At 36.6% G+C, this 66235-nt stretch overlaps 1 long non-coding RNA gene across 2 annotated transcripts; it reads right to left on the reverse strand.

The window, feature by feature from the left end:
• Window positions 1-34308: 34308 nt before the first annotated feature.
• LOC129459773 (uncharacterized) lies at window positions 34309-60722 on the reverse strand. 2 transcript variants are annotated; one of them, XR_008650057.2, is made up of 4 exons: window positions 60659-60722; window positions 59863-59958; window positions 59456-59529; window positions 34309-34667 (listed from the first exon to the last, which is right to left on the reverse strand). It is a non-coding gene; the product is annotated as an uncharacterized lncRNA (long non-coding RNA). The 2 variants fall into 2 exon arrangements; XR_010121265.1 differs by lacking the exon at window positions 60659-60722 and having other exon boundaries at window positions 59863-60017.
• Between the last annotated feature and the right edge of the window lie 5513 nt (window positions 60723-66235).

The raw sequence follows: 66235 nt of genomic DNA on the forward strand, positions 1-66235 counted from the left end.
TTAATGACCAGGCCAGTGATAGTAAAGCTGGGTGAGAGAACAAGCGATCCAGAATGGAGCTGGTAAGCAGGGAATATCATCAAATATGCGTACAAGAATGAAATGAAGTTGAAAACCTTCCAGTTGTGATTGTCACTACTGAAATGAGACTCCTATGTTTATGAGATAGTCTGAGGTTGAATTAGTGTGGTAGGCTGAATAACCAATCCTCAAGAGATTTTCTGATCCTTGGAATCTGTGAATGTTACCTTATGTAGCAAAAGACACTGGCAGATGGGACTAAATTCAAAATCCTGAGATGTGGCGATTATCCTGGATTATTGGGGTGAGTCCTAAATGTAATCACAAAAGTCCTTATAAGAGGACGGCAAGAAAGTCAAAGAAGGAGACAGGAGATGGACAACAGAAGCAAGAAGACAGAGACAAGAAATGCAGGTGTTCTCCAGCAGCTGGAAAAGTCAGGGAAATGGATGGTCTCCTGGATCCGCCAGAAGAAACCAGCCCTGCAAACACCTTGACTTTAGCCCAGTTAAACTGATTTCCTAAATCTGAACTCCAGAACTGTAGGAGAATGAACCTGTACTGTCTTAAGCCACCAAATGTGTGGTAGTTGTTACAGTAGACAATAGGGAACTAAAACAGCTAGTGATCAAAGGAAATGAAAGTAAGTGGATATAATTACTAAGTCCAGGAAAAACAAATGGTGGTATATGAAAAGAAATGTGGTCACAGTGCATTATATGAAGCAAAAGAAAATATTAATATATTTATAATAAAAGTTAAATTTTATTTTAACAAAAAATTGTTGTGTATATATTTTCATAGCATTGGGAATGGGGAAGTGTGTACCTTTTTGTGTGGGGGAAAGTGTAAAAGATAAATCTTCACTTTACATAATAGGAAATTAGTCTACATAATAGTAGACTACATAGGTGATTTAAAAAAAGTAACAGCTTTAAGTAAATTTATTAGAAACATGAAAGTAAGGGATTTGGATCCCAGCCAGGTATCAGACCAGCACTGCTACTGAAAAAATATTTTAACTATACAAAATACAAAAATGTCAGTTTGATGGCATCAGAATGCTGTTGTGGCAGCCAAGAACTAGAGGCCAGGCCCTAGAGAGAAGGACATTTTCTGAACTCAGTTTCCTGCCTCAGCTTTTCTATTTGGGTCGTTTGCTAACTTATAAGGCAAAGCAAGAGGATAAAGAGGCCAGATTGAGCATGGCTGCTAAAATGCAGAGAAACCAGCAGAGGTCTGTGTGCAGTTTGGGGTTCCCGAGGCAAGTAAGACTTGAGGGGTTAAGATGCTTTGGAAAAGGGAGGCCAAGTGAGACCTACCCTTGGAACTTGTTTCCCAGTCCAGGAATGTTCTAATTCAGCTGCTCAGGCAGACCACTAAGAAGCCAAGCAGCAAGTGTCAGAAAAGCAGCCTCGCAACCCTCAGGAGCAGCCAGTGGATTCAGAACTCCAGAGGAGGTGGCTCTGGAAATACCACAGGGTCTCAGTTAGGAACCCTGGGGAACTACACCAGAGAAAAGCCACAGATAGATTGAGCCTTACAATAGAGAGAAAACAATAAAGAAAGCAGAGTAATAATATAAGCAGTTGGTGAATTTCTGTAGAAGATAAATGGCAAGTTTTTGTACTTCTTTGTATTTGAAATTGATACAGGAGATAGAAATTATTTACGCAGATAGTGAAGGCAAAAGAGGCCTTGGTAGAACATCCCTCGTAACAAAAAGCAGCCCAAGAAATCATTTCTTTTCTAAAAAAGAGCAGCCTGAAAGATCGAGCTGCAAACATAGATAAGGAAGCTGGAAGCTTGCACAACGGAATGCCTGCAGCTGCACCAGTAAAAAGGGCTGCCTGGGACCAGGCATGTCCACCATGCGGGATCCACCTTCCCTTTTTTGTTAGCACGTGTACAGTAAGAAAGAAGCAACATGGAGGAGCTGCCTACCTGCATAACCAAAATTGGGGTGGGGGCTGCCAGAGATTCGCACCCTATGCAGATGGCACACCTGGTTGTAACTAGTTTTTGCACACCCTGCATAATCAGACCCTGCCTCCCCACTAGCTCCTCTATAAAAACCCCTGCATTTCACCATGGATGGGCAACCCATTTTTCCAGGACCCCTCTCTGTAGCAGAGAGCTATTCTCTTTCTTTCGCCTATTAAAATTCTGCTCTAAACCTCACCCTTTGTGTGTGTCCACGTCCTTGATCTCAGTGGCCATGAGACCAAGAACCTCAGGTGTCACCCCAGACAACAAGGACACTTCAAAATTACATCAAAATTTTAAAAAGTGTGTGTGTGTGTGTGTGTGTGTGTGTGTGTGTGTGTGTGTGTGAAAGGAGACAGAAAGGGAGAGAATTAAAAAGCAAGAAAACTAACAAAAATATGGGAGGGTAAATGAAGCGAAAGTGTTCTAAGGTCATATGTTGTCTACTGTAAAAAAAAAAAAAAAATTAACAAATCCCTTTTTCTTTCTGGAGGAGAAATTCATCTTTATTAACTTTCTAGTTCTGTTCCCCTAGAAACCAGGTGTGGCTTATTTGAGTCTTGCAAATATGATTTTTAGCTGAGCCTAAAGTCCTTTCAGCTGCTCTTGGAATATTTAACCTGACTTGACCTTCTGCTGCATTATAAAGAAAGGCTCAAATCATTTCAAAGCATTCAAATCATGTGTGTTCTCTGAAAGCATGAAATTAATATTAAGGTAAGAATCAATAAGAAAATATAACCAAAATGTTTACAAATTGAAGATAATAATGTTGAAAATTCGAAAATGTTTTAAACTAAATGGTGATAGGATAGATATGCCACAACCTGTGGGATGCAGCTTAAGCTGTGCTTGTTAGATTTATAAATATCATTTACAATTTATATATGCTTATCTTAGAAAAAGAAGACAGGTGAAAACCAATGACCTAAGGCTTCATCTCAAGACCTTGAAATATCTATAAAAGAAATTAAATCCATAATTAAACATCTTCTCACAAAGAATATCCATGCCCATACAATTTTGCTAAATTTATATAAAAGATATAAAACTGATTTTATGAAGCAGTAATAACCTTAATAGCAAAACCTGAGAAATACATCACAAGAAAGGCAAATTATAAGCCAGTCTCTCTCCAGAACATAAATGCAGAAATCCTAAACATAATATTTGAAATAAAATTCAGTTAGTGATATACCACAAAAAAGAAACTATTTCATGATAAAGTTACATTTATTTCAGGAATGCAAGATAGTTTTATTATCCAAATCAGTCAGTGTAACTTTCCACAGCAACAGAAAAAAAAAGACAATATGAAGGTCTCAATAGAAGTAGAAAAACATATTTATAATAAATCCAATACCTACTGATGTTTTTAAAACTTGCAAAAAAAGCAGTAGCTTATTTATACATGTTGCAAATAAAGAGTATTTATATAATGCCTGTAACAAACATCATACTTAGAGCTGAAATATTAAAAGCTTTATTCCTGATATCTGAAATGAAAAAAATTGTCCACACCAGTTTGACTAAATATGTCATTGGAGGTGCTATCCATTACAACAAAGCAAAAGAAAAAATACACGTATAAGGCTTGAAAGAGAAGACATAAAATAATCATTATTTACAGATAGCATGTTTGGATACATAGAGTAACCCGTGGAATCTATAGCAAACTATTAGAATTAATAAGATAATTTAGCAAGGTCTCTGGATACAAGATTGAGCTATTAATTTTATGTCTGCATACTAACAATAGTAATTAGACAATAAATATAAACTAGAAAATTAATTTATATTAGCATTAAAATATCAACTACTTAGGAACAAATCTAATGAAAAATATATCTTAAGCAGGAAACTAAAACTTATTATTGAAGAAAATAAGACAGAGAAATGAAGGAGGATTCCAACCTTATGCATTAATGGATACAATTTGTAAAGATGTCAAACATCTGTAAATTCATCTAGAGTTTGGGGAAATTCAATTTCAATCTCAGAAAATATTTATGGGAATTGACAAGCTGATATTCAGAGATATGTGGAAATGTAAAGGCCAAGAATAGGTAATAGAATCTTGAAGAAGAAAGCCGATGCTAGAGGACTGCACTGCAAAATACCAAAATTGATGCTAGAGGACTGCACTGCAAAATACCAAAATTGATTAAAAGACAGTAATTAAGTTAGCAACAGTGATTTGTGACAAATTTGACACTTAAATTTAATGGGAAAAGGATAGATTTTTCAATAAGTGGTACTGAGCCAAGTGGATATCAATATGTTGAAAAAAATTAATCTTGGCCCCTTACACCATATACAAAGTTGTTTAAGTTCGTATATTATTAAAAGTTTAGGAAAATACTTTCACGATCTTGGAGATGGCAAATACTTGGTAAAGGAAATGAAAAGCACCAAAGGAAAAGTTTAATAAATTGGCATCTATTAGGATTAAGAACATTTATTTATCAAAAGACATTAGGGGAATAAAACCACAAGCCACAGAATGTATTTGCATTATCCATCTTTAACAAAGAATTTATACCCTCAAATATGTAAAATATTTCTAAAAGTATATAAGTAATCAATTTTTAGTCTAATATTTTTAAAAAGGCAAATGCAGAAATTCTTAAAGAAGTATAAAGGAGAATATACAAATGGCCAACCAGATTAAAAGGAAAATGCAAATTAAGAATATAAGAGATACCACCATATACCTACCAGAACAACTAGAATTATAAAGGCTGACAATTCCAAGTGTTTCCAAGGATGTGGAGGAAGTGGAACTCTTCTATATTGTTGGTGAGGGTGCAAATTGATACAACCTCTCTGGAAAGCTTTCTCTTTGTATTTGCTAAAGCTAAACATATGTATAGCCTATGACCCAGCCTATCCACTCCTAGGTTTATACCCAAATAAATGAGTGTTTATATTCACCAAAAAAAACACACCCAAATGTATCTAACAGCTTTATTCACATGAGATAAAAACTGGAAGCAACAGTAAAATGGATAAATTGTGCATTCTAAATTAAAGAGAATGCATAACTATTTCATGCAAAATCATAATATCACAGACAAAATGCTGAACCAAAGAAGCCAGTTACAAAAACTTTATACAGTATGGTGCGATTAATATAAATATGAAGTTCAGACACAGCAAAAACAAGCTATCATGACAAAGTTCCGAATAATGGTTACCATTGGGGGTATTGTAAAAGTATTATGAGAGTGCTGGAAATATTCTAAATATGTTGATCTGGGCTTGTTTAAGGGCTTTATCATCCAAATATGTCAAGGGCTTTTACATATGTAAAAGTTCACCAAGGTACACTGTAAGTTTACCCTCAAAAATGAATACATACCTATATACAGCACAAGAAGATACCTCACACAATCATAAAAATGACTAATTATGAAAGTCTGATATGCCAAATGTTTGCAGGGATATTGGGCTACATTAAACACAATGACTTTCAATGGGAAAATATGTAAATAAATGTTGGTTATTTATGTAGTATAATTAGATTTCTAAACAAAAGTACATGAACCACAGCCATGTAAAATAGCGTGAATGAAATCACCAAAAAAAAACAAGCCATACTAGGCCAGGCACAGTGGCTCATGCCTGTAATCCCAGCACTTTGGGAGGCCAAGGCAGGTGGATCACCTGAGGTCGGGAGTTCTATACCACCCTGACCAACATAGAGAAACCCCATCTCTACTAAAAATATAAAATTAGCCAGGCATGGTGGCACACGCCTGTAATCCCAGCTACTCAGGAGGCTGACGCAGGAGAATCGCTTGAACCCAGGAGGCGGAGGTTGCGGTGAGCCGTCAACACACCACTGCACTCCAGCCTGGGCAACAAGAGCGAGAAACTCTGTCTCAAAAAAACTATGATGCTTATAGTGTTTATTTTTGCACAATTAAATGCTAAAGTATAAATAAATATGAAGGGATTATTACTATAGAAGGAATAATGGTTACCTTGGTAATGAGAGAGGGATTTGAATTGTGAAGACCCTGCAGGAGGCATCTGGAATGTTACAAATGCTCAGTGGCTCAACCTTGTTTCTGATGACTTGTTCTTTACATGTGTCATTAAATCAACTGTGTGTATTTTATTTGTCACATTAATTTTAAATTGCTGAGAGGAACAGGAAATTGATATCTTCTATAAGATAAAAATAGACCATAGTACTATAGTATATACTATATAGTATATAAAAATATACTATAGTACTATAGTATATACTATATAGTATATAAAATATACTATAGTACTATAGTATATACTATATAGTATATAAAATATACTATAGTACTATAGTATATACTATATAGTATATAAAATATACTATAGTACTATAGTATATACTATATAGTATATAAAATATACTATAGTACTATAGTATATACTATATAGTATATAAAATATACTATAGTACTATAGTATATACTATATAGTATATACTATAGTACTATAGTATATAAAATATACTATAGTACTATAGTATATACTATATAGTATATACTATAGTACTATAGTATATACTATATAGTATATAAAATATACTATAGTACTATAGTATATACTATATGCTATATAGTATATAAAAATATACTATAGTACATAGTATATACTATATACTATACAGTATATAGCATATTTTACTACTATATATAAATTCATTACTATAGTATATGTTACAATATATTATATATATTAAATACACAGGACATATAGTATTATATATTATAATGTATGTATTATATATATAGGATACATATGTGTATATATAGAAAGCTATACACAAGATACATGTGTGTATACACACACACACACACACACACAGAGAGAGAGAGTTTAAAAAGAGAGCAGGAATGCAAATATCACCTGAAAACATATCAGTTTAACAAGATGATTCAAAGAAAAACTATGAAAGCTGAAGAGTGCTTTCAGAAATTAAAAGAGATAAATTCTAAATGATAAAAGTAACAGAGAGGTAAGAATTTATTTTTTATCAACTCAAAATAGTTAAAAGGTCTAAATTTTAGACCTGAAGGCATAAAACTTTTAGAAGAGAACATAGGGGGAAAGATCCTTGACACTGGCCTTGGCAGTGATTTTTTTGAATATTACACCAAAAGCTCAGGTTACTAAAGCAAAAGTAAATAAATGGAACTATATCAAACTAAAAAACTTCAGCACAACAAAGGAAACATTCAGCAGAATGAAAATGCAGCCTATTAATCTGTAAAAAGGTCAGATATACAAAGAGGATAAAACTGTGGTTACCAAGGGTGGGGTGCCAGGGAGAAAATGGGGAGATGTAAGTCAAAGCATATAAAGTAGCAGATATGTAGAATCAACATGTCTGGAGACCTCATGTACAACAAGAGCGCTGTTGCTAATAAAATTGTACTGCACTTGAGATTTTTGTTAAATAAGTACATTTTAACTCTTGTTGCGAAATAAAGAGTAACTATATGAGAAGATAAATATGCTAATTCTCTTCACTATATAGGCATAACTCTGAGATGTAGTGGGTTTGATTCCAGACCACTGGAATAAAGTGAGTATCACAATAAAGAGGGTCACACAAATTTTTTTTCTTTCACAGTGCATATGAAAATTACATTACCCTATACTGTATTCTAAGTGCAATAACATTATGGTTTTTTAGATTTTTTTTATTTCCAGAGGTTTTTGGGGAAAGGGTGGTGTTTGATTACATGGGTTAAGTTAATTAGTGTTGATCTGTGAGATTTTGGTGCACCCGAGCAGTATACACTGGACCCAATTTGTAGTCTTTTATCCCTCACCCCCTTCCCACTCTTTCCCTCTGAGTCCTCAAAGTATCATCCTTATGCCTTTGCATTCTCATACCTGAATAAATTAGTATTATAAACAGCTTAGCTCCCACTTATGAGTGAGAACATACAATGTTTGGTTTTCTATTTCTGCATTATGTTTTTTTAAAATGAGCATACCTTAATTTAAAAATACTTTACTGCTAAAAGATACTATTGATCATCTGAGTCTTCAGCAAGTCATAAACTTTTTGCTGGTGGAGGGTTGACTGACTGCTGACTGATCAGGGTAGTGGTTGCTGAAGGTTAGGGTGACTCTGGCAATTTCTTAAAATAAGACAACAATGAAATCTACCTCTTAATGTCATGAAAGATTTATCTGTAGCATGTGATGCTGTTAGATAGTATTTTACCCACAGTAGAATGTCTTTCAAAATTAGAATCAATCTTCTCAAACTCTGTCCCACTGCTTTCTCAACTAAGTTTATGTAATATCCTAAACCCTTCATTGTTATTTCAACAATGTTCACAGCATCTTTACCAGGAGTAAATTTCATCTCAAGAAACTACTTTCTTTACTCATTCAGAAGAAGCAACTCCTGACTTGTTAAAGTTATCATGAGATTGTAGCCAATTCAGTATCATCTTTAGGCTCCACTTCTAATGCTAGTTCTCTTGCTATTTCCATAATATCTATAGTTACTTCCTCCACTGAAGTCTTGAATGCCTCAAAGTCACCCAGGAGGGAGAAAATCAACTTCTTCCAAATTCCTATTAATGTTTACATTTGACCCCCTCCCCCAATCACAAATGTTCTTAATGGCATCTACAATGGTAAATCCTTTCTGGAAGGTTTTCAATTTATTCTGCTAAGATTCATTAAGGAATCACTATCTATGGCCACCTTAGCCTTACAACATGTATTTCTTTAATAATAAGACTTGAAAGTCAAAACTACTTCTTGATCCCTGGGCTGCAGAATGGATGTTGTGTTAGCAGGAGTGAAAACATTAATCTCTCCATACATCTTTATCGGAGATCTTGAGTGACCAAGTGCATTGTCAATGAGCTGTAGTATTTGAAATACCTTTTTTTCTGAGCAGTAGGTCTCAACAGTGAGCTTAAAATATTCAGTAAACCATGCTGTAAACTGATATGCTATCACCCAGGCAGAGTAGATTTCACATAATTTTTAAGAGTTCTAGGGTTTTCAGAATGGTAAATGAGCATTGGCTTCAACATTAAGTCACCAACTGCAAGAAAGTCAATGTGTCCTTGAAAGTTTTGAAGCCAGGCATTGACTTCTCCTCTCTAGCGATGAATGTCCGAAATAGCATCTTCTTCCAAAATAAGGCAATTTCATCTACACTGAATATCTGTTGCTTAATGTAACCACTTTTATAAATTATCTTAGCTAGATCTTCTGGATAATTCGCAGCTTCTACATCAGTACTCGAGGCTTCACCTTGCACTGTCATGTTATGGAGATGGCTTCTTCCCTAAAACCTCATGAGCCGATCTCTTCTAGCTTCAAAATTTTCCTGCAGCTTCCTCAACTCCATCAGCCTTTGTAGAACTGAAGATATTTAGGGCCTTGCTCTAGATTAGACTTTGGCTTAAGGTAATGTTTTATCTTCTTTCCAGACCACTCAAACTTTCTCCATATCAGAAATAAGGGTGTTTCCCTTTATCATTTGTGTGTTCACTGGAGTAGCACTTTTAATTTCCTTCAAGAACATTTCATTTGCATTCACAGCTTGGCTAGCTATTTGGCACAAGAAGCCTAGCTTTCAGCCTATCTTGGCTTTCAACATGCCTTCGTCACTATGCTTAATCATTTCTAGCTTTTGATTTAATGTGCAATTTGAGAAATGTGCAATTCCTCCTTTCACTTGAACATTTAGAGGTCACTGTAGGGTTATTAGTTGGCCTCATTTCAATATTGCTGTGTCTCAGGAAGTAGGGAGACCTTAGGAGAGGGAGAGAGATGGGGGAATGGCCGGTCAGTGGAGCAGTCAGAAGACTCAAAATACTTTGAGTTTGCCATCTTACATGGGCCCAGTTCATGGTACCCCAAAACATTTATAGTAGTAACATCGAAGCTCACTAATCACTGATCACAGATCACTAAAACAGATATAATAATAATGAAAGAATCTGAAATATTGAAAGAATTACCAAAATGTGACACAGAGACTTGAAGTGAGCACAGGCTGTTAGAAGAGTGGTGCCAGTAGACTTGCTCAACTCTAGGTTGCACAAATCTTCATTTTTATAAAAATGCAATATCTGCAAAGCACAATAAAATGTGGTATGCCTGTAGTAGCCCTTTTACTATCTATAGTTATCGCAAAACATCAGATTATAAACCTAAAACGTATACAATAAAATTTATTTTTAAAAAAGAATTAATTATTAAGTACAGTCAATATTAGTATTCATTTCATGCAACAATAAAATATAGTAAATAACATAAACGTATGTGTACACCATTAAATTTGGCCAATTTTTTGCCGTATTTGCTTCTGAATTTTGAAAGTAAAAATAAAATATCATTGTTAAAAGCAAAACTCCTGACAACCCATACACAACCTCAAGGCCACCACCATCTTGGCCATGGTAAATATTTAAATTCGTGTGGTTTTTTTTCCCACAATTTTGCTACATACGAATAATAAACCAAAGATATGTGTTTAACTCTATACACTATTGTTTTATTGGTTTTAAAATTTACATAAATGGTATTCTTTTAGGAATAGGTGTGACCTAACATTATACATGTGGGAATGTAGTCATGTCAATGCTTATATTTGTTTATTTTCTTTAATTCAGAAAAGTATCTATTCTATGAAAATATAAATATATATTGATCTATCCTCCTTTTGGGAGGCCTTGAGATTAAGTTTTTGCTCTTTCAAACAATGATGTGATAAAAGTTTTTTTCCTTGTGTCCATGTATAAAATAGTGATGCACATCACCTACTTCACTTTCAGCAATTTATGATGATTAGCCCCAATGTTTTGTAGAAATGCATAACTTCCAGGTTTATTAAGATTTGTCCTTTGATTATTAAATCCACACAGTTTTACACTACACTGTTACAAGGATCTGTCACTGTTTTCATGGCTCTAAGCTGGGTCTGCACATTCTTCAGATGAAGAGTCCCAGGAAAATTCCATTCAAGATAAATTTATCTGCACAGCTACTGAAGTATAGCAAGCCCAGTTTGTGTCAATTATGCAGCTATCAAATAAACTTTAGGAAATAAATGATTCTCAGAAACTATTATCTACTGACATCAGTAGACAGCTTGAAACAGGTTGTTTTAGTATTATGAGGATCAACCTGAGACACTGGTTCTATTCTGTCTGGAATATTTTTGTTCCTCAATATACAGTAAAAATGGGAGTGTTAAGTTTTATGTGCATTAAAGAGAGATGGTGTGTAATTAATATTTTTACAGTCAAATTCTTTATCCAGTAAAGGGAAAATAAGGCATTATTGCAAAGAAATAAGGTGATTTAATCATAATTCCCTGTTGGTCTGGCTTGTGTGTCTGTCTAAAATAAATAATTTTATTTGTCTCCTCTATATCTGTAAAATACCAATCTCAACTTCTTCAGATTTATCCTAATGTTATCTAATGAAATCCCTACAGAAGGCAAAATTACCGTGATCAGCTATACCTTGTGTAGTAAGCATTTTTCACCTCTCCCAAGGCTAAGAAACATCAGATAAGCTATTAACATACCAGCGTATCCTTTCCTAGTCTCCAAGAAAGTTGATGCAGTTCTGTGGCTTCATCTCCCTGTATAACTGGATGAAATAATAGCCATGAATTCCAATTCAGTCTCACTAGTCTTATCTATTCTTTTGGTTGTTGAAAATACTAAATTTTCTCCAGGTCACAAACTTCAAAAGCCATGCCTTCTGAACCAATTGTCAAGATATAACCAGCTTCAAAAAGTATTAGTAGGAACCACTGAAGAGCCTTAGCTATGCTAATTATTTGACATGCTTGGCTAAAGTAGAATGTTTTTTCTCATTTGAAATATTTGTCCCAAATGTCTCAACTTAATGGTAAGTAACCCAAGAACAAGAGGATACACCAACCCTTTCTGTCAGTAAGTTAACCAGTAAGGCATCAATTATTTCTCTTAATGAGAGTCTGATATTTAAAGCTATGGCTATATAATATTTTGTTTTTCAAAGATCCCAGGAAATATAGAGTGTTTATATTAAACCACACACATATACTCTTAAAGGCAAATGTACATATACAAAAGGTGTAAATGATCACATTTATATGTATGCATTCACATACATAACTCAGTTATCAGCTAAGCCTTATTTAAATTGAGCCCCCAATTATATAGCTTGTGAATTATATTCCCCCAATTGTTAACCCCCAATCAAAGCCCCATGAAATGTTAACCTCAGATACGCTGTGTCTGCATACACTTTCAGCAAACTCCCAGAGCTGACTTTCTCACTGTGATTTCCATATTCTTTCTCTATCTGATTTCCATGTACGTGCGTGCTATCTCAAATCTGCCTATATCAACTTACGCAGGGAACCAAGTCTTCACTTATTTCTACCCAAAAAATAAATGCACATAAAACATTTTAAGAGTAATTTTAACATTTATTCACACACATCATTGGGAATACACACCAGAGTAGGAGCCCATTACATAGCCTCCTGCCATCTCACCAACTCTTTCAAAAGCTCTGATCTCAGCCAGGTGTGCTGGCTCACATCTGTAATCCCAGCACTTTGGGAGGCCGAAGTGGGTGGATCACCTAAGGTCAGGAGTTCAAGACCTGGCCAACATGGCAAAACCCCGTCTCTACTAAAAATACAAAAAATTAGCCAGGCGTGGTGGCAGAAGCTTGTAGTCCCAGCTAGTTGGGAGGCTGAGGCAGGAGAATTGTTTGAACCTGGGAGGCGGAGGTTGCAGTGAGCTGAGATCACGCCATTGCACTCCAGCCTGGGTGACAAGAGCAAAATTCCATCTCAAAAAAAAAAAAAAAAAAAAACAAGAAACAAAACAAAACCTCGGACCTCGTATACAGACATGCTCTTTCAAGGAACTGAAGTCATCTTCATGACAAGACTCTTTCTGTGAAGAATCCTTATACTACTTGGTAAAAAGTATAATATTTCTCATCTTTTTTGCACACAAATATTGGCACAGAAAGAGAAATAAACAGCAGATGGTGTTTCACTCACCTTTTAAATGATAATACTGATAATTATGGAGATTACAGTGATTTTACCAAAATCACAACTAGTACAAATTGAGCAACCAGGACTGGACTTCAGCATTTGTACTTAGTTCTGATTCTCTGTAGTATATCACACAATCTTTTTAGATACATTATCAAAATTATTTTTGAAAAAAAAATAAAATGCAAACTTTAAATGATAAAAGAAAAAAATCAAAATTCATTGGTATCCATTAGTCTTCCTGGGTCTTTCCATGATCAATAATAAGTAAAAGTGTCTCGGAAATAAAAATTGCTTGCTCTGGGAATAATTTTTCATTGGAAGTAAACACGGTAACGTTAGAAATCATTTCTGACTATGTATAGTCTTGAATATGTTTATAACCTCTTTTCTCCAAGTGGGAAACAGTAATGTGTGTGCATGGTCATGGGGGCAAAGTCAATGAGCTTAAATATTCACACACAGAAACAAGTCAAGCAATTATTATAGGTTCCAATTGTAATGCCCAGAATAAAATTTCTGCCAGTCATTCAATTATTTTATACAATGTACTCAAATATCTGGCTATCTGATATTTGTTCTGTTTTTGTATTGTTTTGTTTTAACATAATTTTTTTAGAGCAGTTTTAGGTTCACAGAAAAATTGAGCTGGAAGTATAGAGTTCCCATACTCCTCTACTCCCGTAGCCACACACATAATTTTCCCCACTGTGATGATTCACCACCAGCGTGAGACGTTGTTACGATTGATGAACCTACATTGACACATCATTATCACCCAAAGTACATACTTTACATTAAGGTTTACTTTCAGTATTGTACATTCTATGGGTTTGCACAAAGGTATCAGACTGGGTATTTTCACCGCCCTAAAAATCCTCTGTGCTGTGCCTATTCATCCCTCTCTCCCCTCAACTGGCAACCACTGATCTTTTTACTGTCTCCATAATCTTGCTTTTTCTAGAATGTCATATATTTAAAATTATACAGTCTTTTCAAATTTCTTTCACTTATTAATATGCATTTACTTTTCCTCCATGTCTTTTCGTAGCTTGATAGTTCACTTCATTTTAGTGCTGAATAATATACCACTCTCTGGAGGTATCAGGTCTTATATATTCATTCATCTACTGAAGGACATCTTGGTTGTTTCCAAATTTGGGTGATTATGAATAAACATCCGTGTGCAAGTTTTCATGTGGATATAAGTTTTCAACTCATTTGAGTAAATACCAAGGAGCATGGTTGCTGAATCATATGATAAGAATATGTTTAGTTTTGTAAGACACTACCAGACTGTCTTCCAATGCAGCTGTAGCACTTTGCATTCCAGCAGCAATGCATGAGAGTTTCTCTTCTCCACATACTTGCCAGCATTTAGTGTTGTTAGTATTTTGGATTTTGACCACTCTAATAGGAGTATAGTGGTATCTCATTGTTGTAATTTCCAATTCTTTAATGACATATGGTGCTTGAGCATCTTTGCATATCTATTTTTGCTGTCTATAGATCTTCTTTGGTGAGCTATTTGTTCAGATCTTTTCCCCATTTTTTAATTCAGTTATTCCTTTTTACCACTGCTGAATTTTAAGAGTTCTTTGTATATATTGAATAACAATCATTATCAGATATATCTTTTACAAATATTTCTCCCTAGTCTGTGGTTTATCTTCTCATTCTCTTGATGCTGATTGATATTTGTAAAATAAAATATCTGGATGATTAGCTAAATTTTTAACTTTTTCAAATATGTGAATGTGTTCATATGTAAGTTCAGATTATATCACAGATAAAGCTAAGTTAACTTTAGTTTCTTTTTTCTTGTATATTCAAAAATATAATGCATATGAGAGTTGAGAAGGAAGAAGAGGCATTGGTTTAAGGCTTTTTGTGTCAATCTTTCTTTCATCATTGGCTCCCATGGAGCATTTTTAGACCTTTTCCCCTAATCATAACCCCCCGTACCATTTTAATAATAGATATGCTATATATATTTATATATTTCATGCATATATATGTTTCAGGCATTAAAAGAATAAGATATTTTTTGCCTTCCCCAATAACACATTTTTGCCACCTTGGGGATTTTATTGCTCCTGTTGAAAGTGCATGCTTTAATGTTTTTAGACAAATATTTTTCATCTGTCATACATGGATATGAGTATATGTATGATGTTAAATAAAATTCTAAGATCTCTACTGACAAATTTTAAAATATGTTCTACTCAGCAAGTACATTAATCTTAAACTATTATTTTTAAATTTCAGCTATACTGAGAATAAGCAGTCTATTTAATCAGCTCTATTAAGAAAGAAAAAATAAGTTAGCAAGCATATAGTACCAATATGTAGACCCAAAGTTTTCCCTCTTACTTGATTTTCTATCAAAACCTTAGCTGACTCAAAATAAAAGAAATAAACCAAACCCCACGTGATTTGCCCATGGTAGGAAATTGGATATATTTCTAACACAAAAGAGTTGGCCCCCGATGCAAGAAAAGATGTAAAAACTGGAGAAATGTCAAGAAATGACAGACCCCTGGACTCTGCTGCCTATAGAGCAGGGGTCCCTGACCCCTGGGCCGTGGTTAGGAACCAGGCAGTACAGTAAAAGGTGAGTCATGGGCAAGAGAGCAGTACTTTAGCCTGAGCTCCACCTCCTGTCAAATCAGCAGCAGCATTAGATTCTCATGAGAGTGGGAACCCTATTGTGAAATGCACATGCGAGGGATCTAGGTTGCCTGCTCCTTATGAGAATCTAATGCCTGATGATCTGAGGTGGAACAATTTCATCCCAAAACCATCTTCCCCACACCCAACCCCATGTCCTGTAGGTGGTAAAATTGTCTTCCAAGAAACCAGTCCCTGGTGCCAAAAGCATTGAGGACCACTGCTGTAGAGTTTAAGACGCTCCCTCATCTGGCTGAAGACAGCAGCAGAGAGTAGTCCTTGGTTAGCAATTCAGTGTTATACAATCATATTTTGAATTCAAGATTTTTTGATATTCTGTCTGCAGATGTTCTGAATCATTTAGTAGCACCCAATTATGCATAGTGGCACAAAGATAGAAAAGTTTTTATAACTCCTATGTACATTGACCTCTTCATCACATTTGGAACTAACAGCAAAATTTTCCACAGTATTACAAATTATTAGAGTTTCACTTTCATTTGCCATTTGGTGAAATTCATAGTTGGTCTAGTTGTTTTTGTTTATTTCTTCTTAATTTCTAGAAATAAAACACTACCTTTTAAGAAGAATTTTGACATGTTTACAGATAAATATTATGAACCTGTCTAATAATCCTTATGTCAGATGAATAGGTTATGTCAATTTCTACCTTTGAAGATTCTGTAAGAGATTTTGCAATATCTATGAGCTTTAATTGATTTACCTGGCATTTTATAGAAAACTTTCTGGAAATTTATTGCTTTCAAATTTTAGTGTAATATCATTGGTATAATTTTGAAGACCTTTTTTTAAAAATGAAAGCTAAAATTTAATTAAAACTTCAACCATATGTGGGCTATCATTACGGATAATCCAACTGATATTTAATCAGGATTATGCACAATTATAGTGACACCTGTGAAGGTAATGACAATTTTGTTGGAACATACTCCTCTCTCTAGACTAGCAGATTTCTGTGCATATGGATTATAAGACACAATCAAATATCAGAAACATTAAAATGTTACATATACATTTTAGATTTTAAAAACCATGTGATATCTTTGAACATTGCGTCGATCCCAATTGTTGTGAGCTGTTTTTTCAGGAATATATCATTGACTTGTTCCTGGGCCTCCACTTCTCGCCCTTCTTACCTATTATCTTCTCTTATTATTTTCACCTTTTCTTCTTACTCTGTACTTGGTGGCAATGGTAGTGTGGGAGATGTCCAATTGATCCAGTGAGTGTGGTTAGTACCTCCTAATCTTATTGACTTATCTTATTAAATAGAGAACTGACATGGGTGGGAAAGATTTTCACAGGATCTATTCAAAATCAATAATACATTTTAGGCATTATTTCCTCTCACCTAAAGAGAAAAATAAATAAAAGATAAAAATCATCAGCCCCACAGTGATAGTGGGCTAGTGCCACAATGGAAGACAGAGAGGCACACGAGATTGCAGAGCCAGTCCAAGTTCCCCGATGCCCCCACTTTCTAAGAATTGGGGCAGATTTCATATTTTTTTATTCCTAATCTCCTCTCTTGGCATATCATCTATACTTCTTTGTTTTCTTCTTTTAGCGGTTGCCATATAATTTTTATAATAAATTATATATATTATATATAATGCACATATATAGCATATTATATATAATATGTAGACATATTATATACCTTTATGATACAGCATATTATATATGATAAGCTACATATTATATATAACAGTGTATACATTATATACACAAACACACATATGTATAGTATATAGTAAAGTATATATACATACATAGTATATAGTATATATACACACACACATATATAGTAAATATATGTATATCATTAAATAATTTAAGTCTATCTTCAAAGAACATGCTACAATTTCATGTACAATAGTTACCTTAAAACAGAGTATTTCCAATTCTTCCCTCCTGTTTTTTGTGACAATGCTATTTTTCACTTACCCATATGCTACAATCAGCCAATACACTGTTACTGCTACTGCTTTTCAAAAACTGTTATTTTTTAGATCAGTTAGAAACAATAAAAATAAAATATTTTACTTACCTTCACGTATTCCTTCTTTGATCTTCTTCTTCTTTTTATACAGAGCCAAGTCTCCAACCTATATCATTTATCTCCTGTCTGAAGAAAGTCATTTCTTTCAGTCAAGAAAAAAATGAATGAATTGGTAATGAATTTGCTTGCTAGAGACACTTTTTATTTCTCCTCTATTTCATTGGACTTATAATTCTAGATTGACAGTGTGGGTTTCAGGTTTTTTTTTTTCTTTCAACACTTTGAAGATTTCATTCCAGTCTCTTCTTGCTTGCGTGGTTTCGATAATACAGCTGTCATTATTATTCCTAGCCTCTAGAGATGAGGTAGCTTTTCTCCTCTGGCTTCCTTCAAGAGTTTCTCCTTATATTTGGTTCTCCACTGTTTGAACATGGTATGTCTAGGTGTGGGGTTTGGGGTTTACTTTGTTTAGTTTTGTGGGGGGTGTTTTTGGTATTTATCTTGCTTATTTTTTTCAGAGCCTCCAGATTTGTGCACTGTGTGTCTTTAATTTTGTAAAGTTCTTAGTCATTATTAACTTAAATATTTCTTCTGCCCATTTTTTCTTTATTTTCCTTCTGGTATTCCAGTTATACATAAGTTACAACATTTTTTGTTTTCCCACCATTCCTAAATGTTCTCTCCTGGATCTCTCTCTCTCTCTCTCTCTCGCTCTCTCTCTCTCTTTCTTTCTCTCTCTCTGTCTCTGCATTTCAGTTTAAGAAGTTCCTATTGACCTATTTTCAAGATTGCTCTTCTTTCCTGAATCAACCACTGAGCCCTTTAAAGGCATTCTTCATTTCTGTTCCAGTGTTTTGATATCTAACATTTCCTTTTTTTTTCCCCCAAGATGGAGTCTCACTCTGTCGCCCAAGTTGGAGTGCAATGGTACCATCTCTGCTCACTATAACCTCTACCTCCTGGGTTCAAGCGACTCTCCTGCCTCAGCCTCCTGAGTAGCTAGGATTACAGGCACCCACCATAACACCCGGCTAATTTTTTGTATTTCTAGTAGAGGCGGGGTTTCACCATGTTGGTCAGGCTGATCTCAAACTTCTGGCCTCCAGTGATCTGCCCGCCTCAGCCTCCCAAAGTGCTGGGATTACAGGCGTGAGCCACCGCACCCGGCCTAACATTTCCTTTTGATTCTTACAGTTTCCATCTCTTTGTAAACATCACCCATTTGGTGTAATGTCTATTTTATCCCCTCGTGTCCTTAATATGTTAATCATAGTTATTTTTAATTCTAATAATTTCAACATTTATGTTTTAGCGAAGTCTGTTTCTGATGTTTTTTTTTTCATCTCTTCAGACTGTATTTTGTAATCTTTTGTTGAAAGCTGGACATGTATCTTTAATATGTACTGAGGTTAAACAGATCTTTTGTGTGAGGATAGAGTTTTGTTAATCTGGCCAGGTATTGGGCTGTGTTTGATGTTTGTTATGGCTACAGGCACCAAAGGTTGAAATTCTCCACTGACCTTTCATTTGCCTCGTTGGCTGTGGGGCTTCCCTTTGTTCTGCTCCTTGCTTCTCTGAGACAGTCTATGTCTTGCAGCTCTTTCTGCTATTACCCACTGTTGTTATACTGGAGGCATGTTCAAGTAGTGGTAGGATGCAAAAGAAGCTTCGTACAATCTATAGTTCCAGGGTTTTAGTGGACCTCTGTCTTGGGGTTTGGCCTTCCGAGTGTTTCTGCTCTTTCCTTTAGAATATTGCTCTTCCCAGCTCACCTCCTGCTCCATTCCTTGACTACAGTATTCTAAATCTATTACCTTGATGCCCTGTCCCATGTTGATTATTGTTTTCTTTTTCTTTAGGGGAAACAGGAAGGCTGGAACCATGTCCAGCTGGGATAAGGCTTCAGTCTCATCCTGTGATGAAGAAATTTTCCCTGTAGAACAGGCCTTTGTTATGGAGAAAAATTAGGTGAGGTTACACAATGCCTACTTTTCCTTTTCTTATGCCAGAGCCATGAGGGGGTTTTTCTTGGATCCTCAGCCTAAAGAACCTGGTAGGGATCATGGAGGGAACTTCTATGAAAGTACAAGGTCTCTCTGTGATTGTCCTCGTTTTCACAGTAGTCCACACTCAGCCCCCAGCAACTCTCCAGATAACTAGCAGGGCAACGATGAGTGGCTCCTGCCCAAGGGAAGCAGGTTTCATCTGTAGCTCACTGAATGTCCCTGTCCCTCTAGATTTCAAGGTGATAGTTTGGCCTGAAACCTCAGTTCTTTGATGGATCCAAGAAAAGTCATTGATTATCAGGTTGTTCCATTTTCTCTTGTTGTAAGGACAGGGGTGATGAACTCCAAGCTCTTTAACATGTTGGAGCTGAAACTGGAAGTGCAACAACTGGTTTCATAATGTTTGGCACATTTTATGACTTTGTTTCACTTTTCATAGAATTGCAGGGTTCCCAGCATCAGCTAACTGTCCTAGCATTTCTTTTCAAATGAATTACAATCTGGAAATAGCGATGCTTCACATATCAACTTAGAAACATATTTTTTTCCAAAAAGTATCAAAGTTATCAAAAAAATTAAGCTGTCTCAACCATCCTGAGAACTGATAAGAAAAAGAGAGTTTTAATTTTATTTCTTATGGATCAAATATTCTAGAGTAAATGCTTGAAAGAATGGTGTTCAGTTAAGAAAATCAATTCCATTGTAGCATTGTGAATTCTAGGAGGCACTGTCATTCTTTCAACATTCTACAGGAACATGAGGCTTCTACTTGACTGAAATAAGGGTTTGAACTCTGGTTTGGGGTTTTAGTTCTCATTTCTTTATTTTATCCACCTCATCTCCAACTTTTTCATCCTAGTTCATTCTCTTCTGCAGCTTTGTGTTCCATTTTTATATCTTCTTTCAAGTTATGAAAGATACCAGTCCTTTGAAATGTTCCCTTAAGCCTTGGTTATAGCCTTTTTAGGAGTATGTTCTTATTAAGTTTTCCAGATGCTCTTTCCATTTCCTTTTGTTACACCGTTTTTGTTCTTCATATTCTCTTCATTGCTTTCTTCATTTTTGCTGCTATTTTCTTTACTGATCTTCAAAAAAGGCAGGATTTGTTTAGACAGAGAAGGCACTTATTGCCACAAAGGATTTTGGATCCTTTTGGCGCTGCCTACTGTCTGCTTATAGAATGGAAGAATTATTTCTTCAGATCTCAACTCTGAAAACATGTCTGGGGTCAGACTGCCTAGATCTGAATGCTAGCTGCAATAGCATGTTCTAGGTAAGCTCCTTACTGTGTTTGTGCCTCACTTTCCTCAATTGTAAAATGAAGATAATTGTTAACTCTACACCTAAGATTGCTTACAGGATTAAATGGGGTAAGGCATGTTATACATATAGAATCATGCCTGGCACATAGTAAGTACTCAAAACGTATTAGCTCTCCTTATAATCCAGAAATGAGATCCAGCGTTGTTAAAGCAGACACCCTGGGCACTGCAGGTGATGAGAAGTTGTGTTGTTTGTACCTTGGGGACCACGCCACACTTGGTATGACTCATCCACCTTGCTATGGATGGAACTAAGGGTCCAGTTCTCTTGTTCTAACAAGGTTTCACCTACTGCTCCTCTGTTGTACTGGGACAGCAGAGTTTCCTTCTATACTACCTGGCTGATTTATAGTCTTCAAATAGGGAGTAACTTGTAAAATTAATATTTCACATTTCATTTAGCAGTGCTCTTCCTACCTCGGTCTGACATATGAAGATTTTATCGCACAGGATATAACTGTCTCCCACTGCCTCTTTTCAACTACATTTACGATTTTAAGAGTGGACACTTATCTTTCTTTTTTAAACGTGTTCTCAGACTCACTAAAATAACCAAGCATGGGGATTGCTTGAGCCCAGGAGTTTGAATCCAGTGAGACCTTGTCTTTAAAAAAATATTTTTTTAAGTTGGATTATTTTTTCTCAAGTCAGTTTAACTGAGCCCTGTCTGTTTCACCGTTAAGTACAGATTTTGGCCATATTCTGCAATTAAGCTATATTTGGACATTTGTTTGGGGTACAGCTATGTGTTTTCAATTTATTGGTTTTTTTTTTTTTTTTTTTTTGAGACAGAGTCTCGCTCTGTCGCCCAGGCTGGATTGGAGTGCAGTGGTGCGATCTCTGCTCACTGCGAGCTCCGCCTCCCAGGTTCACGCCATTCTCCTGCCTCAGCCTCCTGAATAGCTGAGACTACAGGCACCTGCCACCACGCCTGGCTAATTTTTTTGTATTTTTAGTAGAGACGGGGTTTCACCGTATTAGCCAGGATGGTCTTCATCTCCTGACCTCGTGATCCGCCCGCCTCAGCCTCCCAAAGTGCTGGGATTACAGGCGTGAGCCACCGCGCCCAGCCTAATTTGTTATGGTTATTCATTTGGAGATATTTCAGTGGGAAGCTAGAAGGCCTGCATTGCCATATGTCATTTAAAAGCAGAGTTTGAACTTAAATTTTGAAGGAACATGTTAAAGAAAATATAAAAATTTCAAGTATTCTCTCCATACCTGATTTTAATATCTCTCAATAATGCCAGTATTGAAAATAATTTTTCACCAGAACCTTTACAAAATCTGCCTTCAAAACAACTTCTAGATCTGAGTCAATACAGCTTTAAAACCATTTCTATACATTTATCTTAAGAATCTTAGCGTTATGGGGGTTTTGAGAGTTTACTCAGAATTTTTAAGTCTAAGAAGATCTTGTATTTTATTCTTATATTATTTCACGGATGAGAAATAGATGAGGCTAAATAACACTATAAAAATTACACATAACCAGTTAGGGGGCAGAATTAGAATTAAAACCCAGGTCTTCCTGTATTATTTTTACTAGAGCAACTTGCTGAAATCTAATTTTATGTACTAAACATAACTTGTTATTTTCTTTTTATCTTAAATCACTCTATGACTTTCATAAAAGGCAAAATTGGCATTTCTTCTATGTGATTTGGATTCTCATTTTCTTCCTGTTCGGTCTTATATGCTGATTTACACTGAAAGACCCAATCAGTGCTGAAATGGTACAGTTTACAAAGGACAAGGTAAGCTAACTGTGGAAACCTTCTTGTTCTGTTGATATCCCATCTGAATCACCCCAGAGAAGATTCTAGCTTTCTAGCTATCAAGTGTTGACCTTACACCCCTTATCTTCCTCTAACATGAGGCTCTGAAGGCTAGTACCAGTCTCCACAGGACTGGTAGAGAAGGAAATTTTTGCCCATTACATTTTATTTCCCCCTGCATTTTCATGTAAATTACCCCTGCATGCAGAAGTAGTTCCCAAAAGACGCTCACCTGTGACTATCCATATTCTTATAATGGATCCTAAGTTATCATCCACTACTACAATAAGCTTCCAGGATGGAGAAAAGAGTACAAATATATAATAACAAGTTAGAAAAAGAATTCTACTGGCCTTGGGGGAGAAAGGTTTAAAGCTCACAAGTGCAACAGAAAGAATATACAAAAGTGAAATACGTCCTCCCACCAGCTAGTTGAAATGCAAGGGCACATTAAACTCAGATCTATAAGAAGGAAAAGCAAAGTGCTTTTTTTCTATTCTTTTATTGTGACAGCTTCTGCACCATGAATGCTGGTCTATTTAGTACCAGCTGATTCTCTCTCATGCAAACTTCCTCCTCATGTTTAATTTTTGCATAAAAGGTTTTACTTTTAAATACCACCTCCTCCAATTTCCTACTAAGAAATGTTTTCATGTGTTTAGAGTAAAGTAATCAAGATGGTTAACTTGCAAATGAATTAAAACTACAAATGTCAGGAGTTTCTGAGAGCTGACATTAACATAATATTCTTGAGGTATTGTGCTGCTGCAGCTAATTGGACTGTTCTGATAGAAGGCAAAATGGAATAAAAATAATGCATGTCATGAAGCATGTTAGATTCAACCTTAGAGAGAAGCTATCAGAATGATTTGCTGGGGTCACAGTCACCTGGTAAGTGAAACTAAATGGATCAACACCATTCATGTATATTGGGCAAGGAACTCTTTGGGGGAAACACTAGAAAGGAAGGAATAAGCCCTTCATATTCAGAGACCATTCAAATCAGGAAAAATCTATGCTGATAAAAATATAGTTCCTTTACTTGGATGTGGTAAATCAAATGAATAATTTGAAATCAAAGACAAGAGATGCCGTGTGTCTAACTGCTTGCAAAACTACCATTCCCAGTAACTGAAATAGGTTTTCATTGCACCTTCTCCTTTTGTTCTTTAACATTACCTCTGTCTTTTATCACTACATATATGGAAACCAAATGACCCAGCTTAAGCAAAGCTCCATTCAATTGCCCAAAATCAGGAGGCCACTTGAGGCTATTGTCCACATGGAGCTTTTGGTCTAATGATATGGTTCATAACAAATTACCACAAATTTAGCCACTTAAAATAATACCCATTTATTAGCTCTCAATTCTGCAGGCAGAAGTCTGGGTGGGCTTGGCTGGGTTCTGTGCTCAGGATATCACAGGACCACAATCAAGGTGTTAGATGAGTTCTTTCTTGAAGACTTTGGAATTTAGTTCTTTGCAGTTGTAAGACTAAGGTCTCTATCTCCTTGCAGGCTGTTGATTGGGAGTTATTCACAGCTCCTAGGCCCTCTAAGTCTTTGTATGTGGACCCATCCTTCTTCAAGCCAACAACAGTGAGTGAAATCCTTATCATGCTTCAAATCCTTCTGATTTCCCTCTGCCTTCCTCCTTGCCACCAGCCAGAGAAAGCCCTCTGCTTTTAAGGACTCTTGTGATTAATAGGCCTGCTCAGAAAATCTTTTTATTATAAGGTCTACCATCTCATATAATATAACAGAATCAGAGGAGTGATTGATTATCACATTTACAGGTTCCAGGGATAACTGCATAGAATATTCTACATTATACAAGAACATATGTATTCAACATATTGTACAATATTGGAATATCACCACTATTGGATAGTAGGTTGCTGCATTCACTAAGTGTTGGACAGAGGTGAAAACCAAGTTAGCAGGCATGAAGAGTCAGAGCCAGAATATTCAGGAACCAAAGCAGGTGGAATCTTGCACCAAGAAACAGAATCCGAAAAAAGTAACAAGAGATGTTACTAGTACTTCACAAGTGGGCAAGTTGAAGAGAAACTACCAGAGACATTTTGAGAGGTGTGATCCAGGAAGGAGACCAAAATCCAAAGCTATAGAATACTGCCATGTTCAGGAAGGGGCCTTTCTTCTCTCTGCCTGGCTCTGTTCTCTCCAGATGTACCCATAGCTTACACTTGATACAACAAGGAGTACAGAGGTCCTGGTTATCCTCTGCTTAGACAAATATTTTTTAAAAATAAATGTATCTTCTATTCTGCAAATCAATTCACCATGAAATGGTTCATGAAAATATTTTATCTAAATGTGAAGACAATGTCTTCACTCTGGAGAGGACTGTCATTGGGTGCAGTGTACGTGTAATCATTGCGCACACACCATCTAGACCCTCCTCTCCCTTCTCAGCAAACACCAGACCATTGCTTTAAGAACCCATCCCTTCCTATGTGTACAGAAGCTGCATGGATTGGAAGGGTATGCACGCTATTGCTTTCTTTGGGTATAAATGGATCCTCCTCCTGGTCACAGTGATAGGACCAGAGACAGAAACTTATGCAGGCCTAGGTTCATTAGTACAATATATTATCCTAGGTTAGTCAGAGAGGAATATAGGCACTTTGTTCCATGCTTGGAGGCAGAAAAGACAATTCTCTTGCTTTTTACAGATTAGTATGAATACAGTAAGGACATTTTACTACCAAGAAAGAAGCTTGGAAAAAATCACATCAAAAGTGAAAATAGTATTTTTTTATTTGCAGAGCAAAGTTGCTATAAAATTAAGTTTGAGAAAGAAATAAGGAAGGAAGAAAAATTTCCATTTCTTAGCTTACTGCAGGAGAAGTAATTTCCATTTCCATTTTCTCGATTTGTCCTCATTACTTTTGATTTGTTAGCAACAGAAGAAGCTTCCATATTTTTTAACCTTCTCTGTAAGCTTTATGCCACTACCCAGTATCTATGTAAGTTAGTATTTTGGTGCAGGTATTAATTTGCTTGCAACCCATAAGAACACCTACATAATCTTCAAATTGTCCTATCATTGTGAAAGCTTGTTTCTGCTAGGTGCTCAGTTCAGGTATCACATTTGTCAAACAGTGTAATCATCTCTTCCCCTGAAGACAAGAGCCTGGGGAACTTCTCAAATGCCAGCCAGCACTTAGCCGGCAAAACTCCTTAAAGGTAAAGATGGCCAAAAGGCACACACCATGAAGGACAGGTACGCAGTCACTCATTTTTAAAATTAGCTGAAAAACCCAAGTATTTTAGCTCATCAGCACAAAGAGACAGTAGGATATATAGCCTAAATTGACAATTCCCTCAATATGAAGAAAGCAGGCAGTCTTAGATTGAAACGTGTAAGCCAGATAGTCATACTTTTTAAACCTAGGTAAGTAGTTAATCTCCTCAGGCCTCTGGTTTTCCATCTGTAAAATTGGGATAATAGTAACTAGCAAATAGAGTAGTTTTAAAGATGAAAATAAATACTGTCATGTGTTTCTAAAATAAAGAAAATTTTTCTGAACATAAGGACTATATTTAATAACATAGTATTGTATGCTGGAAATTTGCTGAGAGTAGATTTTAAGTGCTCTTACCAGACATACACACACATACATAAAAGGTAACTGTGGGATGGTACATATGTTAATCTGGTTGACTGTAGCTATCATTTCACTATGCATTTGTAAAACAAAACATCATGTTGTACACCATAAATATATGCAACTTTTTTACAAAGTTCATTTGAAACTTCAGTACAGGCTTACGCTTAAAACATTTCAGATGAAACTAGAAAGTTTATCCTTAGTACAATTGCTCTAGGTTGATTATTCATTCTTTATTCTTAGGATTTTGGGGGCAGAAAGGATTAATCTTTTGCATCTTTCAGACATTTTGTGAAAAGGAAATTCAGCAAGAGATGTTAAATCCCAAATGTTAACCTTAGCTCTGAGCAATGACTTCCTCTATCCGGGCTCCAGCCCTCTTGCTGAGGCCTGGCAGGAACTGAATGGCATCTCTGTTGTGGACAACCTGATCCCCTAGGCCTATGAATGTTTCAGGCCTCTGTTCCCAGTAATCAGGCTCTGTCTGCGTCTGTTGGAGAACCACTTGGGATGCCCTACAGTTAAACCTAGGATTCTGTCAACACAGGCAGACTCACTAGCTTCTCCTTCTTTCCACAGATTCCTAGGACTCAGTCAACCATCCTTTCCTCTTTGGTGTTTACAGTACTCATTCTACTCCTCGGGGCTTGTGAAAGACATAATAGTGCTCATAGTGCTCACCATAGAGTCCTTTCTCCCCTTCATCCCCCAGCCCCTGGGTTAGGTAGGATCATGTAATGAGTTCTGGATAGTGGCCTGGGAGAGGTGATGATGTATGCCCCCTCCTGGCCAAAGCATTAAATTCATGGTGCATGATTCCTTCATTCTTGCTCCTCTGCTGTGGCTACCAGCTGCATTCTAGATGGTGCAGCCTCTATCAGCCTGGGTTCCCAAGGGACTATACAGAGCACAGACCCCAACAAACCCACCATGGACATATAGTGTGAAAAATAAATCTTTGTGTTGTAAATAAGTGGCATGTTGGAATTACTTCAGCTATTATGATTAATTCTGGATCTTCACTGAAATTTGAGAAACTATTGCTCAAGACTCCCCCTGCTTCACTGTCCCCAAAAGCAAGTACAATGGCCATTTTCATTCTAGGGATTGTAATATGCATCACTGTGTAAGCAATGATTAAATGTTAAGTTGGATATTTTTTAAAGTTGAATAAAGTATAGAGACAGAAAAGTATTAGATGAGTATAGGAAACCTAAAATGATAGATATGATTTGTGAGGAGCAGAACAGATGTTTCTTTCTGGTATTCCGTGAAAAGGACCACAAAAAAGGGAAGGAAATTGAAAGGAACAGATAAGGGCTGGAGAAGATAACTGAAGCAGAACCAGGTTGTGAGTGGCCTTGAGTGTCAGGAGAATGAGTTGGTCTTGGTAATGGAAATATGTGCATGGATTATGAAGACCTTTAATATTAAGAGTGATGGCTTTCTTTATATTTTTTATTCTTGAGGTTTGCATAACTTCTATCTGTAGGTTAATATCTTTTATCAATTTTGGAAAGTTCTCGTCCATTTTCTCCTCATATTACTTCTGCACCATTTTCCCCTCTCCTGTTTTCTCAGACTATATAATCTTGTGTGAGATCTTTCCACTGTGTCCCACAAGACTCTTTACATGTTTTCTGCATTTTTGATAGTTTTTTGTCCTCTGTTTAACCTACCTTCACTAATAATGTCATATGTGTCAAAATCTGCCACTAAATCCATCTGAGTTCTTCAGTTACGGTGTTATTTCTTTCTTTTTTTTTCTTTTTTTATTGAGATGGAGTCTTGCTCTTGATGCATAGGCTGGAGTACAGTGCTTCAATCACAGCTCACTGCACATCCACCTCCCGGGTTCAAGTGATTCTCCTGCCTCAGCCTCCGAAGTAGCTGGGATTACAGGCGTGCACCACCATGCCCAGCTAATTTTTGTATCTTTATTAAAGACGGGGTTTCACCATGTTGGCCATGCTGGTCTCGAACTCTTGACCTCAGGTGATCTGCCCGCCTCGGCCTCCCAAAGTGCTGGGATTACAGGTGTGAGCCACCATGCCTGGCTGGTGTTATTTATTTCTATAATTTCAAATTGATTTTCTTTTTAATAAATACTAATTTTCTGGTGCATTCTTCATCTTTACCCCTCCACATGTTTCTCCATATATTAATGATAAGGATTTTAAAGTCCCTGTCCAATATCTGGATCACCTGTGTATGTTTCTATTATCTGTTGTTGTTTTTTGTCATGTGATCTTATCACTTTATATACCTGGTAATTTTAAAATTAAATGCAGAACATGATGTATGAAAAATTATAGAAGTTTAAGACCATACTATCTTCTTCTGTACAAGATTTGGCTTTTCCTTTGGTAGGTAATAGTGTGGGGCTGTTCACCTTAATCCTACTGGGGGCTTAGCTGTATTGAGGTATTGTCACTACCTGGAGTTCATTTCCTACTAATAGGAGGTGGCCCTGCAGTACCTCCCACTGAGAGCCTGGGGCATTCACTAGAATCCCTCCCCGTGGAATGTCCTGAACTCTAACCCTTGTCTCAGCATCATGACTGCTGTCAACTATTCCCTGAATTTCAAGGGTTTTTTGTTTATCTTCTTGCTCTACTTAGCCTCCTACCCCATGCAGCTCTAGAATCACACAGATGTCTTGAGGGGAAAAAGCAGTGGTATTGGTGTCAGTTCTTTACCCATCTCTTCTCGTTGAGGTCCTGGAATCTCAAGTCTCTAAATGTTATTTTTTCCTGTATCTTGACAAAATCTCTGATTGTTTCTCTGCCTTTCACCAGTAATCCTCTGCATATGCCCTTCATTAAACTCTCAGCCTTTTGACTTGCATCTATAATCAGCAACACCCTAAAAGAAAAGTGGCTAGATGGTATCAGCCCACCTCTGCATGTGGATTCTACTCTTCCAAGATCTTTTGCCCTGAAGTCTTGTTGTAGAAGCTCTCTGATGCCTTCAAAGAAATGTTATTGTTTGTACTTTCTTTGTTTTTTCTAGATGATCTCAGCAGGACTTCCACAAACAACTCCATCAGAGCCAGAAATGGAAATGCCAAATAATGGCTTTTCAAATTGCAGAATTAGCCCATCATTGCTTTTTAAACTTACAGAAGTCTTCTGAGTTCATGGATAATGATTTACAATATTAAAAGAGGTCATGAATCATGGACATGCTTTTCTTTAGACTTAACATAATTTTGTTCCTTTTGGATGCTAAACATTTTTATCGCAGCCACTTTTTCAAAAGAATTCAAGATTATGTTCACATGTTACAAATCAGCTTTGGGAGAAGTAAAATCCAAGCAATGGCATTTTAAAAATGTTTTTAATGTAATTATATCAGTGAAAAATCCACAAAGTGATAGTTTTGCATTACAATATGTAAGCAGTTGAGGAACTCTTTTTTTCCTCTCTTTTATGGGTTATTCTAATACTATAAACATTTAAAACACTAAATGCATCTCCATCGAGTATCAAATTTTTACCATGTGACTGATAAGACAGGAGCTGATTCAGGGTTATCATAGCCCAAATTCTTATCTCTTAGAAATCAGAAGTCAGTGGGCCATATTTCTTGAAAACTTGATCATCTTTCTTGAGAATCTCCATTAATACACCCATACCCAATAGCTCTGCATTCTTTGATGCTTACATTTATATTTTTCTTTTCATTTCCTCTTTTTACAAAGAAAATGGCTTTTATTAAGCTAAAAGTTCTCTGCATCAAAGTGTAGAAACAAAAAAGAAGCAATTTAGAGGATCACTTAACAAGAACATGTCAATTATTTTTGAAATAATCTATATAAAATTGACATAAATGTCAAGAAAGTTGAACTTTGATCCTTTCAAAGAAGACTTTCAGCATTTAAATGAAATCTTAACTTAATAAATACAATTTAATTTTCTCTATTAATATAATTGTTCAATGTCCACAACATAATTTCATGTTTTATATTAAAAATCATAAATATTATGAATGTTCTGAGTATAGGGATTGGATTGGTAATGGAAGATTTTTTTTGAACGACCTCTTAGTTTACCCTACCAATCATTTTTAAAATTGATGAGTAAAGGTAAGTCATTTTCACACTTCGAGGTAACTGAAATGAATCATCAACTAAAAGCAGAACAGCAAAGATTTTCCTTTCATCATGACTTCAATCACCTAAGTTTTCCTGCCCATATTTATCCTACCGAGACCCCAAAGAACTGAGAGATGCTCTCATCAGGTCAAGTACAGCTCTGCAACCAAGTAATATACACACAAAGCAAGAATAATGTATTCTATCAGTCTCATTTGGCATTCAAGTCGATCATCAAAATAGCATAAACAAGTAGCTCTTTTAAGTCTATCTCCCAGGAAGATTCCCTGAGGCCATAATATGAAGTAGTTCTAATTCTGTGTTTATTAGGGAGTTGACCTACCTTCTCTCTATTGCTTTATCTACAAAAATCATGAGTATTGAGAATAAATAATTGCATTACATTTACCATGTTTCAAAATGTTTTTAAAATGACTGTGATTCCAAAAAATATGATTTTAAATACTTGACTTCTTTTCAATTTATATTCCATTGTGTTATTTCTAAACCAGCTCTATGATATGAATCAATATTATTTCACATGGAATCTCATGAATTATAGAATATGTAAGCTGAAAACTGCTCAGTATAGGAAAACAAAATTTAACACAATTATTTTAATTGTATATAATGCCTTTTCATATTCATTCTTACATTATAATGTATATTTATTTTGAGTTTTAATTTCTTTTACTTAGTAATTTGTCCTGATTGCTTCCACTATCATCATGATCATCATTTCTAGTGAACAGATAATTCCATTGACATAGAAGTTTCCTATCACTGAAAGTTAATATTATATATAAATTTTTATAAATATTGTTGCTGTGGTTATTTTCATATATGAAGCTTCTCTCAAAACATATTATGTGCCGCTCCCAAAGAATTAGTCTTTAGTTCTCTTCTCTTCTCTATTTATATTTATTCCCTTGATGATCTCATCTCATCTCATGGCTTTTCATGCCAAATATGTGCCAATAACTCCCAAATTTGGATCACCAGCCAAACTCTCTCCCAAACTCCACACTTTTATATCCAACTGCCTACTCAAATCTCCATTTAGATATCTAAAAAAAAAAAAAAAAAAAAGAAAATCTCAAACCCAGAAATGTCCCAAACAGAACTCTTGGTTACCCCTTGAAAAACCTCCACATGCAACTTATTTTAATCTCAACTGATACAAAATTATCTTAGTTGTTTGGGCAAAAATTTTGGAGCTAGCCTTGACTTCTTTATTTTATATCCCATTTCTGATCTGACTGAAAATCCTATTTGTTCTACATTTAAAACCTTTTTAAAATGCAATTCTTTTTACCATCTTCATTTTTATCATCCTAGTCTTAACCACCATTATCTTTTTTTTGTATAACAGCACAGTTTCCTGAATGACACTGTAGTTTCTGGTACTAATTTCCTACAGCTGCTGTAACAAATTACCATGAACTTGATGTCTTAGAACAACAGAATTCTATTCTCTTATGGTTTTGAACCAAGGGTCCAAAATCAATATCACTGAGCCAAAATTAAGCTATCAGCAGGGCTGAGAAACTATTTCCTTTGGATAAAATCTTTATTTATATAATGAGGGGTCCAAAATGCTTAAATATTTTTAGGGGCTCTGAAAGATACAGCCACATTGCTCTCCAATATGTTCATATCATGTTATATATTTATCAATAATATGTTTATCTGTCTCATCATCATCTCACTAGAATTGAGTTTATATTTTCTCTCTTTAAAACAAATTGCAAATGCATTGGATCAAGATGCAGATCTACTTCCAAGACATATTCAGAGCATCTAATAATATGACTGATTATTCTATGGATTCAGGAGGGGGGTATAAAATAATAAGATTTTTTAAAGGATTATCTATGCCTTCCACAAGGTCACAATTTATTAGGAGTAGAAAGAACATATAAAATGGGTAACTAAGTGACATTGCAAAGTGTGAAGGAAGATCATCAAAACATATCATAGAGTGTACTATGACTGTTTGTGGTAACTCTTTTATATTGGAATTTGATACACTTAGATCAAGTTCAAATGGGAAAAGAGGTCCTGCTTATTTCATTTCTACAGGGTATTTAATTATTGTGTTAATTTCCTGCATAAGATAGCAATGACCCTTCAGGAAACCTTTCTTTAATTCCTAAAGTTATGATTAAATAACATAGAGTAATGTGTAGCTACTGCACTTTTATTCAAAAGGAAAATACTTATCTATTTTTTAACGGCAAAGTCTTATGCACTGCTTCTTCACTGTTTCAATTTAAACAAAAACAAACCTAGAGTCTGGATGATCATAGGAGGTCCCAATCAGACTCATCGAGCTCTGCCGTGACTCCAGAACTCACTGGGAGAAAGCCCTATCTGCGAGTGGCAGGGAGGGTTCATAAGGGTGATGATTTCCTGAAGAACTGAACCACATCAACAACATCCGGGGAATTAAAAATCAAATCCTGCAATGGAAACAGTTATCTTGAAGTCCTGACAGCAGTGACCTAGAGAACAGGCCGTGGTTTAAGACCATAATTGCACAAAAGGTTATGATCTCTTGGATGATGTGAGACCAAAAAGTAAATCTGAAATTTACTACAGGAAATTCCTAAGTCTAGTAAATGATGTTTTATCTAAGATTGGCCAGAGCCACTTTTCAAAAGACAATTTTTGAGATTTTTACTTTAATAAAAACATGGGGCATTTTAAAACAGCTGGCTCCTACCGAGAAACCTGCTACTCCATCAATTTCTAAATTTCACGGTTATAAATAAGAAGCCTGAAAGTATGCCCTCCTTATTGATTATCCCTCAAAACCTAACACATGTGAAAAATAATGTAAGCTTTTGAGGTATACATGGTACTAGCTAAAGATGTAAAAGTATCCTGGGATAAGTCTTCAAATTTGAGTTAGAAAGCTTGAATTTGTACCCACAATACTCATGCTTTGTGTAACCCTGAAAATATTTAATTCCTTTTAAAAAAAGGTATAAATAGTATCTACTTCAGTATTTATTATGACTATTAAGCAAGATAGGCTACGTAAAGAGTCATTCATAGATGAGGAACTACCATTATTGACAGTTTATTCATTTATTTAGTTTAGTTAGTTTAGGTAACTGAATAAATATGTAGGAGCCAGATGACAAATTATTTTAATTGTGGTAAGATTATTTCAGTATCAAAAGACACAAAATCCAATTGGGGCTTTAGTAGAAATAAGGGAACATATTGTCTGATCTGGTCTGGGAGAAGACAGAGAAATGGCTTCCTAGTGATTTAATCGGGGCGTTAAACTATACCACACACCCACAGGCTCCAACTTGGCTGGAACCCCGGGGTAGCCTTCCTGCTCAGCCCAGTCATCCCATGTAGGAAGATGCCCAGCACTTCCAGCCTCACTTAATCATCCGCCCAATCTAGGAGATGCATGCATACAATCCAGGTTGAAGTACACATTGATCGATTCATTGGCTGCAAAAGCCTCTTTTCCCTCAAAGCCCAACAAGAAAGCTTCCAGTGGCCTCTAATGGGATCATGTGCTTCCCATGGGGAGAAAAACCATTGAGACCATGGAGGAGTAGAAACCTTGATTGTCATAAGTCCCTGGGAATGCGGATGAGAGCCCGCTCAAGTCGCATGGATGAGCCTGAAGAAGAGTTGATCTGCACCTCCAAAGTGAGCTCCAGATGCAATCATCAAGAATGAATACTAGAAGGCAAGACAGTCCATGTTTGTATCATCAGGTACATCTGATGATAGCCATCCTTACTGGCCCCTAAGAAAATATGGCAGTGCCTAGAATGTCCCGGGATTCCTGCAGCCACCTGCAGTCCATTCTCACCCTGAGGTGAATCTTGCAGCTGATTTTCATGTCACCTTCAGTTCTGCTCAGTTCTCGATGCTCCTGTGGTCTTGTTTCTGTATCCATTCCACACAATTCTGGGGTTAATCACCACTCTGAAGCTCATTTTCTTCATAGGTTAAAGCAAACACTTTCCTTCTTGAATACTCATCATTTTTTTATCTCTTCTGTGACTAATTGTAGACCAGAAGCATCAATGATATTTAATCGTCCTGGCAAAACTGGAAAACAAGTAAAAAGAAAACTACATATACCAATACCCTTTTATATACAATTTAAGGAAAAAGATTAAGTTGTAGTCTATTGACTGTCCCTATATCATGTCACTCGCTGCAACACACTGCCGGTAGCCCCACACTCATCGCCTGGTTCCTGCCTCTATATATTTTTTGTGTGCTGTTTCATTGCCTCAGACTCCATTCCCACCTTTTTTAACCTGGCTGAATGTTTGTGTTTCTTCCATGCTCAGTACAGGCTCCAGAAGTTCAAGGTAGCCTCTCTGGAACTCATCTCTTTGTCCCTTCTTCCCTGGTGATACCTCTCTCAGCACTTACCATATTATGTTAATATTTGGTATGGGGGCCAGTCTCTACCACTGGTCTACACAATCCTTGAAAGCAAGAATTGTCATATGTATCCCATAGCATAGTGATTGACCATTAATACACAGGCAATAAATGTTGTCCATTGAAGTATACACTGATTGATTCATTGGCTGTCACCATTTTAGCCTGTATAGTTTAAAAGTGTAGTTACATTCTAACTGGGTTTAGCATTGCAAATTACATCTGTAATCCACCAATGTGTGATAAATAGGTGCTGGTGATGTTTTCTGCTTAGAAAACATATTCGTGAGTGACTTACAGAAAGATTTAATAATAAACACAGGTTTTTAGTAGTCAGCATTACCTTTAAGTATATTATGGAAAAGAAGAAAATAGTGAGATAGAAAGAGAAGCAGCCAGAGAAGGAAGAAATAAGGAACAGAGGGAGAAAAAACAAGGAAGAGAATAATATGAAAGAGAAGACAAAAAACTAAAATGGGATTACTTGAAAAATTGATTTTTAGAACGGTTGTAAATATTTTTAAGCTGTTTACTTGGAAGTAAAACTAAAATGAAATTATCTCAACAATGACAAATGAGAACCATAAATTACCTGCATTTTCAACAGTCAAAACCTCTTCCTGGGTGTCTGTAAATGATTTGTATGCCGTATGGCAACCCTGCTCCATCGGGTACAATTATATGATTGTTTATTGAATAATTGCTCTCCTTGTCAAATGTTTGATTGAATATTTGCCTGCTCCCTGTAATATTTTCACTGAGTAATTGTCTGCTGTGGGTAATACCTCCACTCAGTAATTGCTTGTTCTGAATAATATTTTCACTGAATCATTTCCCATTCAGCATATTTTATCGAACGATTTTCTTACTGTGAGTCATGTTACTATAAGTTCACTGAGAATTACTTGCTGAGTTGCATATTTCCTTTGTATTACGTGGAAAGTAGACCTGAGTCCTTGCCCTGTACCTTCTCCAGGCTGTTGAGAGATTATATAACAACTTTCTTTTTCCAAATTATTTTCTAGTAGTGCTGATGTTTGAAACTGAATGCTATGCTCAAAGTCGAGTAAAATGAAAGTTCTGTTTTTAGAGGGGGAAGAAATTTATTATAGGAGAAAAATGGGGGAAGCAAACTATTCTAAGTGGGATAGGTATGGAACATCATAGGTAAGCTGTACCCAAAACTGATTTGGAGGTTTCTAGAATCAATTTTAATGAGACTGTAATATTTCCCAATTCAACAAAATGCTAGGGGTTGATGGCTTATAAATGGTTATATATGCTAAAGTAGCAGACTGTCATAGAAAGGTAAGATAATTTGAAATTGAAAGACATAGATTCCATTTATGGATCTGTCGTTTACTCTTCTAAACTTCAGTATCTTTATCTTTAAAATTGATATACAAGTATTTTCTTTCTTTATTCATTGAGCTAGTTAAGATAAAATATGTAAAATTCTTCAGATATGGTAATGTCCCCAGCCATAGCTATTATAGCGTTACACTACCCACTACAGGCCTTTATCTTAGCATGTATTATATTAAATTATCTCTTTATGAGTTAATATCCTGTGAGTTCCCATCCATGGATTCAACCAACTGTGGATCAAAAATATTTTTAAGAATTATCTGTACTGAACATATACATTTTTTCCTGTCATTATTTCTTAAACAATATAGTATAACAACGAATTACACTGCATTAGGTGTTATAAGTAATCTAGATATGTACACCAGATGATGTGCACAGGTTTTAGGCAAATACTATGCCATATTACAGAAGGAAGTTGAATATCTGTAGATTTTGGTATCCACAGGAGGTCCTGGAACCAATCCACATGGATTAACAGCTATAAATGTAGAAAAGAAATGATAAAAGAGGCAAAACAACTCACATGTGTCAATCACCATTGCCCTTCATTTTCTTTTTCTTTTCTTTTCTTTTCTTTCCTTTTCTTTTCTTTTCTTTTCTTTTCTTTTCTTTTCTTTTCTTTTCTTTTCTTTTGAAGGGGCTCGGGGGGACAGAGTTTCGCTCTTGTTGCCCAGGCTGGAGTGCAATGGTGTGACAATTCTCCAGCCTCAGCCTCCCAGGTAGCTGGGATTACAGGCGCCTGCCACCACGGCCACCTAATTTTTTTTGTATTTTTATTAGAGACGGAGTTTTGCCATGTTGGCCAGGCTGGTCTCAAACTCCTCACCTCAGGTGAGCCGCCTGCCTCAGCCTCCCAAAGTGCTGGAATTACAGGCGTGAGCCACCGTGCCGGCCTTCATTTTATTTTCTATTTCCTTTCCTATACCCCTTTCTTGGGAGTTTTTGTCCATATTTGCTCTGGAATAATTTGGCACTGATTATTATTATGGTTTCACAATTAATGACCCAGCAGATTGCAAAAACTGTAGAAAAATAGAGAAGCTGCATTGTAATGAAGTTCACCATATTCTGAGGTATAAACAGAAAATTAGGAGAACACGGAACTACCTACAGAATCAAAGGTATAATATCATAAAGCTGTTCAGTACAACAAAATAATGATAGTAACATATAGTTCTTTCCACAATACAGATATTTTTTCTCAAAGTAAAGAGAGATAAGAAGAAATTAAGGAGCTAATAGCCTCTAATTGGCAACTTATATACTAATAAATATGTAGTATATATTACATGTATAATCTTTGAGTACCAATAAATCTAATGACTCTAAATTCAATGTTTTTTCCACTAAATTCTGTTTTGTCCTGTCAGTTATATTGCATTTCTAGTTAATATTCAACTATATAGATATTTTTCCTTATAGATACTATCTTTGGAATTTATGAAACATATTCTTTTATCTTGTAGCTATGTATGGGTTCAAGATTATATGAGTGGAATATATTATCATGGATTCTTCTTCTTCTTTTTTTTTTTTTTGAGACAGCGTCTTGTTCTATTGCCAGGCTGGAGTGCAGTGGCACAATCTCAGTTCACTGCAACCTCTGCCTCCTGGGTTCAAGCTATTCTCCTACCTCAGCCTCCTGAGTAGCTGAGACTACAGGTGCGCACCATCGTGCCCAGCTAATTTTTTTTGTATTTTTAGTAGAGATGAGCTTTCACCATGTTGGCCAGGATGGTCTCAATCTCTTGACCTCATGATCTGCCTGCCTCAGCCTCCCAAAGTGCTGGGATTATAAGCATGAGCCACCGTGCCCAGCCGATTCTTCTTGTAAGTAGATTTCAATATAGATAATCCCACAAAGATAATTACATTGTAATGGTATAGAGACCCAAACATATCTTCGAGAGAGCTGTAAATTCTCTAGCTTAGGTATATTCAATTGATGCTTGAGCTTATTCAAAGTGAAGCCTCATCCTAGAGCTCAAAACTTGATTGCACTAGTACCCATGAGTACTATTTACCAAATACTTCTGACATTCCTTTAGGGAAGACAGTAGTGTTGCACTTCCCTTCTTCTTGGAGATAGGTGTGACCATTTGACTTCCTCTGGCTAATAAAATGGGAATGGAGGTAACATGTCATTTCTGGCTGAAAGTGTTAAGAGCCAGTACCAGATCCAGTGCCAGGTAAGACAGAAGGCACACTTCACCCATCTCTCACACTTGATGCAACTATAAAACCTGAACAGAAGTCGTACAGCAGCTATTTGAGGGCTTCGAAAAGCAAATTTCAGCAGATAAGTTGGGGAAGAATATAAGAATGTGAAGTGAACTAGTTTAAATCATCCTGAAATTATTTGAACTACTTTGAAGTGCTGTTTGAACTACTTTGAAGCCCACTAAACTAGCAATGGGCCTCCTTTTTTTTTTTTTTCTTCAACATCACCCATCCCAGACTTGATAGAAGTAAGCACTGTGGCAAAGAGAGAGCCCCAGGAACAGTCCTCTAATTCTGGCCTGAGGAGCTAAAATGGGAACTTTTAACAGACAGAGAGAACATGGGAATCCCTCCTTTTATTCCTCACTCTTCTTCCATTCTTTTATCCTCCATCCCCAGGCAATCCCACTATGGGGGTGGCAGTGGCCAGTGATGGGAGCTGGCAGCAGCCAAATCTCTGAGGGAGGGGGACCTTCCTCTCCAGTTGGAAGAGCTGAGACTAAAAAAACACAGGGCCAACTCGTTGCTTTTTTTCCTTCTCTGTTCTTTAGTGGTTTGGTCCCAGAGTAGCCCAAACACAGAAGTGTTTAGCAAAGTGGGGCAACTAAAGCCCCAAGATTTGGGCCAGAATTCTGAAATGGGGAAACCTAGGGAGCCAGAAAATGCGGGGAGATGGCAGACAGGGAAGAGTTCGATCCCATAAAAGCAATCCCATAACCTTTTCTATAAACTCCAGGTCTCCTTTAAGAGCCTCACACCCATGGATCTGATACTAATTCGTATACCAAAGACTGTGAACTGAAGAGATAGACTACCACCACCGAGTCACAGACTACCCATTGCGTAGGACATGGCCTGATACACCTGAAGTGCAGTATAAAGGCTTTGAAACTGAATTGGTACTGGCACTACAGCCTATGGGAGGAAAATTGGAACTTACAGCCTGAACCTAACAATTTTCCTAATCTTAAAAAATATCAACATTCTCCAATGGATTTAAACAAGACATATTCAAAATGTCCAGCATGCAATCCAGAATTATTCAACATACAAAGAATATCAAAAATTCGTAAGAAAAAAGACCATCAGCAGATGCCAAGGCCAAGATGACACTGATGTTGGAATTACCTGACAAAGACTTTAAGGTGATTTTTGTTAAAATGCTTGGAGAGAAATCATGAACATTTTTGAAACAAATTTTAAAATAGAAATTCTCAGCAAATAAATAAAGATATTAAGAAGAGCTATTGCTCAATTCATTAGGCTTACCCTCTGCCATGGAGACCAGCAAAGTTCTAGCCCAGGTGATAAATAAAGGACAACATGGAGCAGAATACTCAACTCACCTGTGATAGATGTGTAGTATTAATGAGGAATAAACGTGGTTGTCTTAAACCACTGAAATGCATGTGTTGCTCCTTAGAGCAGCATAACCTAACCTATCCTGACTGATAAAACTGAATACTCTGAATTTTATGATCTAATAAAACTTTATGTATTGGTATCAGGGAAGTGAACATTTTGGACCAAAACTAGTATTTACTCCATGTTAAATCTCCAGATAAATTCTATAACTCTTCCAAGATAAGCACCTAATTGCTGATTAAGCCCTCTTCTTAAGAGACACATATAGTATATAGTTCATCTAGCTTTCTTAATTATATAGCTTTCTCTTTTTGTGATGTCTACACTAAAAAGAAACCAGAAATTGTTTGGATTTCTAACTTAATTAATAAAAACAATATACCAAGCAAGATTACTCTGAATCTGTAAAGAAACAATTATGCAATATTATACATTTAAAATTAAGTTAATTATTGTTTTCATGTAATTGGTACACTCCCTTGCTACCAGATAAAATCGAACTTGTATATTATACTTTAAATCTGTTAATCAATCTTTACTGTTATGCATTCACTCAGAATATACACTTAAAACTGTGGTTATCACTGGGATAAAGAATAAAAAATGGCATAAAACAAAATATACTCTGTACTATTTCCCGGTTCTATAAACAATACTCTATAAAATGAAGTGGAGTTTTAACCTAATTGAATTTATATAATGCTTAATAAATCAATGTTTGACCTTACTTTGTTTGTCAAGAGCTCAGATTAAGTTAAAAAGGCTTGGATGAACATTTAACCCCATTATCCATGTCTATTTATTAAAATACTTTTTCTAAAAATCTTGAAAATTCGGTGTCCAAGAATTGCTATAATCAGCTTATAAAATATCTAGAATGATTACTAGAAATGCAGTACCTATTTTAAGGCTCATAATAACCAGATTGGCAATATGTTTGACAAATTAATGGCCTAATTTTTCATTCCTTTGTTATTTATTTTAATAACCTGATTAGCACAATGATGTTGACTCATGAATTACTTAAACCAAAACAGTACAATGTAATTGTCATTCAGCATCAATAACTCCATTTTCCCTCTCGGGCAGATTAGTCTGTATTTATGCATTCTCCCTCACAGTGAAGGAAGAGGAATTGTTCTTTCTCTCCCTTCCACCTCCTCTAATAATGCTCCTCAAGGCCGGGCACGGTGGCTCACGCCTGTAATCCCAGTACTTTGGGAGGCCAAGGCGGGCGGATCATGAGGTCAGATCGAGACCACCCTGGCTAACACGGTGAAACCCCGTCTCTACTAAAAATACAAAAAAATTAGCCGGGCGTGGTGGTGGGCGCCTATAGTCCCAGCTACTCGGGAGGCTGAGGCAGGAGAATGGCATGAACCCAGGAGGCAGAGCTTGCAGTGAGCCGAGATCATGCCACTGCACTCCAGTCTGGGTGACAGAGCAAGACTCCGTCTCAAAAAAATAAAAAAAATAAAAATAATGCTCCTCAATACGTATTCCCATAAGATTTACATGGAAATATTAACAATGAGAAATCTTGTGGGCTTTTTAAAAGTTCTGTTTCAATTATCATCATGAGAGACAATGGGAAGGAAAATAGAGCTGTTTGGGACATTATTCACTTATCGTCTCTGAATTGTTTGAGCCAGATGTATATAATCATCACATCTCTCAATTGCCTTTATTTTAATCCATATACCTTAAATCAGATCAAACAAGTTTTGTTTTAAAAAATCCACATTATAAAATTCTGCAGTAAAACCGCCATAATTTTTCAAAGAGTTTTATCAATGTGAGTTACAAAAGTCACATGCTGTTTGGAGTTTGCAATGGGATATGGTCAGTTATCAGATTAGTCACCATGATGTCCTTTCTATGATTTCTGGTCTACAAATAAGGTATTGATCAAAAAGATGTGAAAAGCTTAAGAGACTCCTTATAGAGAAAATAGATTGGGGCAAAAAGCAAGGAGTTAGTCAAACAGCGACAAGGCTTTTAGGGTTGAAATGAATTAGTCATATGGAAATGTGTCTGAGACTAGAGACAAGGTTCTAAGACTAGGTCTGTCCATTTCAGCCACACGCACAAAACAGTCAGGGAGGACAGGGGAAGTTCCTAGCTAATAAGAAGATTAGAGGGACACAATAATGCTATCAGAATTACCTCGAAATGGAGGTAAGCAGCTTAAATGAAAAAATAGCAGACTATTGGGAACAAAGGTTCAGGAGGGGTAATTTCCACCTGACTTGAAATGCCAAATCTCTGGAATTTAGATGAGTCTATAGGAAAGATGAAGGTTCAATTGAGTTAGTTAGAAGCATTCTACTAAAACCGAGGGCGACAGACAAGGAAGGTGTGCGTTCATAGAACAAAACTCTCTATGCCACATGTTCAAAATAACCAATCAATTTAAAATAGCTATTTTTGCTGGGTTGATTTTTCTTCTCTGGTAAATTCTGTAGAGTGGTCTCTGAATTTTGTTTACAGTATTAGCATTTTTTCAAAAGTTTTTCACTGTGCTTTTTGAATATTTGAATGCTTTTTTATTTACTTTCCAGACAGTTTTTAAAATGTATTCTCCACCAATTATGCATGCTCTGCTCATTTAGCAATGCCTTCATGAATTTATATTTTTCTTATCAGATTTTACTTAGTGTTTCCAACTACTGGTTGATGTATTAGTAACTTTTCTGTATCCTGGAGTGCTTTTACTATTTATAAAAGATTAATTTTTTTAATTTTCTTTTTACATTTTCATTTAAAAGTCACTTTCATACAGTGATGCCAGTTTTAACTATTTAGCAGAGTTTCTTATTTTTTTACCACCTTTTTAGTATGCTTTATATTTAAGCAGCCTTCTTCATTAAAAAAAATTTATAAATGGGAGTTGAACAATAAGAACACATGGACACAGTGAGGGGAACAACACACACTGGGGCCTATTGGGGGGTGGGGTTGGGGAAGGAAGAGCCTTGGGAAAAAAGAGCTAATGCATGCTGGGCTTAATACCCAAGTGATGGTTTAACAGGTGCAGCAAACCACCATGGCACACGTTTACCTATGTAACAAACCTGCACATCCTGCACATGTACGCTGAAACTTAAAATTAAAATTAAAATTAATTTTAAAAAACCTGTCACTTGTAATGAGGAAAATGGTTATTTTTATTGGGTTTTTCTAAAAGGGTAGTAATATTTTAAATACTACTATTTTATATGAGAATAATATAATGTAAAATAAAATGATGAGAATATGTCTAGATCATTAAAACTCTTACAATCAGAGGCATCATTGTATCTTTTCCTCCTGTTTACACTAATACATTGTCAATACTATTTCCAAAATATGACAAAAGAATTCTTCATCAAAATGAACAAGAAATCATAGACTGAAAGAATGCAAAGTGAGTGATTTAAAATACATTTATTGTTCCTATCAATTAAATTTTTGCAAATCTACTCTTTAACCTTCCAGAAATTTTCTCAGACTGCTGTTGTCCCATAACCAGAAAGGTCTATACAGGGTTCAATGATAAAAATTGCAGGAAAAAAATCTCACAAGACTACCACACTGAAACCACATTGGTGAGGAATAAAAGACATTATACAGGCTTTGTACCAGATAGCCTTGGATTCTACATCTTCTCTGTTGCATATTAGCTACCTGTTCTTGAATAAATTGTTTCTTCCTCCATAAATGAAAGAAAAGGATGTTTGTTAATACTGAATAGATAGCATATGTAAAATACTAACACACAGGATCCTATAAATGCTGATTCTTTTTCTACTCTCACTCTCAAGAAATACATATATTAAACTCTGCACAATCCAAACAGGATGGATACCCTGGAAGATACAAATATGAATCAGGTGTGATCTAAAGAAGCTTACAGGAGAGACAGGAACAGTAAAAATATAAACCACCTTTTTAAAAGGCAAATGGACAACCATTCGGTCAAAGGACATACAATGAGTAGTTTTACCCTGCTGAATTGGTTGACTGGGCCAACTGGTGAATGGAAGGTTTTATTTCCCTTTTTGACCAGCTCTGCCCTGTCCGGTGAGAGGCAAGCCAACTCCAGGCCTGGAAACAGCTAGGAGGCCTGTGTTCAGAGAAGGGACCATGCAGGTGAAGGAGATCTGGGAAGCTGAACACAAGCCCCTCTGAACAAACATCCCACAAAACCAGAAACCAAAGAGACGGGTTGTTATCAGAAAACAGACTCAAAAGAACTGGCTCTGACTGGACGCAGTGACTAAAGCCTGTATTCCCAGCACTTTGGGAGGCTGAGGTGGGCGGATCACGAGGTCAAGAGTTCGAGACCAGCTTGGCCAACATGGTGAAACCCCAGCTCTACGAAAAATACAAAAAAAATTAGCTGAGTGTGTTGGTGTGCACCTGTAATCCCAGCTACTTAGGAGGCCAAGGAGAATTGCTTGAACCCGGGAGGTGGAGGTTGCAGTGAGCCGAGATCATGCCACTGCACTCCAGCCTGTGCAACAGATAGAGACTCTGTCTCAAAAAAAAAAAAAAAAAAAGAACTGGTTCTGGGGGATCCTGAAACAAATCCTAAGACGACAGAGTCTCTCAAGTAAGACTAATGAGTCTATGGTTCTTAAGTAGGTGCTCTTAACATATAAGGATTTTTGGATAAACTCAAGATGTCTGCAGCAAAGAAATTCTCCAAATTAGCTAAAAACAACTGACTTTGAGCAACTTGCTTGTACTATTACTGTTCAGTGTGTCCCATTGCATGATAGGACTTACTCACTGACACAATGAGTGGTCTGACAAAAACTCAAAATACATCCCTATCCACTCATATCTTGAATGTTCCTGGAGGATGAATGGGCAATGTACTACTTAGAAAAGCCCGATGTTCAAATCTACTCATAAGATTTGGGCTTGCAAGTAGTGAGCCATCTTTGGGAGAAAGTTCCTTTATCTAAATTAAATCCTATTTCCACCTGAATGCATTTAGGTTTGCTTGCCCTCAGTTGTAAGTTTATTCCTGACAATATAGCCCTGGTATTCAGCACAGCTGAAACAGACCAGGTTATGTCAGCTCTCCCTCTATGTCTGCCTTGCCTCCAAGATACAAGGTAGAGGTGGGGAGGAGGGGTGCAAAATATAGACAACTTGATGGAGACTTCATGTATCTTATATGAAAAGGGAAAGAAAACAACTGCCTTTCTAAAATCAAATATGGTTTATACTTTCCATCCATCAGAGATGAAATTTAGACTTCACAATGAATGCAAAATCCATTGACTACTACATCTTGTCAACTTGAGATGTAAGAAAACGAGAAATGAGCTTCAGACTCCACAAAAACCAAAACATGGTATAAGATGGAAAAGTAAAGAATGTGAATTCATGTAGAAAGTTTCTTCAGCTCTTGTCTTTGCATGGAAGAAATACAGAATTTACCACTTACTGAGTCCCAAGTCCCGGGTTCTTATTTACATCAGTTGATCCTATCTCCCTTCATACAAATGAGAAACTTTGAAAGCCTTGAAAGTTTAATCTTTTTCTCCTAAATCATAGAACTTATACATTCATAACTTATGCTGAAACCCTGAGTTGTCTAACTCCAACACTTCCACTTTTCATTATCTTGCCGGTTTTGTCCCACTTGCTACTGTCGTGTCTTAATACCTCTCCTAGTTCCTTTATGAAATTACAATTCTTCTATTGTAGTTGCCATAGGTATGCCATATGCCTAGAACAATTCATTGAGGGTAAACAAGTATGCCACATACCTAGAACATTTTGAACCGTAAAACTCAATTCACAAATATGGAGGCCTACCTGTACTATAAATTCTTAATTATTTCAGTACTTACTTTTTTTTTTTAGTATAAAGGTGAGCCATTGGCTTTCAAGTAAATAGAAGATAAAAATTGGAGAGTTGATCATACTAGGGAGGATGGTCAAATGTTTCAAAATCTATGGTGCTGTGCCAAGTTACTAGGATAAAGGGTGGGCAGTGAGCACACTTATGAGAATAATTTGAAAGCTCCTGTATTAGTTACATATTACTGTGTAACCCCTTACTCCCCAGCATAGCTTAAAACAACATGTATTTATTATAATACAATTTATGTGGATTATGAATCTGGTCACAGCTTAGCTGAGTTCTCTGCATTAGAGTTTCTCACAAGGCCACAGTTAAGGATTCAGCCAGGGCTGCAGTCTTACTTGAAGGCTTGACTGGGGAGGATCTGATTCTCAGATCACCCACATGGCTCTTGGCAGGAATCAATTCTTTGAACATTGTTGGATCGAGGGCTCAGTTACTCAGGAGCTGAAGACCTCCCTTAGTTCCTTGCCATATAGGCCCTTCCAGAGAGCATCTCACAACCTGGCAGCTGGCTTCAATCAGAGAGAGAGAGCAGGTGAGAGAGTAAGAGATAGTCTAGTGAGAGAGACAATGCTGGCAGATGGAGGACATCATTTTTTATAACCCAATCACGAAAGCAACATCCTCACACTTTTACCCCATTCTGTTTTTTACAAGCAAGTCCCTAAGTCCATATTGTACTAAAGGGGAGGAGATTACACAGAAATGTGGGTCCCAGGAGGCAGTGATTATCGGAAGTCAGTCAGAAGCTGCCTGCCACAACACCCTAGAAGACTGTAACACTTTCCTCTCTGGCCCCCTCCCTCATGTTAGGTTCCTTTTCTTTCTAAATGGCAGACTGATTTATTGTTGTCTGAAACCTTCACTGAAAACACTTGAGAATAACTTGAAAAGAAAACTCAAATCAGTCAGTCTAGAATTGGTTTATGAAAAAGGCAAAAGGTTTGGGGTTTTTGCTCGTGTCCCTTGTCTTGAGGATGGGAAGTGCTAACAAAAGGTAAGGGAATGTAGCTATTTGTGAAAATATAGTTTTATTTTATTTATCCATATAATTTCATTTCTCTGTTGGTGGAGCTTATTAAGAGCTGGACATGTAATTAAATACACCTGAATCTACCTGGCCTTTAACAAAAATTCATGGTCATTATGTTTACTTTTCATCAGAGACCATAAAGAGCTATTCACTGTTATGGTCAGTTAGACTGTGTGTGTAAATTACCTGAAGACAATATGATTAATAACTAACTTATTTTTTAAGCCCACTAATTATTTTTGCACTTTGGTTTCCATAGTTACATATCTCTAGCTGTTCAGAATAAACTCATACACAAGGGAGTCTTTGCACTGGTTTATACTTTGGGAGCAATTCCAGATCTGGATGATGATGGGCACCCGAAAAAAAAAAGTTTTTCTTCAGGGTTAGCATGCCCTGACTGCTGCCATCATTCTCAAATCACCTTTCACATGTCAGAAAAATCTCATTAAAGATCTCCATGGAAATGCGTGGCAATTCACATATTAACACAGGAAAAATGCTTTTAACAGACACCAGAGTAATGTTTATTGCTACTTGGTGGGGTGGGTAGTGATTCTCTGCCACCACACACAGCTCTTATAAACATACACATTCTTTCTTTCTGGAGGAGAAATTCTCTAAGGTAGTAGTTTTTTAAGTTTTTATATAGTTTGGTTTGCCCCTGAGCTAGACTTCTGTCCTGAGTCCCCTTGCTGGAAACAAAATGAAAAAGTTCCTCCCTTGATCTCCCTGCCCAGCAGGAGTAGCAGGGGATGCTGGATGTCGGCCCACAGAGGGCTGCTGTTGTGGCTGTGGCTTGGACACCTGGTTATGGCAAGGCAAGCTTGCCAAAGAGTCTGAAGGCTCAGAAGGCTCCACTGGACTTGTGGAGTGCTTTATCCAGCCCACCGTGTCCATTTCCTGGATTCCCAGGGCCTTTGGAAGCTCCCCTCAGGATACAGTGAACACCACGATTCTTGATATTCCATAAATTCCAATTCCAATGTCATCCCAGCTCACAGGACTCTGAAGGCCTCTCAGCCCTCTTTCCTATCGCTCACACTGAGTGCGTGACGTGCTAGTTTCTCTTGGTTCCCCGACGCCAAGCCCTTCATCAACTCAGTCTTGTACTAGTTGTTCTCTCCGCCTGGACATCTCTTTCCCTTGAACCTTTGACATTTCTTTCCCCAGATGTCAGTTCAACTGGCACTTACTTAAAGAAAAGTTCTCTAACCCACGTGTCACTCCTCATTTTCTACTATAGAAATCTGCTTATTTTATTCATAGCACTGAGCTTATTTTCTTTCTTTATTTGCTTAATCATTTTATTTCCAACTTCCCCAGCAGAATGTAAGCTCCGCAAGGACAGAGCAGCCCCTTCCGTCTTGTTCATGACTGTACACCCTCAGTGTCTAGCACAGTGCCTGACAGAGAGTCACTCAAAAACTACATATTAAAAATGTTGAGTCCTTCTAACATTTAAAGTGATTCTAGCTTGTACTTTTGAAAGCTCAATATATTCTGAGTGTGTATGTTTTATGTGAAAATTTCAAAGAGAAAGTATTGAGGTTGAATCTGAAAAGAATATATTTATGTAATCATGAAAAGTTTTAAAATATATTTTAGAATGTGTACATAGTATTGTCCTATTTCTTTGTTTAAACTTGCATGAATAGAGCTGCCATTTAGGAGAAGAGTGTAGATTAAAAAGAGACTTGCTTGTGTTTAAATGGTATATGTACAAACACCTGTAAATTACAAACCATATTTTCAAGAAGTATGATTATTGCTACATGAGTGTAATCTGAGGCTGGAATTAGGATGGCATTGCTAGAATGCTTGGTACTCGAGAAAGAATTCCGAGAAGCCAGGTAGTTGCTGCGCAGCATACAGAGTTAAATAAAATATAGTTCCACTTTATGGAGAATTCCTGAATACCATTAAATATGATACATATTAATAAAGTAGAAACAACTTAATGTACTTCTAATGCTTTATCCTTTGTTTCTCCTTTTATCTAGCTCTTCCTGAGAACAAAAAGGATTTATGAAGGAAAAAGCAGCGAATCAAAGAAGTCCTGAGTTTAAATTCTGTTTTGGCCACTTACTAGCCATTTGACCTTGGGCAAGTCACTTTACTGGACCTCAGTTTCCTTGTATGCAAAGGTTTTGTAAAAATCATATTAGTTAAATAATGTAAAGAGTTTTATAAATTACAAAGTGATTAAGAAAAGTAAAATGTATTGTTGTTTAGGAACAATGAAAAAAAGAAGAAACCTTGACATTTTTTCTTCAAGTTCTTGCCTAAAACGTTTGGCCCTTTTTAGATTTAACAAATTCTATGTGTTTAAATATCAGTGTAGACCCCTTCTTAGCCTACTGGATTTACAAGGTACTAAAAGTAGATATGGGTCTCTTCTGTCTTGGTTCACTCTAAAATGGGATGTTCGCAAACCTCTTGGTTTTTTTTTATATGGGTGAAGCTTATATTAATTTTTGGCTTGGTATTAAATTTTGTTTGGAATATTATTAATTGATTGAGAATGTTTTCTGTTTTTGTTTGTTGTTGTTGTTGTTGTTTGTTTATTTTACCAAATTTGACATCATCTCTACCTTTCCTGGAACCTTTATTTTGTTATGAACTTTTGCTGATTGTAGTCTTCATATAATACTGAAAACAAAAGATGGCATATAGCCCTCAATCCTAAGAACTTTCCTTTTAGTTCTCATTTCAACAGTGTGTGAAACCTTTTTAAATGGCTTTGTTAAGAGATTTTTCTGGAAGAAGGGAAGACATGAGAAAACTCAAATTACTTAACAGCCAATCCCTGCCAAGTCTTCATAATGTTCCTCTCTCATACATCACTTTGAAACTACCTGCCTAGTGGTTTGGATTTTTGAAACCCTAAGTCAACATTGCATTGGTCTTCCTGTTGCTACTGTCTTGACTTTGGTGGAGTGGAAGAGTCCATTCTGTCTCTTCAGGCCTGCCAGCTTTTACTCCTTTTGGCAAAAGGAAGCGGATCAAGTAATCCAAGCACCAGAACAACTGCCCTGGCCAGTGATGGCCTCTGACCTAAGAGTTGCAGGTTATAGCCTTGTGAGTAGCCCATTAAGTGCATTTATGAGGCAGCCCTGCCAAATTGCTATAATACTGACTAATTCTGCCAACTGGAACCCCTCTTGGGAAATTTGCACATAAAACATTCAAAGGGAGCTAATAAACAGCCAGAAGCAGGAAGTCACACAGACAGAAAGCAGTAAGCAGAAACCACAAGCAGAAACAAGGCGTGGAAGTGTACAGTGGTAATCTTCAGTAATAGCCTAGTTCTTCTGGTCGATGCCATTCTTGAGGCAACAACCTTTAGAATCCTTGTTGGGTGTCCAGAGTTGCTGTCAGACTAGTAAAGCTATGGCTGGACCCCAAATGCTCTTGGGGGCTGCATGTCCACCCCTCTCTTCTTTACTCTTTGCATATCCTTAAAAGAAGACCCTGTTGTGAGAGGTCACTGAGTGTAACTCCTTCTTTGGCAATGGCTAAGAACAAAGCTTACACATCTAAAGCTACCTGTTAACTGTGATCACCTCGTATCTTATGCCCTGATCTCAGTAACTGACTTTCTGCCTTGGTGCTTCACCTGGTGCTAGACTCCTAGAGTCTATCTTGTTCTGTCTAGTATTCCCAAGAACTGGATTCTATCTCCTAAATCCTGATATATGGTCGGCTTCTCATTACTTCTGCCAGATTGTTCTACTGCCAGCTGGCTTGCTGGACTCTACCTATTACCTGCTGCCAAGTTCTCTGAATTCTTGTTCCACCCACTTGAAAGCCAGCCTCCCAGATGATGAAGTGTGAGATCATCTGTCAGCATCTTTTCAGGAGATGACGCAGCCTTTGTCCTGTTACTATTGGCTACCTTCTGCCTTGTCTGCTGTATCCTGCCATGCTCCATTTCTGATCTGTTCTGGGTTTGACCTAACTGGATAATCAGCGTCCCCCACACTACCTGTCTGTTACATCGCTCATTGAATATGAGTTTCCTTCCGCCTTATGGGAGGTAATTACAATAACTGCCTAACTGGTCTGTCTGACAGATCATTCAGCTCTTCTGTACACCATATGAGTCACTTGTTTAGTCTTTAAATGAGACTTTGGAAACATGCCCATATTGGGAAACCATTAACTAAAATGCCTAAGTGTGAACTTCTTATCCAAGTGTTTAAGGTCCTCTCCAATCTGACACTCATCCACCTTACCCTCTGCCCACTTGACTCCTCTGCCCCAGCTAGAAAAGTCTTGCTAACAACTTTCTAAAATTACCTGACATATTCTTTTTTCTTGCCCTTGAGTGTTATGTCCTGCTAAATTACAGTATCCGCTGAGTCCTCTTTAACCACTGGAATCCCACTCAAATCCTATGTAATTCATTAACTCAGCCAAAAGACGGTGACTACCGCTTGCCAGTCATAATATCAGTTCATAGTTATCCAACAAGATATAGGATATCTTTCTCTCAAAGTGTTTCTAGTCTAAGCAAGAGAGCTGAATGCTAAGCTAAGAAATGATTGGAGAATATGCATTAGGGAGACCACATAAAGGAGGAAGCTATAGATTCGCAAGCACCAGGAGAAGTGTAATCAGAGAAAGCTTAAGGATGGGCAGATCCTTGATCTAAATCTTTATTTAATGATAAATAAATGTTTGAAAGGTTGTAAAGATGGGGACATTGTAGGCAAAAAAGTTAAAGGAGTAACAGTGCAGATGCTAAGATGTGTCTTCCATGTATGCAGAGAGTGGGTGATGGTGCAAAGTGGGGATGTAAAGACAAACACAGATCATTGCCTCTCATAAATACACAAGGCATGGTCAGTCTGGAGAATTAGGAAGACTTCCCAACTCTCTTCTATCTCCCCCTTGTCACTACAATTCTTGCTTCTTCCTCTGCTGTTGACTGTATAGATATCACAAAATTTAAACCTCCCCTCTGTGTCACCATAAGCTGCTTCTTCATCCCATCCCACCTTTCCAGCCACAATGTTTTTTAGCATGTAACTATTTCTTCCCCCACTTCATCATGTTGGAGGCACCTACCTTTAAAAGTTGTAACAATAAATTCATTCAACAAATATTTATTTACAGTGGATGCTATGGTTAAAGTGTTTATTTGCAGTGGATGCAGTAGTGGGCCACCTCAGCTCCCTTTAGGACCTACACATGTGTTCCCATAGCTCCCACAAATGTTGGCAGCTGATGACTCAGAGTTGTGACCTGTCCAGAAATTGAACTGAAAATTCAAAAATTGAAGGAAGCTTCCTTTCTCAATGTTTGCTCCCTTCCCAGGACCAGTTAGCATCTAATAATTGATACCTGAATAGGTACAAAGGCTGATCCCCCTTTGCTTCAGTGAAGACAGCCTAGCAGTTCCATCTCAGCTCCAAAGCAGTCTACAGAGTCACTTAAGGTATCTTTTGCAACTGCACCACAGTTACTTTCTCCTTCTCCCCAATCAGGCTTTCCTAATCCCTCATAGGGATTAACCCCAATTAACAAACTTTTCACTACACTTTCTGCATGCCAGTTCCAGAGCCTCAGAGACTATTTCTCAGGGAGTGTAACCTATAACATTATTTAATGAAAACCATGGTTCCAAGAAGAAAAACTACGAAGTGAATTTTATTTTTTTAAGAAGAACTATTAAGCACATTCCATACACCAAGAGCAGCATTACACCTAGAGAAGATGCAAAGAAGAGGAAATGGCCTTGGTGGTGGCAGTGCCATCTCCCACTTCTGGAGGCAGGAGAGCCTGCCAAGGGGAAAGGTCGGCTAGATCCCCATCCTGCCAAACTCTCTAGGACTAAGTACAAGATTAGATTGCCTTGCTTTACTCAGTCCAGTAATTCACAGGTCCAGAAGGTTAAATCTGAAATCTCTTTTTCTTGGTGGCTTTAAAACAAAATTAATTTCCCAGTACCAAAGTGGTGAACACAGTTCTCTTTAGAAATAAGAGAGAAGGCAGCCAGGTGCAGTGGCTCCTGCTTGTAATCCCAGCACTTTGGGAGGAGGTGGGTGGATCACCTGAGGTCGGGAGTTTGAGACCAGCCTGACCAACACGAAGAAATCTCATCTCTACCAAAAATACAAAATTAGCCAGGTGGCGTATGCCTGTAATCCCAGCTACTTGGGAGGCTGAGACAGGAGAATCGCTTGAACCCAGGAGCTGGAGGTTGTGGTGAGCCAAAATCACACTATTGCACTCCAGCCTTGGCAACAAGAGGGAAACTCCGTCCCAAAAAAAAGAAAAAAAAAAAAAAGAAATAAAAGAGAAGACTAAATAATGCCTCAAAGTTATTTTCAGGCAAAGACACAATATTAAAAGTGATGCACAATTTGAAATAGAAGCTATTTTAATCTTGATCAAGGATGCATTAGGGATTTTAGGAAATTTGCTTGGGTCATTTCATGGTATGATAACTATTGTAGGTTGGCATTGTGTCCCATTTATATTGAACCTATATATGGAATCTATTTTATATACAGCTTTCTAACTAATAAGACTGTTAAATACTGATAATCAATTATAACCCTGCGTCGAAGCCATGGATCTGCTACTTAAGAAGAAGGATTACTGAGCAGTGGCCATCAGCACATTTATTCAAAGAGATGATAATGGTTTTCTCCCCTGGCAAACAACAAGCCTACTATATCACCCCAGACTGCTTTTAAATGGATGTGGGTTTGCAACTCCTAAGGATAAAATTAAAACATGTACATTCTCTCATATCAGCATTATTTATCAAAATGAAGTGTGACCATTTTTCTTACAGCTTAAAATGGCACATTGATGATAATTACTTTAATCTATTTTTTAGCACACCATAAGATGCTTGAATTGCTGATGTAATTTTGAAGTTAATCTTTATTTATAGTCATAAGTCTCCTGTGGTGTAAGGATTGGTCATTCATAACAAGCCAAATAGAATATCTATTCATAGACTATGCCAACGAGGAGGAGATGCTCAATTTAGAAGGAAGAAGAGGAATAGAAAATAGAACTTGTTAACTTCTTCTCAAACTTTTCATGCAATTTTCTAGATTAACCTTCAAGCAAACAAAGTTCATTTATCTTTTTATTAGAATCGAAGAGCAGATCTCCTGACTAGCATAGAACAGAACCCTAAAAGCTCATGCATTTATTTACCATTCATTCAGCATACATCTTGTATGTATGTTCTATGAGCCAGCAATATGGAAGCTGCTGGAAATAGGATGTAAATTTAAAGAATCCTTGGGTATAGATTCCATTTAAGCAGAAACCATGACTGATTTCTTCATTGCTCTACATCAATGATAGAAAAATGGGGACTCCACAATTATTTACAGAGTGAATAAGAAAGACAAAGTCTCTAACTTCAACAATTCTATGACCTAATAGAAAAGTTATCACCAAAAAAATTCATATATTTTCAAAGAATTTAAGATAATTAAAAACAGGAGTGGCTTTTTTTTAATAGTAAAGTATAGCAGTTATAGATTTCAGATCAGATAAATATGAATGTGAATTTTGGTGCTACCACTTAGTAGCTGTCAGACCTGGGCAGGTGTTTGGTATCTAAACCTCGGTTTCATTAGCTATAAAATTAGAATAATCACATTTTTCTGAGTAGTTGTAAAGATTAGACATTTTATATATATATATATATATGTATAAAATGTCCATATATATAAATATATATGATGTCTAGAAAATTTGTTGTTACATAATAGACACTCCATCCATTCATTCAACTGATATTTATGTTGAGCCCCTTCTGTAAGTCAGGAACTGGAGATGCAGAGAACAAAACAGACTCTCCTCTCGAATGGAATCTACATTGTGGTACAGTTTCTGATAAACTCAGTAGCCCCAAAAGATGTGATCTTTCTCTCTTCGGTGTCACAGAGCCAATACACAAAACCAAAAGGCCAAGGAACGGAGAAGCAAGAGCATGGCTCACAAATCAACTTCTCAACTAGTGAGGGGTAAGGGGGTTAAAATATAGGATTTCTCTAATAAAGAGGGTGGACAGTAAAAATCAGGGGAAGAATACCTATGTCTTTTCTGGAAATGGCTGGTGGACCTCTCAGAACCAGCATGCCTCCTTCCTTTTTGTCCTTTTACAGCTTCTTCTGGTTATTGTCATGGTGATTGCCAACTGTCATGATGCTGGTAAGAGTGTCATTTAGCATGGAAATGAAATTAAAATAAAGCATCAGGTATTTGGGGGGGTCCTTCAGTCGGCTGTCTCACTTCTAACCATCCTCAGGTTGTCTGGTTACAAGGGGGAGCTTCTTACCGAAGGCGTCCTGTATTTTAAAGATAAGCAGCATGAGAACAAGGTAGAAATTCAGCTAGGTCATACAGGCTTTACACTGGGCAACAGTATGTTAGTTAAACATGTTTTGAAGAAAGCATTAGAGTAGGGGAGGAGTGTTGTTCAGAGAAGATGGTTGGAGGGGCCTCTCCAAAATGGTGACATTTGAGCAGAGACCTGGATAAAATGATGGAGAGAGTTATATGGCCACATAGAGAAAGCACATTTCATTAATGGGAGGAAAAGTGCAAAGGCCCTGAGGCAGGAACATAAGAACTGGTGAGCTAGAGTGAGACAGAACAAAAGGGTAGGAAATGAGATCAGAGAGCAGGCTCCAAACCACAGAGAGCTTGCAGGAGATCTAAGGCCTTCGGTTTTTACTCTAAAAGATGGGAAGCCATCGGAGGGATGTGATAAAAGCAAGGACATGATGTTTTATGTTTTTTAAAAGAATCCCTGGCTGCCTTGTGAAGTCAATTCTTTAGGGAGGCCAGGATAGAGGGAAGAAAACGTTGTTGTTGTTAATGCCCTTCATCAACAGCTTATTGGTAGTATTTAAATCAAAAATTTTCAGGAAACTGGCATAAAGCCAAACAAATGATGTTTGGATAGAGCTCAGTGTTCGGCCCCAGTGTTCGCTAGTTTTGCCTCTGCATATTGGCTGCTCTGCCATGGAAAATGCTACCAGCTGTTTCCCTCTCATTGCCCCAACCCTGGCCAGGTCCTGATCTTTGCATTGCTTCACCCTGCACAGATTCTTTTCAGAGACTGAATTCTCAACATTGAAGATATAAAGGGACTTGTATCAGACAATTCCATGCTGTGGTGATTTAAACCCAGAAAAATCAGAGACAGGTCTCAGTTAATTTAGAAAGTTTATTTTGCCAAAGTTGAGGATGCGCCCGTGACACAGCCTCAGGAAGTTCTGACAACATGTGCCCAAGGTGGTCAGGGCACAGCTTGGTTTTATACAATTAGGGAGATATGAGACATCAATCAATATATGTAAGAAGTACATTGGTTTGGTCTGGAAAGGCAGGACAACTTGAAGCAAAGGCAGGAAGACTCAAGGCGGGGAGGAAGCTCCCAGGTCACAGATAGGTGAGACACAAAGGGTTACATTCTTTTGAGTTTCTGATCAGCCTCTCCAAAGGAGGCAAATCAGATATGTATCTATCTCAATGAGCAGAGAAGTGACTGAACAGAATGAGAGGCAGGTTTGCCCTGAGCAGTTTCCAGCTTGAGTTTTCCTTAGTGATTTTGGGGGCCCAAGATATTTTCCTTTCACAGTGAAAATCAAAATGAGTGACTGAGGCAAAAGTCTCAGTCAATCAAGGTTTATTTAGCCAGATTTAGGGCATGTCCCAGAAAACAAAAACAAAAACAAAAACGTGAACCACAGAAGAGCCTGGGGCTTTTTCTCAAAGAGGTTTTTAGGAGGTTTAGTATTTCTATATTCCCTAAAGGTGGGGAAGGCATGTAAGAAGAGGGACAGGTAGGCAGTCAGGCAAATGGTTTCATACTTGTGAGACTTTAATTTTCTGCCCAGTAAATCTACATTTTACATAAGATAAGGTGAATGTTTGAAGAGAAAAGGGGAGCAGAGGAAGAGTCACTTACAAAGACATCTTTGGGTAGGTGGAGGAACTGATCTCCTCTTATTTTTGTTTTACAGCTGGGAAGATAAGCTTATAATTGACATTATCAGTGTGGGATGAACTTTAGTTTTAGACTTTAGTTTTAGGGACTAGACTTAGATTTGTAAACCTAAAGCTAAAAGTGGCATGTCCTTGTTTATGGGCGGTCAACAAATAATTTACTTATGAATGAGCTGTGGAGGCAATCATTCATAGATGCCGGAGGCCTTTTAACTTTCCGTGGGGATCCCGCTATCCCGCTAATACATAATGCCAGCAACAGCTATTCATCTGGAAGAAGGTGTTGTCTGACTCAGCCTCCCAGCTTCCTTTTTGCATAAAGAGTTTGGGGGTCCTGAAATCTTTAGATTTTCCTTTACAGTGGAATGACTTCAGGTATCAGCTTGTCAGATGAATCTGAGGAAAACTCAAGGAATAAAGACAAAATGTGAGTAAAAATTATGGCTTTCCTCTTGGTTAAAACCCCAAGTATAATATGTGTACACAATATTTTATCACTTACTGAGTTGTTTTAACGAGCAAAGGAACCTGCTTTTGCGAGCTGTCACTCAGAAAGTGACATAAGACTCCAGTATATTCGTTGCTTAATAAACTTATCTTCCAGTTCTCTCATTCTTTCCACCTCCTCTCAAGGTGGGAGCCAGAGTCTCCGCTTAAGGACACTGACTACTATATTGCTTAAGTGCCCATCTCTCTGCTTTCCTCTGCTTTCCTCTGGCCAATAAATGGGTAACTATTATGGGACAAGAGTCGAGAATATTGGCTTAGAAAATTTTCTTCCACAGCAACTTCAGCCATTGCATCCTTAGAAGAAAGAATTCAACTGAGGGGCATAAAGCAGAGAAAGAGACTGAGGCAAGCTCCAGAGCAGGAATGGAAGTTTATTAAGAAGTCTTTAGAACAGGAAAGAAAGTAAAGAACTCTTGGAAGAGATCCAACTGGGCGCCTGAAGATCAAAAAGAGAAAAGAAGATCCTTTAACCCTGACCCTGGGACATTATAGGCTTGTCCCTTTCCTATGATTCTTCTTTTAAGGTGGGCTTTCTGTATGCGCGGTGCCCTCCTTACCCTTGGGAATTGAGCACATGCAGTGTGTTTAGGGAGTTATATGCATGCCCATCTGAGGCTTTCTTCCCTTTTCCAGTGGAGCGTGCCTCTGGAAGATCATTCTTCTCCATCTTTGTCTCTTTACACACATTCCCAGGAAGTTGCTTCTCCCTGGGGCCTGCATTCAATTAATATTGTGATGTTAACAGGTGTGGGCCATCTGGAAATGAACTCTCCCTGGCACTGCCAAATTATCATTTTTAGAGAGGCAAAGCAATAATTGCCAAACCATCACCTGACATTTCTAATGGGTGATGGGGAAAGCCCTCTTCTGCCCTGCACATGACTACATGTAACAAGTCCGTACAGCAAAGTGAAAGCAAGTTTACTAAGAAAGTGAAGGAATAAAGAATGGCTACTCCATAGACAGAGCAGGGAGTTCCCAAAAAGGGAGGGACATGCCCACCTTAGGTACAATGCTTGTTTATATCATGGAGAGATGTATTCTGTTACGAGGGTTTGTCATAACGGATTAATTTTTCTAATTACTGTATTTTGCAAGAATCAATATTTTTATCTTTCTTTTTTTTTTTTAGACAGAGCATCACTCTGTCGCTAGGCTGGAATGCAGTGGCACGATCTCAGCTCACTGCAACCTCTGCCTCCCAGGTTCAAGCAATTCTCCTGCCTCAGCCTCTCGAGTAGCTGAGACTACAGGCGTGCACCACCACGCCCGTCTAATTTTTGTATTTTCAGTAGAGATGGGGTTTCACCATGTTGGCCAGGATGGTCTCCATCTCTTGACCTTGTGTCCTCCCGCCTCTGCTTCCCAAAGTGCAGGGATTAGAGGCATGAGCCACCATGCCCGGCTATATTTTTATCTTTAAAGCAAAATTAGGAATGCTTTTGTCCTCAAGATATTGGGATATCAGGACATTCCTGGGTCTGGGTCTGTTTAGTAAATGTTATCAATCTGTTCCCTTAACTGTAAATATCTAGAGGCTAGGAATATCTAACTTCTGGGAAATGCAGCCCAGCAATTCCCAGTCTCATTTTACCCAGTCCCTAGTCAAGATGGAGTTGCTCTGGTTCAAACACCTCTGACTCAAGGACCCCTGCCTTCATTGACGATTTTCTCTCTTCATTTTTGCTGTAACAATCCTACTCTGACACACTGGAAACCTAATATCTAACAGAAAGACTAATGAGGTGAAAAAAGAATTTGCCCAAGAAAAAAGAAACAAGTAATTTACGATTTCAAATAATAATGCAGAAAACTCTACTATTTCCATTTTATAGGTGAGAACACTGAGCCTTAAAAAAGTTAAAAAACTTGCTTACATTTACATAGTTCATTGACAGCAGATTCAGTACTCAAATTGATATCTAACTTCCCCAAATTCATGTTCTTAGTTGCCACATGACCAGTATCGGCCCCATTGTTATGCATGAGAAACCTAAACCTGGAGGGATTAAGTGATTTATTCAAGATCACATCATTACCATACTGCAGAGCCAGAAAGAGAACCCAGATTTTCCCGCATCTTACCAGTGGTTATTTCCATACTGCCCATCCATTTTCTCATGTCTTGAATTTCCCATTCATCCACAGAAAGTAGTAGTCTTGAAGTTGTGCCATGGAAATAATGGAGTTAATATTCCCAGTTAGAGGAAAAGTTTCATTATTTAACATTATTATAAAATAAAAATGGTATTTCCACAGTAATCATCCATATTTACTTATGATTTTATCCTATCATTTTCAAAGCAACTTTCAGGGCAATACATATTAATAATACAATAACAATGATGACTATGTGATAATCTCAAATAATGCCACATGTAAATTTGAATATTAATGAATATTTCTACGACTACGACAACAGAAAAAAATAATGTTTTCAGTGTAGAAAACGCCCTAATCATTGCTCTGATATTATGAAAAAGCTAGCATACCTCCCAAAGTGCCTTCCAGTTTTCTAGGAATGACTCTCTCCACAGCTGGGTCTGACCTCCAGAGCTGCTGGAGAAGATCTATTGTAGATTCTTTGTCTGAAAATGATTAAGCTCAGGAGAGTAAACAAGGAAAAGAGATATTATTCTTGGTAGATACAAACATTAACATTTGACCCATGGTAACAAGGTAATAGTGACAGCCTAACTATTGAAAGAGAATCTTTTATATTTGCAGTTTATAAATACTTGCTGCTTACTTCCCTCCCCTATGCAGTATTCTCTGTTTTATATTTTGTAAACAACCCAGAAATCTCCACAGCAACAACCATAGTATCAAAACCACATTATAGCTTTGAGTTTGGAAATGTGTAGGGTGAAATCTCAAATTTTCTTGGCTGTAGTGTAATATGAAAAGGAAAGATTTTCCAGGGACTTTGTATGGTCAATATTACATAAGCATAGTCACAGCTCAAAACCATGTATTAAATCTTTGTTCTAATAAGCCACTACTAACTGTACATTTAAAGAATATTTTAACTCATAATTTTCATGAAAATAAAACTAAAATCAGCCAAATGTGCAATCCCACAAACTAGATTGAGCAACTTGCACTGGGGCTATCCTTTCATTTTCAATGTCTACATCTCACTCTTGCAATCTGATAATGTCCTCTTTGAGTGTACTTTTGTCTAATTACATAAAAATCTATAACACTACCAAATTATTTTCAAGAATATCAGTAAATAAGTTACTGTTTTGTCTCTATCATCTCATAGCACATCAGAGTGGTACCTACGACAATTGGTCACAGAGGAACGCCTCTTCCAAAGAGCGCTAGAAGAAAAGAGCCCAGCGGTAAACAGCCCATATACTCTGCAAAAATAAGTAAATAAAACATTTGATAATGTATTGAAATCATCTTTTTAAATGATTTCCTGAGACAGCAAGTCAAAGAATGCACAGAAGCTGAAAACAAGAGAAAAGGAAGACACTTGGAAGATAATAAAGGCCTAAAGACAACTTTTCCCTAGGAAGCATCTGCTTAATCATGATAATTTCCAGTTCCTGTTTTCATGGAAGTGCAGAACATAGGAAATAAGTAATAAAATCAAGGACTACCCAAAATGAAAGATTTCATAGATCTCTTTATAAAATTGATAAAAATCCTGGAGGGTGAATAAGAATTAAATCAACCAAACAGAAGGATCAGCAAGTAAGCTCAATTCTCTAAGGTTCCCTGACTAGTAAACACAATTTTGCTTTTATAATTTATATTTTCAACCTGGATTCCTTCTACATATATGGTCAACAAAGATTTTTAAGTGATATCAAATTGGAGATACTATCAGGTGACTGACAGAAGCCAACAGAATTCCTCTCCAGAAAATGCAGTCATATTCAGGCCTCAAAGAATTATCACAGCTGAAGTTCCAAGAAACATGAGTTCATGATAGAAAATCATGAAATATGTAAGCATATAGGGTGAAATTAATGAGAGTCAGCCAAAACAAGATACCAGCAATAATTATAAATATTGAAATTAATTAGAAGGAGAATATAAAATTAGCACTTTTTATGTTTCAATCAATATTTATTGAAATTATGAGCAAGGAACAAGAGACCATATAAATTAAATAATAAAATTTGAAATAAGTGAAATGTGAAATATATATTTTTTGAGAAATGAAAAGTAAAATATTGAAATGTAAACAGATTAACAGATTACAGGTTAACAGATTAACAGGTTAACACATTAAAGAGAAAACTAGGTACAGCTGAAGAAAAATTTAATGAACTAGAAGATAGATGCAAATATAGTATCCTGAAATTAACCCTAAATGCAAATATATGGAAAATATGAAAGCAGTTAGAAGGAGTGAAAAGGTCTAACCACACGTTCGATCAGAGAAAAAAAAAGATATGGTACAAAGTAATTAAACTAAGGCAATAATCAAAGGGATAGAAACAAATAATTTTTTGAACTATGGAAAGACAGAAAAACCTCAGATCACAGAAACCTACTGATTGTCTTACAGAAAAAATATGTATATTATCTATATCTGTACAATTAGTCACCAGACGTTTTTGGTGAATTTTAGAGCACCAAAGGCAAGTGTGATATTTAAAGAAGTCTGTGATAAGAAGAATTATTTTAAACTGATAACTGCAATAGAAAGCAGAAAAAGTAAAAGACTTTTTAATCTTCCTTAAAAAATGTTAATCTAAAATACTATACTAACAAAGCTGTCTTTCAAGGATAATAATGAAATTTCATTTTCAGCAAAAAAAAAAAAATCTAAATGAATATTTGCTACAAATTCTCATTAGAGATCTAAACATCTGCTTCATTCAAAAAGCAAATTATCATAGAAGTTCTGAGATGTGAAAAGAGAATAATGGGTAGTAATTTTGGTAAATCTATGAATCATTATTTTTAAAATAATTATAATGTTTAAAGAATGGTATGAAAAACACAGATTAAGGGAAAACATTAGATAGAAATAGAATACAATTTAGTTGGAGAGTTGTGATAAGAGTTAAAGTATTTTAACATCCCAGTTAAGATGGGTAAAGTGGAAGGTAAAGATATTGATCACCTTTACACATCATTTAGTTACAAATGCATATAAAACTATCTAGAATTATTTAAAAATAAATATATAAAAAAGAAGGTGGTGCAAGATGGCAGAATAGGACTTTTCAGAAATTGTTCTGCAGAAACATCAATTTGAACAACTATTCATACATAAAAAATATCTTCACAAGAGCTAAGGAAACCAGATGAGAGATTACAGTACCTGATTGTAGCACAATAATATGAAAAGATGCATTGAAGAGGGTAGGAAGACAGTTTCACATTGCCCACATCACCTCTTCTCCAAACCCAGACAACACCATGTGGAAAAAGATACCATCTTATTGGAGGAAAGAAAGGGAAGTGAAGGAATTTGCTTTGGACCCCAACAGTGGGTCTGCCACCATAAAACAAGGCATTGAGCAGAACTCCACGGCCTCTGACTTCAGGCTGGTATTCATGGACTCAACCTCCAGACATGACCTGGTAGCAGACAGAAACCTGTATCCCCTGTGAGGTGGATTTGAACTCCAGTTCACATCATTGCCAGTCAATCACAGTGACCTTGAGCTCCAGACAACACTAAGTTATAACAGGTCTCAGCAGCAGTGGGCTTCAAGTACAAGCCAACATTGCAACAGACTCAGAAGCCAGAAGCTTTAGGCACACACCAGCTCTGCACCAGCCTCAGCAGCCATGGGCTTGATGCCATACCAGTCACAGTGGCCCTGGGTTTAGGGAGCACCAGATGGCCTGCTTAGAATCTCTGGACAGGCTCACTGTTGAAAGGCATTCCCAAACAAAGCCAGTCTGTGAAGAATGAAATATGTACCTATTTCTTCAAAAGTGCAGACATTAATGCATGGCCACAAAGATCAAGAATAATCATAGAATCATGACATCATCAAATGAACAAAATAAAGTGCCAGTGCCTTACCCTAAAGAAATGGAGATGTATGAACTGTCTTACAAAAATTCAAAATAACTATCTTTATCAAACATCAAGGAAATACAGAGAAACAATTCAACAAAATGAAGAAGACAATAAATGACCAAAATAAGAAAATTAACAGAGAGATTATTATAATCTCAGAAAAATCTAACAGAAATCCTGAAGCTGGAAACCATCATTCTCAGCAAACTATCACAAGGACAAAAAAACAAACACTGCATGTTCTCACTCATAGGCGGGAATTGAACAATGAGAACACATGGACACAGGAAGGGGAACATCACACACCGGGGACTGTTGTGGGGTGGGGGGAGGAGGGAGGGATAGCATTAGGAGATATACCTAATGTTAAATGATGAGTTAATGGGTGCAGCACACCAACATGGCACATATATACATATGTAACAAACCTGCACGTCACATGTACCCTAAAACTTAAAGTATAATAATAAAAAAATTTTAAAAAATACAGTGAATGAAATTAAAACAGCATCAACAGCAGAATTATCAAGCAGAAAAAAGAATGAGTGAACTTAGGGATGGGTTATTTGAAAATAATCATAAGAGAGAAAAAGATGAAAGGAACAAAGAAACTTTTGTTTCTCAAGATTTATGGGACAACATCACAAGAGTAAATGTCATAGGAGTTAAAGAAGGAGAAGGAAAAAGGAGTAGAAAGTTTAAGAAAATAATGGCAGAAAACTTTCCAAACCTGGAGAAAGATATAAATATTCAGGTACAAGAAGGGCAAAGGTCTTCTGTAATAATGAATTCAAATAAGACATATTGTAATCCAAGACATATTATAACTAACTGTCAAAAGTCAAAGACAAAGAGAGGATCCTGAAGGCAGCAAGAGAAAAGAAGCAAATAACATATAAGGGTGGTTCCAATATGCCTAGAAGCAGACTTTTCAGCAAAAAATTTACAAGCCAGAGACAATGGAATGATATGTTTAAAGTGCTAAAGAAAAAACAACTGTCAACCAAGAATCAAACTTTTCTTCAGAAATGGAGAGATGTCTTCCCAAACAAAACCTAAGGGAGTTCATCACCACCAGACCTGTTTTACAAGCAATGATAAAGGGAGTTCTTCGAACTGAAAGAAAAGGATGCTAATAAATAACATGAAAATATTTGAAAATATAAAACTCAGGGTTAAAAGTAAGTACACAGTCAAATTTGGGATATTCTAATACTATAATGACGGTGTGTAAATCACTTTTATCTTTATAATGAAGGCTAAAAGACAAAATTATTATAAACAATAATAACTAAAATAATTGTAAGGGATACGCAATACAAAAAGATGTAAATTGTGATGTCAAAAAATTAAAATGGGGTTGCAGTAAAAGTATAGTGTTTTGAGGGTTTTTGTGATCCACATTGTTGTTATTGGCATAAAATAATATAACTATAAGATGTTTTTTGTAAAACTCATGGTGACCAAAAAGCAAAAACCTATAGTGAATGCACAAAAAAAACAAGGAATCAAAACATATCACTAAAGAAAATTACTCAGTCACAGAAGAAAATAAAAGACTAAGAAAGAAACACAGATCTACAAAACAACTAGAAAACAATTAAGAAAATGGCAGTAGTAAGTTCTTACCTATCATTAATTACCTTGAATGTAAATAAATTAAATTATGCAATCAAAAGACATAGAGTGGCTGAACGGGAAGAAAAAAAAACAGTTATATGCTGTCTACAAAAGACTCGCTTCACCTGCAAAGACACAGACTGAAAGTAAAGATACAGAAGAAGGTATTCCATGCAAATGGAAATCAAAAGAAAGCAGAAATAGCTATACTTACATTAGAAAAAAATAGACTTTAAGTCAATAATTGTCACAAGAGACAGGAAGGAATTACATAATGATAAAAGAATCAATCCATCAAGAAGATATAACAATATATACACACACAGCATCAGAGCACAGGCAGCAGTAGCAAAAATGAACAAGTGAGATTATATCAAACTAAAAAGAATCTGCACACCAAATGAAACAATCAACAGAGTGAAGATTCAACATAAAACATGGGAGAAAATATTTGCAAACTACATATCTGATAGATTAATATCTAAAATATACAAGGAACTCAACTCAATAGCAAGAATATTCTGGATTAAAAATGGACAAAAGATTTCAATAGACAGTTCTCAAAACAAGACATAAAAATGGCCAATAAGTATATGAGAAAATGCTCAACATCATTAATCATCAAGGAAATGCAAATTAAAACAATGAGATAATCACCTCACACCTGTTAGATTGGCTACTATCAAAAAGATGAAAGATAACAAATGTTGGTGAGAATGTGAAGAAAGGGGAACATGTTTACATTGTTTGTGGATATGTAAATTAGTATGTTATTTCAAAAACAGTATAGAATTTGCATGAAAAATTAAAAATAGAACTAACATATGATCCAGCAATTCCACTATGTATATAATCCAAAAGAAATGAAATCGGTATGTAAAAGAGATACCTTCACTCCTATGTTTATTGCAGCATTATTCACAATAGCCAAGATATATAATCAACCTAAGTGCCCATTAATAGATGAATGGATAAAGAAAATGTGTGTGATACAGATACACAATGAAATACTATTCAGCCATAAAAAAGAAGGAAATTATGCCATTTGTGACAGCATGGATGAAGCAGGAGAGCACTATATTAAGTAAAATGAGCCAGGCATAGAAAGACAAATACTGCCTAATCTCACTTACATGTGAGATTTAAAAAAAAAAAAAAGTTTATTTTGTAGAAGTAGAGGGTAGAATGGTTGTCACCAGAGGCAGAGTGGTTGGGGGAGGGGAGAAGAGATATTGTTCAAAGAA

This window comes from Symphalangus syndactylus, chromosome 1, assembly GCF_028878055.3.
Source record: "Symphalangus syndactylus isolate Jambi chromosome 1, NHGRI_mSymSyn1-v2.1_pri, whole genome shotgun sequence".
NCBI classification, from domain to species: domain Eukaryota; kingdom Metazoa; phylum Chordata; class Mammalia; order Primates; family Hylobatidae; genus Symphalangus; species Symphalangus syndactylus.